The 72,089-nt window shown below is 38.0% G+C and overlaps 2 protein-coding genes across 4 annotated transcripts; both read left to right on the forward strand.

Moving 5' to 3' along the window:
• Positions 1-14,865: 14,865 nt before the first annotated feature.
• On the forward strand, positions 14,866-47,012 carry ano7 (anoctamin 7; the record flags this gene model as incomplete). Of its 2 annotated transcripts, XM_079822613.1 has the most annotated exons (23): positions 14,866-14,949; positions 15,258-15,315; positions 15,612-15,760; positions 20,259-20,366; positions 20,451-20,587; positions 22,127-22,184; positions 22,543-22,653; positions 22,963-23,128; positions 25,673-25,763; positions 25,857-25,953; positions 26,063-26,206; positions 26,342-26,479; positions 26,582-26,680; positions 30,230-30,332; positions 30,413-30,524; positions 30,598-30,652; positions 30,845-30,942; positions 31,030-31,184; positions 32,506-32,711; positions 35,034-35,170; positions 43,044-43,134; positions 45,832-45,951; positions 46,127-47,012. In XM_079822613.1, 23 exons carry the CDS (start codon positions 14,866-14,868, stop codon positions 46,259-46,261), a joined length of 2,652 nt encoding a protein of 883 aa, XP_079678739.1. In that variant the 3' UTR covers positions 46,262-47,012. The 2 variants fall into 2 exon arrangements, with proteins under 2 accessions (XP_079678739.1, XP_079678738.1); XM_079822612.1 differs by lacking the exon at positions 14,866-14,949 and having other exon boundaries at positions 15,138-15,315.
• Positions 47,013-48,012: 1,000 nt separating this feature from the next.
• rnf168 (ring finger protein 168) lies at positions 48,013-61,693 on the forward strand. 2 transcript variants are annotated; one of them, XM_079823757.1, is made up of 8 exons: positions 48,027-48,099; positions 48,374-48,422; positions 48,682-49,119; positions 49,203-49,273; positions 53,221-53,391; positions 59,647-59,741; positions 59,877-59,952; positions 60,675-61,693. In XM_079823757.1, exons 3-8 carry the CDS (start codon positions 48,786-48,788, stop codon positions 61,350-61,352), a joined length of 1,425 nt encoding a protein of 474 aa, XP_079679883.1. In that variant the 5' UTR covers positions 48,027-48,099; positions 48,374-48,422; positions 48,682-48,785; the 3' UTR covers positions 61,353-61,693. The 2 variants fall into 2 exon arrangements, with proteins under 2 accessions (XP_079679882.1, XP_079679883.1); XM_079823756.1 differs by lacking the exon at positions 48,374-48,422 and having other exon boundaries at positions 48,013-48,099.
• Positions 61,694-72,089: the final 10,396 nt, after the last annotated feature.

A 72,089-nucleotide genomic window follows, 5' to 3' on the forward strand; every position in this document is an offset into this window, starting at 1 on the left:
GCCGTGTCCAATCCCATCTCCAGCTTTTTCGGTTGCTGTAAATTGACCCTGCGATAACATTTTAATCTGAACGTTTGTTCTGTTTGTGCTATTGGATTGTTGACTGGCCGGTTTTTCTTTTGAACCTGGCTTCTGCGTTCCTAAAGCAGGCCGGTTGTGTCATTTGATGTATTTTGAATGCTGCTGACTTGACCATTTATTGTTTTTTGTTGATTTTAAACCACAGTTGAATAGCACCATTTTAAAAGCTCAAGCTGTAAGTGTGTTTGGCATCCGACAGCTGGCATATAAACATCCACATTTCAACTCTATTTTCTACATAGCTTGAGGCTGAGAGCGCTAATTAGCTACGCCGAGATGATGAATGTTACTGCCATTAAATTCGAAGATTCTAACCGTTAACAAGCACTGCAGATTATTGTGACATGCTTATGTGGTAAAGGTATTTAAGGTATAATTAACCCAAAAATGAGAATTCTGAATGCTTCACTGTATGCTTTCTTTGAATGCAAAATAATAAAACATCTCTTTTTTTGTTTAATTGAAGAAAGAAAGTCATACAGGTTTGGACTGAAGCAAATTAGGGTAGAATTTTCCTTTTTGGGTGAATTATTCCTTGAACTGTTTAGTCAGTCTTTCTTCATGTTGGAAGTTTTAGTGATTAAGTTTGATTGAACTATCTGACTGAACGCCCCCTGACTACCGCTTTGTATATTTATCAAACACAATGAATATTTTTCCATTCATGGGCTCCATGAGGATTATGGGGCAGATGTCAGTCTAAAATTTTGCCATGGAGAGGCATTTGGTTTTGGCCTTAAATATTTACTGTAGACCTATGGGATACAATGTACATAGATAGACTTAAATATATTCCAAGTTATATTGAAAAAATGGAAACTTGAAATGTTTCAAAGCCTTTAAATAGCCAGTAAATGCCATTTAAGTGTGTTATATACCTGCTTTATTTGCAACTTCAGTCTCAAATACCAAAATGCCAATCCAGAATTTCCTTTTGAGAGCTGAAAGAGGTTTTTGACTGATTATCTTATGTTTTTGCTGGATGCAAGCCATTTATTGAGCTCTGGCTTGAGTGGAATGGAGGTATCTATCACATTCTGACGCTTACACTTCACTTTCAGTGTTTCAAAGAAGTTCAACTTGTAGAAATGATAGATGTGAAACGTTATTTTCCAGAATGTCATTAAAAGTGCCACATACCGCATTCCGTTCATAATTATGGGATGGTACAGGGTGATATTGTCCACCCTCTCAACGTTAAATACTGAAATTGTCCATCATCTTCATGAAGATGCCTTATTTAATTTATAGAGTGTACATTAACCATTTAATCATCTGTAGTTTGTTGTCATCTCTCTTTTGTACTGCTGGCATTGATGTTTGAGAGGTTACACTGTCTTATAGTTGTGTTTTTCTTTTCTTTTCTCTTTTTAATCAGACAACATTCCCTGAGATATTAGTTGAGAGGGGAATGTGCTCTGCCCAGTGTGTAGTGCAACATTCAACCTAGAGAACTGTCAATGAACATGAAATAAAGGATATATATTATAAAAAAAGCTACATTTTTACTTGGTTTATTTTCAAACTATTCACTTTGTTACTGCTGAAATATTTTTGGTGTCATTTATGGAGGTAATGCAGTAATAAATATTGTTTTTATCAACAATCAGCTCCTCAGACTTCATCAGCTCCCCTTCATAAGCACACAAACACATTCAGTCAGTGTCTGGCCTATGAGGAGGCCTTACCTGTTCTACTCACCTGTGGATATTGTAAGACTTACCTTTGTATTCCAGCGATCTCCAGCAGAGGCCACTGCCCAAGGTGACCCGTCCAAGCTCCTTCATCTTAGCCAAGGCGGCCGTTCCAAGCTCCCTCGTCTTGACAAAGGAGGTCGTCCCGTGCTCCCTCGCCTCAGCCAAGGTGGCCGTTTATTTCCACCTCAACCCAACCAGAAGGAACATCTTTGAATTGCTCCAGTCCAGAGTTCATGCTCTGCTGGCACCTCCATGGCTCCCTACCCTGCCGGCACTTCCTCCTCAATCGACATTCTAGAGATCATCATTCTCTCAGCCGGCATTCCCAAGACTCTCTCAGCCGGTCCTCCAGAAATCAACCTTTCATTCGGTCCACCAGAGGTCATTCCCACTTTTGGCCTTCCAGAGTCTCTCCTTGCAGCCGGCCCTACAGACGCTTCCAGCTCTGCCAGCTCTCCAGACGTTTCCAGCTCTGCCAGCTCTCCAGAGGCATCCCTCTCTTCCAACTCTGCTGGCTCTCCAGACGTTTCCAGCTCTCCAGAGGCATCCCTCTCTGCCAACTCTCCAGAAGTGTCCCTCTCTTCCAACTCTGCTGGCTCTCCATACGTTTCCAGGTCTCCAGAGGCATCCCTCTCTGCCAACTCTCCAGAAGTGTCCCTCTCTTCCAACTCTGCTGGCTCTTCGGACATTTCCAGCTTTGACAGCTCTCCAGAGGCATCCCTCTCTGCCAGCTCTCCAGAGCTGTCCCTCTCTTCCAGCTCTCAAGAGGTGTCCCATTCTGCCAGCTCTCCAGAGCTGTCCCTCTCTTCCAACTCTGCTGGCTCTTCGGACATTTCCAGCTTTGACAGCTCTCCAGAGACATCCCTCTCTGCCAGCTCTCCAGAGCTGTCCCTCTCTTCCAGCTCTCAAGAGGTGTCCCATTCTGCCAGCTCTCCAGAGGTTCCCAGCTCTCCAGAGGCGTCCCTCTCTGCCAGCTCTCCAGAGGCGTCCCTCTCTGCCAGCTCTCCAGAGGCATCCCTCTCTGCCAGCTCTCAAGAGGTGTCCCATTCTGCCAGCTTTCCAGAGGTTCCCAGCTCTCCAGAGACGTCCCTCTCTGCCAGCTCTCAGGAGGCGTCCCACTCTTCCAGCTCTCGAGGTGTCCCGTTCTGCCAGCTCTCCAGAGGCATCCCTCTCTGCCTGCAATCCAGAGGCATCCAGTTTTGCCAGCTCTCCAGAGCCTCCCAGCTCTGCCAGCTCTCCAGAGGCGTCCCTCTCTGCCAGCTCTCCAGAGCTGTCCCTCTCTTCCAGCTCTCAAGAGGTGTCCCATTCTGCCAGCTCTCCAGAGGTTCCCAGCTCTCCAGAGGCGTCCCTCTCTGCCAGCTCTCCAGAGGCATCCCTCTCTGCCAGCTCTCAAGAGGTGTCCCATTCTGCCAGCTTTCCAGAGGTTCCCAGCTCTCCAGAGACGTCCCTCTCTGCCAGCTCTCAGGAGGCGTCCCACTCTTCCAGCTCTCGAGGTGTCCCGTTCTGCCAGCTCTCCAGAGGCATCCCTCTCTGCCTGCAATCCAGAGGCATCCAGTTTTGCCAGCTCTCCAGAGCCTCCCAGCTCTGCCAGCTCTCCAGAGGCGTCCCTCTCTGCCAGCTCTCCAGAGGCTCCCAGCTCTGCCGGCTATCCAGACGTTGCCAGATCTCCAAAGGCATCCCTCTCTGCCAGCTCTCCAGAGGCTCCTAGCTCGGCCAGCATGCCAGAAGCCTCATTCTCAAGTGGCTCACCCTGAACTCCAACTCTGCCGGCTTCGCTCTGGCTCCCTGGACTGTCGGCTGAGTCCTGGCTCCCATCTCTACACTAGAGACTACACTCTGGCTTTATGTCCATGACAGGCAGCACCCTCCGGGGCTGTAAAGAGTTTGTAGGGGGTCAGGAGCCACCCCTAAAGGAAGGGGGAGTAATGTCACCTTTCCAATGTCAATCAGTTACCAAAGTTACAATTTCCCGCACCTGGTACTCATCACTGCACTCATAAGCACATGTACATTCAGTCCATGTCTTGCCAACAACAAGACTACAGATTTCCTACAGACTCTCTCGTAAGACTTAGCATTGTGTGCCAGAGATCTCCATGGTAATCTCCAGCATTCTCCAGGTTGTGGTGATACTTACCTCCTTTGTTTACTCACTGTGTGTGTGCATGCTTTCATCTTGATTTCTCATCTCTGGGTATGCGGTTCCATCTTCAACCTGCGATAAAGACAAATGACATGTTAACTACCATACTTCCCTGTTTGAACTGTTATCCAGTTATATAGTCACCTGCATTCTTGTTTATACTGCTGTTGTCAATAAATACCTGCATTTGGGTTCTCACATCTCTTCTCCTGCTTTGAGTATGGTTACCCTGACAATTTCATTTACAGAAATATTTAAGGAAAATGCAACATTATAGGAATTATATAAGAATGACAATTCTCAAGCTGAATGCTTTTATTACACTGAACATTAAAATTTGTGAGATTTTTTTTAGACAGTTTTGCCTTGCCTTCTTACTGGAGTTCTAGAATCTCACCTTTACTCCGAAATAAAACTTTTATTTAATTGATTCTTCAAATAACTGACAATGCATCGTGTAATAATAATTGTGTTCATCAAAGCTTCTTTATCCTGTTTAGCTGGATTTTACTGCTTTGTGCCTGTAGTGTTTTCTTGTGGAAGTGGAAGATATAATGCTAAACATTACAAAATCCTCAAAATATAAGGTTCCAAAGGTCTCACATTAAATAAACTTCCTCTTTCATAATTTCAGATTCACATTTCTTATATTAATTCAATTCGATTAATTTTGCAGTTTTAAGTATGTAACTACAACTAAAGCTAACGTCAAGCTAATGTTTTTGCTCTGACAAGACACTGATACTGTATATAAGTCATTTATTACTGTTTGGTTTCAATATTTGTCTGTGTGTTTTCAGACATGTGTGTGTAGCTGAAGTTAAGAGAAACTCCTCCTTAACAGCAAACATGACCAGACTCTACCCCTCCTTTTCCTCTTCGCTTGCACTCTATTCATCCTCTCCCGACTAGGAATTTTGTCCTCCAAGCTTTATCCTGCTACAGCTTGGAGTCTTGGAAAGAGCCACTTGAAATTTTTTGGAAAAGGTTTTAAAGATGATGTCAAGATCTTTGAGCTGAGGAGCCACGGTCAACAAATGCAGAGAGGAGGAGAGAGAGATTCAGGAAGGAAACTACAGGTGAGAAGCAAGCGAGCCGAGATGCGAAATGACCCACAAAACATTAATGAACTATGAGATATAGCTGACAGGAAGTTGGAGCAAATATTTGCTTCATTAGGCATTTATTTACATGATTTGTTTAGGTACAATGTACTTACTGTATCTTACATTGCAAAACACGCTGCTATTGAGGTCAGACACATGTAGGTAATTTTAAAATATAAGTACAATGTAAAAACGTACACAATAAGTGATTAATTTAAATTATAGTACTGATGCAATGAAATCCAGGCAGACAAGCAATGATTATGTCAAAGATCAAATTTTAACAGGGACTAACACATTTATTATGTAAAAAACTAATTTAGTAAATATGAAAAATGTAATAGCAAACCGGTTCTATCTTATTCAATAGTTTATAATAAAATCCAGAGTATTGTATCTAACCGATGGTAATTGTGAAGATCAGAGTATAGAGAAAGAGAGACCCAAAAGTAGTTCGATATTTGCAGAATGAAAAGAGAGGTAGAAGAGAAGAAGCAGAAGTGAAGAGCAAAATAAGAGCAACGAATACAAGAAATGCGCATCCTCCTGGTGTAACGGCTAGGTCGGTGTCACCGGTCAGGTGTCAAAGATAGATAAAACATTTACATTGCATTTAAATTTAATAATTTAATCAATATCCAAAGCGACTTACAAATTAGGAGAGCCATAGAAGCAATCCAACCAGTAGGGCAACAAAAAGCAAGTGCTGTGACTAGTCCCAGTTAGTATAACACAGTACACGTAGCAAGTTATTTTTTTCATTTATAAATATATATAGATTGTAAGTGTTATTATTAATGGGTCAAATGTTGACGAAAAAGTTTCCTTTCAGCCGTTTCTTGAAAATTGACTTGCTCGGGTTGAGTTAGGCAGGTCATTCACTAGTTTTGACACCTACCTTTAGGACTATAAGAGAATATTGCAGATGTTGCATTATCTCATGTCTGCAGAGATGGAAACATTTTACATGCATTTTACAAAACAAGTTACATTGCGCAATCAATTCTAATGAAAAATGCACCCACTTGATCTTCCAGCACAGAAGAGACATCAAAGATCTTATATTTGGAAATAATCAAATATATCAGAGCACAGAGTAGAAAATATATAAATGATTAAAGAAATATTCTCTGGTAACTTGACTGTAACCCTGTTTCTCTGAAAAAGCGAGAACTTGATGCTGTGTCATTCGCTATGGGAAAACATCTTTGTTTGACCGTTTGTGAAGTATGTGTGGCAAACACGTCAAGAACTTGGCTTTAAATAACCTCTGACGATGACGTCAGTGGAATGCACGCTCATGAGAGGCTGTAAATAAACGTGAAACAGGTGAGCCTTCAGGTATCACTTTGTCTGAAGAGAGACGCCTGGTCAAGTCCCCAGTGCGGCAGTGAGGCACAGAATCTTGTGCTAACGGCAGACACTTCCCGCATGGGTATTTTAGTAGATTATCACTGTAAATGAGGAAGCACTTTTATTTAGCTGTTATTATTGTAACCAGTCAACCATCCAAACTAAAATATCTGATAAATGTGAGCAGAGAGGATCAGCCTGCCGCATCACATACTTGTTGCAAGGGGGGTGCCTCTTGCCAAGGCCTTAGAGGATACAACGCCCCTGGTGGAATAAATCCTAGAGGCGAACCATGACAACGCACCTCATAGACTAGAGCAATTAGTTGGCAGCCGCCACCTGGTTGAGACCCCTATTTCAAATTAAAAGTTGCTCTGACTTACGCCACTGGCTAGTGCGGTGGACGTAAGCCTGAAGAGCACAAACTGGGTGAGGGTGCAAAAGAGCTTTGACCAGTCCGGGGGCAACGTCTAAGTAGGATGGCGATTAGACAGAGCCTGCAAATCCCCAATTCTCTTTAACAAAGTAATCGCCATAAGAAAAAAAACATCTTTATAGTCAGAAGCTTTCAGGCGCTGACTCTAGTGGTTCAAAAGGGGTCTCGACTAGCCCCTCAAAGACCATGGCTAAGTCCCACGAAGGGATCAGCCACCTTGCTCCACAGATGAAGTGGGCGATCTGAGGCTGCTTCCCTGACTGGAGCCCCATCAATCAGGGCATGGCAAGCTGGTATGGCGGCCACAAATACCCTGAGAGTAAGGGTTTTTACTTTTCCTGCAGAAACTCCAGCACTGAAACAATCTGGCAGTGAACTGGGTCTGCATGGCGTGCAGTACACCACCTTTCATAGGCACCCCATTTAAGGGCATAGATCCTTCTTGTGGAGGGAGCCCCTGCACTCAGAATAGTCTCTGTACGACATCAGCTGGAAGCCCAACATCTCTCAGTTGGTCCCCCTCAGGGTTTCCAAGTTTCCAAAGCTCGGACTGGGGATGAAATATTGTCCCCTGTGCCTGAGACAGAAGGTCCCGCCTATTCGGAATCGCTGAGGGCGAGCCTTCAAGGAGGGATATTATCTCCGACCAAACTCTGGTCGGTCAACAAGGCGCTATCAATAAGATGCAAGCAGTACCGCCGCTGGCCGTTTTGATGCCCTATGTGTGATCACTTTATGAGGCCCGGGGTGGCGGTGTTCACGAATTATATAGTGCTTGTGGTGCCCCCCTGAGCACTTGGTGCCCTACGCGCAGCGCGTCATGTGCGTAATGGGAGCGGCGGCACTGGATGCAAGACCCTTGTTGATGGACCTTAGAGAGGACTCCCGGGAGTAGAGCGATCGGTGGAAACGCATACAGGCATGTTCTGGGCCATGTATGCACATTGTGACTGGGTGACTCAGAGAAAAGTAAAGGGGACATTGCGCTGGACATTGTGCTGTCTCTTCCTAAAATCTTTCCAAAATCTGCTCCCACATTCAAATGCCCGGGGTGTAAATCGCCCTGAGGGACAGGAACTTGTCCTTAGCCCAAAGCAGAACCTGCTGCACTAGCCTGTTCAGACAGCGCAAATGCATTTCATGTAGGCGACTACCACCACCTAGGACATGGTAGCCCCTTAACTGCTGGAGGAAGTACTTCAGGGTCAGAAATACAGCCAATTCAAGGCAATTGATGTGCCAATTGAGATGATGACCTCTCCAGATCCCTTGGGCTGGACAGCCATCTACGACCACACCCCAGCCCATTCGGGAAGCATGCCCCCCGACAGCCCATGTCGTAAGCATTTCGCAATGACAACAAATACCTAGAATGGGACCTAAGTTGAGGAACCAGGGTCTGAACCACATAGAAAGAGTATGAAGCCCAACGCGTGTATCGCTTACCATAAACTTGGGTTTTAGAGAGTGCTTGAAATGCTCAGCGTGTGCGCTTGCCATAAACATAGATTTGTGAAAAGGGCATTTGGCGCGTTATATATATCAACCAGACATGTAAACACAGTCTGGATGAAAGGCTGAATATATTATATTAATACAGGCATATTAATAACATGTAAAAGAATAATAATGCAACATAAGGAATATAACAATTATTGATGATTAAATGATTGAATAGCAATGACTAGAATTCACAAAGAAGAGATTAATACAATTCATAAAAAGGAATAATTAATAAAACAAAATAAAATAAATAACATACATTGACCAAAAGAATAAATAGAATAAATTCACCAAGAACACAGTAGCGAAAGACAACACATAGTGGGCTCTAATAAGTGAAATAATGTTTATGCTGCGCTGACAAATCATTATGCTAGCTTGGCAAAGAAAACTCAAGCTTCACCTACCAAACTCGGCACAGATTTACAGACTGTTCGGGCCACAGATTTTCCCGTAGTGGACAATTTAATACCCCCAAAATCCTACATAATTCTGTTGTACATTTTAGATTGTTTCCAATGCAACTAACTTCAGTTTTTTTTTTTAGTTTTTTAAACTTATCTTGACATCCGTCTGAAAGGCAAAATTCAAAGGTTTTTATACACAGTAACCAAGTGATTATGTAAAAAGTGTGATGATAAAATGCAAAATGGGAAAAATTGTATGACCATTTCTCCAGTTTGACCTAAACTAGGGTTTGATGTACAGTAGGATAATTCTCTAACAGTGATAATATTCATAAAAAATGGTTTTAGTCTGGTTTTATGTTTTTAACAATTTAAACAAAGAACCATTATTATATACAATGAAAAATAATAATGTAACATTTAAGATTCTACAGTGTTTCTAACATAGGTAAATATGAGGCATTAAATATGCAACAATGATCATGTGAACCCTTTGCATAGAAGATCAGATTTCAAGCTTCCACTGAAGCACAAGATGAATGTTTGGAAATTTCTCAAATCATGTTGGACTATATCACTGTTAGTATACTTAATATTAGTTTAACCCTCTGGTGCTGTTTGTGTGTCAGTGAAAAAGTACTTTTTATATATATTTCAATGAGACGATTGTCCTATAATTTAGTTTGATAGTTTTTTTTTTTATATTTCATATTTTTATGGGATTTTATATTTATATTTATATGAAGAAGTTATAATCAATTTATGGTCTTTTTGAGCATGGACATGAAAATAAAATGTCCAACTTAAACTGTCATAAATCTTGAAATCTTGAATTCTGTTGCATTATTTTCCTGTTTAATATTGTGAAGCTGCTTTGAAACAATTATAACAAGTTTGAACTCTCTGCATTGTAAAAAGCTCTATATAAATAAAGGTGACTTGAATTGACTTGACTTTAGAGCAGACTTAAGTTTGGCAGATTATTGCTGAAGTGAAATTTTTTTTTTTTAAATAATTCGAAAAAGAGTAATACAATTTAAAATTCCTTTATGAAAAATGCACAAAAATACAATTTAAAAATATATATTTTTCAAAACACGTTATACTCTAAAACTGTGAGAAAATCAAAGATATAAATCTGAACAAGCTGTGTCCCAAATTTGAGGTTTAAAAAATGAGCTTTTAGTAAGAATTTGTTTGTGTGCACGCAGTACCAAACGTTTCCACTAGATGAAATTAATTAATTATTAATTAATTAGTTACATTTATATAGCGCTTTTCTAGGCACTCAAAGCGCTTTACATATAGAAGGGGGAATCTCCTCAAAAAACCACCAATATGCAGCACCACCTGGATGATGCGACGGCAGCCATATTGCGCCAGAACTCCCACCACACACCAGCTGATTGGTGGAGAGGAGACCGAGTGATGAAGCCAATCTGTATATGGGGATGATTAGGAGGCCATGATGGAGAGAGCCAATGGGCAAATGTTGGCCAGGGGTTACACCCCTACTCTTTATCGAAGGGATTTTTAATGACCACAGAGAGTCAGGACCTCGGTTTAACGTCTCATCCGAAGGATGGTGCTTGCTACAGTATAGTGTCCCCATCACTATACTGGGGTGTTAGGACCCACACAGACCACAGGGTGAGCTGAGCACCCCCTGCTGGCCTCACTAACACCTCTACCAGCAGCAACCTAATTTTCCCAGTTGGTCTCCCATCCAGGTACTGACCAGGCTCAGCCCTGCTTAGCTTCAGTGGGAAACCAGTCTTGGGCTGCAGGGTGATATGGCTGCTGGCTATAGTATAGTATAGTATAGTATAGTATAGTATAGTATAGTATAGTATAGTATAGTATAGTATAGTATAGTATAGTATAGTATAGTATAGTATAGTATAGTATGGTATGTATACCATGGTATGGTATAGTATAATATAGTATGGTATGGTATAGTATAGTATAGTATAGTATGGTATGGTATGGTATTGTATAGTGTAATATAGCATGGTATGGTATGTATAGTGTGGTATGTATACCATGGTATGGTATAGTATAATATAGTATAGTATAGTATAATACAGTATGGTATAGTGTAATATAGCATGGTATGGTATGTATAGTATGGTATGTATACCACGGTACGGTATAGTATAATATAGTATGGTATAGTATAGTATGGTATAGTATAATATAGTATGGTATAGTATAGTATAGTATAGTATGGTATGGTATAGTATAGTATAGTATAGTATAGTATAGTATAGTATAGTATAGTATAGTATAGTATAGTATAGTATAGTATAGTATAATACTGTATAGTATAGTGTGGTATGGTATGGTATGGTATGGTATGATATAGTATAGTATAGTATAGTATAGTATAGTATAGTATAGTATAGTATAGTATAGTATAGTATAGTATAGTATAGTATAGTATAGTATAATACAGTATGGTATAGTGTAAAATAGCATGGTATGGTATGTATAGTGTGGTATGTATACCATGGTATGGTATAGTATAATATAGTATGGTATAGTATAGTATGGTATGGTATAGTGTAATATAGCATGGTATGGTATGTATAGTATGGTATGTATACCTTGGTATGGTATAGTATAATATAATATAGTATGGTATAGTATAGTATAGTATGGTATGGTATGGTATGGTATGGTATGGTATAGTATAGTATAGTATAGTATAGTATAGTATAGTATAGTATAGTATAATACAGTATGGTATAGTATGGTATAGTATATAGTATAGTATAGTATAGTATGGTATGGTATGGTATGGTATAGTATAGTATAGTATAGTATAGTATAGTATAGTATAGTATAGTATAATACAGTATGGTATAGTGTAATATAGCATGGTATGGTATGTATAGTGTGGTATGTATACCATGGTATGGTATAGTATAATATAGTATAGTATAGTATAATACAGTATGGTATGGTATAGTATAGTATAGTATAGTATAGTATAGTATAGTATAGTATAGTATAGTATAGTATAGTATAGTATAGTATAGTATAGTATAGTATAGTATGGTATAGTAAAGTATGGTATGGTATAGTGTAATACAGTATGGTATAGTATGGTATAGTATATAGTATAGTATAGTATAGTATAGTATAGTATAGTATAGTATAGTATGGTATGGTATGGTATGGTATGGTATAGTATAGTATAGTATAGTATAGTATAGTATAGTATAATACAGTATGGTATAGTGTAATATAGCATGGTATGGTATGTATAGTGTGGTATGTATACCATGGTATGGTATAGTATAATATAGTATAGTATAGTATAATACAGTATGGTATGGTATAGTATAGTATAGTATAGTATAGTATAGTATAGTATAGTATAGTATAGTATGGTATAGTATATAGTATAGTATAGTATAGTATAGTATGGTATGGTATGGTATGGTATGGTATAGTATAGTATAGTATAGTATAGTATAGTATAGTATAGTATAGTATAATACAGTATGGTATAGTGTAATATAGCATGGTATGGTATGTATAGTGTGGTATGTATACCATGGTATGGTATAGTATAATATAGTATAGTATAGTATAATACAGTATGGTATGGTATAGTATAGTATAGTATAGTATAGTATAGTATAGTATAGTATAGTATAGTATAGTATAGTATAGTATGGTATAGTAAAGTATGGTATGGTATAGTGTAATATAGCATGGTATGGTATGTATAGTATGGTATGTATACCTTGGTATGGTATAATATAATATAGTATAGTATAGTATAGTATAGTATAGTATAGTATAGTATAGTATAGTATAGTATAGTATAGTATAGTATAGTATAGTATAGTATAGTATAGTATAGTATAGTATGGTATGGTATGGTATGATATGATACACATTGCAGTTTTTCTTGATTGCTTTGATGCAGCCGTCAGCTCAAACTCCACATTTTCAAATTAGTTAACACACAGGGCTAAACAGTGGCACTCGTGGTCAAAATAACCACAGTAACCGCACCTAAACATTTAAAATATGCAACAAAAGCAAATTTTGCCTTCAAACAACACAACTTGCAAACAAGTATATGACTTTCAGTCAATCATTACACAATTGACAACAAAATACAAAATACAGAACTCATTGCTAAAGACATTGCTTGTCATTGTAGCCTATTGCCAGTCACATTTGTTGTCTTTCTATATAGGCTGTGTCAAATTTGCCTTTTTGCAAAGAATTGGATCCAGAATAAGAAATGCTTTGATGCATTTTTTATTGATTCCATGACATTAATTTTTTTTCAAACCGTGTCTGAAAACTGAAATACTGTAAATATTACAGAGAATACATGTAAACCAAAATACAGTAAAGTCTACTGGAGTATAAGACATAACCACTATTGATACTCAGTCTCTTCTGTCGTGATGACGGGGCCACATGTCCTCATCCACATCACATTCAATATCCTCTCTTGCAATGCACCCAGGGAAAATCTTCTTGCATGCCTTATCCAACCTTGATATTCCTCTGCACCTATTTCTTGGGCAGCTGCAGTCATTGCATTCATCAAGGGCATTTGCTCATAGGGATGGTGATCATAAACCTTCCACCTCCAAGCACTGAAGAACTCCTCTATGGGATTGAAAATGGGGAATATGTCATCCACCTCGCACACTGACTCCTCTTCCTCGGACCCCTCTACCTCTTCCTCTCACTCTCATCTGCCTTAGACCTCCTCCATCCATGCTGGTAAAGAACAACACAGACGTGGCACCTTGCAAGGCCTGCAGACTGATTGCTATTTTGGTTACCATAGCTAAAACAATGGAGTTTGGACTGCTCGAATGACATCCGTGTTAACTGTTTTGCAAAAGGGTGGGGAAAATGTGTCAATCCAATGAGAAAGGGTGAACACATTTGCAAGACGTGTCTTCTGCACTGCAGAGATAGTGATGATGAAAACTGAGTGGATCCTAGTTTCTTTAACCAGGTCAAAGCAATCAAGAAAAACTGTAATGGGAAATTCATTTCCCATTCATTTCCAATGCGTTCATTTTTGACTGTGAACAATACAAGTGTGACTATTTTTTTTCAGGACCATTTCACTTTTTTGAATCATTTTTCCCTGATTCCCTGTTTTTTGTGTGTTCAGTCACACAGAAAGTGCCAAAACATTTACCAATTTTCCTACCATTCCAATGAAGAATAATATAAAATATATATATATATATTTAATTCCATAACATTTTTCTCAGCACTAGAGGGTTAAGTTAATTTTGTTACACGCTTGTCGTTTTATTGTTACTATTAAGTTAAAATTGCTATTAAGTTTTGAACATTAGTTAGAAAAGTCAACTGTCTGAAATAATGCAGTGTTAATACTTTAAAGCATGCATTAGTGTGACACATGATAACCCAAATTTGTCCCTCAGACTGCTTAATTGGTAGAAGCATTTCCCTTGTTTCCCTCTTAACTAAGATCCTCTTTCACTGTTCTGTTTATTTTTCATCTGTTTCAATCTGATGAGACTCAACACTAGGGTGGTGTATGCACAAAAATGTCTCATAGACATATATGCCTCTTGGTTTGATATTTTGTTAAAATATAATAACATTCATTCAATTTCCCAGTTATATGAAATATATATTTGTGGGTGAAGGAAAGTGTTTGTGTCTGTACTGTTGTTCTGTGTATGAAGGTTCTCTCAGGGACTCAATGCTCTTAAGGGAGGATTTCTAAGTACATCATGCACATATTTAATTAGGTCATTTTATGAACAAGTCGTCTTCTGAATTCATTTATTAGTCATCTCACTTTACCTACATAATGGTGTTTAGTTTGAGAAATGTTTGAACTGTCTGAGGTCTGAAAGAGGAATTTAATAATAATAATAATTTCATGCATTAAAAGTGACAGTAAAGACATTTATAATATTACAAAATATTTCTATTTCAAATAAATGCTGTTATATTAAACTTTCTATTCATCAAAGAATCCTGAAATGAAATCTATAATCAGTTTATTGCCAAATAATAACTGAATTACTGCATCATGTTTTAAAAGGGGACAGAACATTTTCAGATTGGCGGTCAGACAACACAGAGATAAACTGGCTCTTTTGGGGTAAAGATGAAAAGGAAGAAGAATTTAGTGGAGGACAGCGCCACGCTTATCGCCCTCTCGGACCCCCCTGAAACCTACGGGAGCATGAAGGTACTAGAATTGCATTAGTTATCTTGGTTTAGAAAAAAAGTTTGGGTTGTTTACAAAAAGCATTAGCGGTCAGGTTTTTCCTCACAAAGAGAGGAAGCTAATTACGAGTTAACAATGTAACACAAACATGCCAAATTTCCTCGCATCCCTCACCCTCCACCACTCCACCCTAATATCCTTGATAAAACACACATTAGATGCTTTTCCTAGAAATGTTCTTGTTAAGATCATTCTCTGAGGTTTGTACGCATGGATATCAGTTATTCATATTGATATTCATAATGGAGATGTGTTCATGTTTGTCACAGACATGTGCGGCCCCTCAGGAAAACAAGAATGTATTCAGTGATGGGGTCACCCGAATTGGTGAGTATTATGGGGGAGAAGTTGGGAACATCTTTTTTTTAGGTTTGCTTGAATCCCGCAATTCCGAGACTTCATGCAATCATGTAATTTACAGTCACTTTGACAAAAAGTGATTTTGATTGGTCACTTTCTCTACTAACAATGTGTTTCCTGTATGATATTCATCTGTATGTATAATGTCAATCTATGAATGTTTGATCTATTGTTATCTTGGAAAATGTTAGCCTCTTATTAAAGCATTTAGAATTTTAATGCATTTGATGAATATGAAAACCAAAGTTTTAATTTGTTGACAGATTTTGTCTTGGTTTGGGAGGAATCTGTGAACCCATTGAAGTCGGCAGAGTCGAATGAACTCTCGTCCGGTTCATCGCATGATACACACAGGAAATGGAGGACAGAATTCCTTTCCAGACTCCAGGCTGCCGGCCTTCATCAGGAGATGGTATGTAACTACAGTATGACAAAGTTTACATGCACATCAAATTCAGTTTAAGGTCTATATTTGGGTTGCTTGCAGCCAAATTCCAAATGCGAGGTTTGTATGCATACAGTTTTGTGAAAAAAGAATAATATTATATAATACTAATGACTGAAATAATATACTTTAGTGCAAAAAGAAATGTAATGCTTTCGGACACTTAACTGCATGTTATTTACAATTAACTAAATATGTATTATAGTTTTAATTCATCCATTTTTAGTAAGACTCAAGTACATATTTTTTGTCATTTTATAATAACTTCATAACTTCTATTGTCTTTGAAGTATGGTTAAAGTTTATTTCTGAATTTACTGACAAGCATTTGTGGTAAATTAAAATATGCTGTAATGTAATTTCTATTGAAACTTGTACCTATGTCATGTTAAAAAATATTTGTAGTTACACATTTCTAGAGATTAAGTATCACTTTAGTACATTACATTGTACTTTAGTACATTACAACTTAAATGCCCCAAAAAGCACTTAAACTTGAAAAAAGTGTGGTTTCCCGTTTATTTGGTGTCCTTGTTACAGTGTAATTATACATCTAAGAACTGAATTCTCAATTTTGATTTCATGACGGCTAACCCTTTGATGAGTATGATCACACCAGTGTGATCAGTCTTGGCCGGTCCCTGGAGCGCATGATCACACTGGTGTGATTAGAACGTTCAGTGCATCACATGATCAACTGCTAAATTAAAATGGACTTTCGTGCGTTGGCTGGCACATTTCTGTATTTGGTTGTGAGTATTTGCAGTGTTTCTGTATTTGGTTTTGTTGTGAGTATTTGCAGTGTTTCTGTATATGGTTGTGTTGTGAGTATTTGCAGCGTTTCTGTATTTGGTTGCATTGTGAGTATTTGCAGTGTTTCTGTATATGGTTGTGTTGTGAGTAATTGCAGCGTTTCTGTATTTGGTTGCATTGTGAGTATTTGCAGTGTTTCTGTATATGGTTGTGTTGTGAGTATTTGCAGCGCTTCTGTATTTGGTTGCATTGTGAGTATTTGCAGTGTTTCTGTATATGGTTGTGTTGTGAGTATTTGCAGCGTTTCTGTATTTGTTTGCATTGTGAGTATTTGCAGTGTTTCTGTATTTGGTTGTGTTGTGAGTATTTGCAACGTGTTTCTGTATTTGGTTGTGTTATGAGTGTTTGCCATGTGTTTCTGTATTTGGTTGTGTTTTGAGTATTTGCAGTGTTTCTGTATTTGGTTGTGTTGTGAGTATTTGCCGTGTGTTTCTGTATTTAGTTGTGTTTTGAGTATGTGCAGTGTTTCTGTATTTGGTTGTGTTGTGAGTATTGGAAGTGTTTCTGTATTTGGTTGTGTTGTGAGTATTTGCAGTGTTTCAGTATTTGGTTGTGTTTTGAGTATGTGCAGTGTTTCTGTATTTGGTTGCATTGTGAGTATTTGCCATGTGTTTCTGTATTTGGTTGTGTTGTGAGTATTTGCAGCATGTTTCCGTATTTGGTTGCGTTGTGAATATTTGCAGCGTGTTTCTGTATTTGTTTGCGTTGTGAGTATTTGCAGTGTTTCTGAATTTGGTTGTGTTGTGAGTATTTGCAGTGTTTCTGTATTTGGTTGTGTTGTGAGTGTTTGCCATGTGTTTCTGTATTTGGTTGTGTTGTGAGTATTTGCCGTGTGTTTCTGTATTTAGTTGTGTTTTGAGTATGTGCAGTGTTTCTGTATTTGGTTGTGTTGTGAGTATTTGCAGTGTTTCTGTATTTGGTTGTGTTTTGAGTATTTGTAGCGTGTTTCAGTATTTAGTTGTGTTTTGAGTATTTGCAGTGTTTCTGTATTTGGTTGTGTTGTGAGTATTTGCAGCGTGTTTCAGTATTTGGTTGTGTTGTGAGTATTTGTAGCGTGTTTCAGTATTTAGTTGTGTTTTGAGTATTTGCAGTGTTTCTGTATTTGGTTGTGTTGTGAGTATTTGCAGTGTTTCTGTATTTGGTTCTGTTGTGAGTATTTCTAGCGTGTTTCAGTATTTAGTTGTGTTTTGAGTATTTGCAGTGTTTCTGTATTTGGTTGTGTTGTGAGTATTTGCAGTGTTTCAGTATTTGGTTGTGTTGTGAGTATTTGTAGCATGTTTCAGTATTTAGTTGTGTTGTGAGTATTTGCAGAGTGTTTCAGTATTTGGTTTTGTTGTGAGTATTTGCAGTGTTTCTGTATTTGGTTGTGTTGTGAGTATTTGCCGTGTGTTTCTGTATTTAGTTGTGTTTTGAGCAGAGATGTATAAAGTACTAGAGACACATACTTGAGTAAAAGTACAAGTTCCTTATCAAAAAAGTGACTTGAGTAGAAGTTGAAGTGCTCTTTAAGCACCACACTTAAGTAGAAGTACTAAAGTATTCAACATTTTTTGTACTTAAGTATTGCAAGTAGTTTATTTTAAAATGTACTACTCAAGTACTGAAAGTAAAAGTACAAGTATTGTGTTATGTAGTTATTAAAGAAAGTAGTCAAAAGTTTGAACATCATATTGTTTTTATTATTTCAAATGATTAAGCTAAAGGACAATCACAATGTTGGTAGGTCATTTTTCTACATATTGTCATATAAATAACCTGAAAATACTGTAGTTCATTAAGATTAAATCTTACTATAACCACTATTACTTAAAAAAAAATGGGGTAAGTACACTTATATTCTCATTTCAAGAGGTGTTCTGAGTAAATTATTTGTTTGTAACACTTTACAATATGGTTTGATTTGTTAACATTACATTAGTTAATGTAGACTAATAACTAACATGAACTAACCATGATCAATACATTTGTTACTGTATTTATTAATTTTTCTTAATCTTAGTTAATAAAAATACAGCTGTTCATTGTTTGTATATGTTACTTCACAGTGCACATTAACTATGTAAACAAATAGAGAGCAATTTGAGCGCAAGACGCTCGTGTTGTTTTAAAGACAGTGAAAGACTCTCTGTCTCTCTCTCGCGCTCTGTCTCTCTCTCACTCATGCGCGGTAATGTGGGTTTGGAATGGAATGATTCGTAACATTTTTATAATTGTAACGAGTAACGATGCAGCACATAAAAAAATATCGGAGTAAAAGTATTAAACTCATCGAAAATATGTACTGAAGTAAAAGTGGAAGTAGGAGAAAAAAATAATACTCTAGTAAAGTACAGATACTGCCTTTTAGTACTTAAGTACAGTAGTGAAGTAGTTCTACTTCGTTACTATACATCTCTGGTTTTGAGTATGTGCAGTGTTTCTGTATTCGGTTGTGTTGTGAGTATTTGCAGTGTTTCTGTATTCGGTTGTGTTGTGAGTATTTGCAGTGTTTCTGTTTTTGGTTGTGTTGTGAGTATTTGCAGTGTTTCTGAATTTGGTTTTGTTGTGAGTATTTGCAGTATTTCTGTATTTGGTTGTGTTGTGAGTATTTGCTGTGTGTTTCTGTATTTAGTTGTGTTTTGAGTATGTGCAGTGTTTCTGTATTCGGTTGTGTTGTGAGTATTTGCAGTGTTTCTGTATTTGGTTGTGTTGTGAGTATTTGCTGTGTGTTTCTGTATTTAGTTGTGTTTTGAGTATGTGCAGTGTTTCTGTATTTGGTTGTGTTGTGAGTATTTGCTGTGTGTTTCTGTATTTAGTTGTGTTTTGAGTATGTGCAGTGTTTCTGTATTTGGTTGTGTTGTGAGTATTTGCAGCATGTAACAGTATTTAGTTGTGTTGTGAGTATTTGCAGTGGTTCTGTATTTGGTTGTGTTGTGAGTATTTGCAGTGTTTCTGTATTTGGTTGTGTTGTGAGTATTTGCAGTGTTTCTGTTTTTGGTTGTGTTTTGAGTATTTGCAGTGTTTCTGTATTTGGTTGTGTTGTGAGTATTTGCAGTGTTTCTGTATTTGGTTGTGTTTTGAGTATTTGCAGTGTTTCAGTATTTAGTTGTGTTTTGAGTATTTGCAGTGTTTCTGTATTTGGTTGTGTTGTGAGTATTTGCAGTGTTTCTGTTTTTGGTTGTGTTTTGAGTATTTGCAGCGTGTTTCAGTATTTAGTTGTGTTTTGAGTATTTGCAGTGTTTCTGTATTTGGTTGTGTTGTGAGTTTTTGCAGTGTTTCAGTATTTGGTTGTGTTGTGAGTATTTGTAGCATGTTTCAGTATTTAGTTGTGTTGTGAGTATTTGCAGAGTGTTTCAGTATTTGGTTGTGTTTTGAGTATTTGCAGTGTTTCTGTATTTGGTTGTGTTGTGAGTATTTGACGCATGTTTCAGTATTTGTTTGCGTTGTGAGTATTTGCCATGTGTTTCTGTATTTGGTTGTGTTGTGAGTATTTGCAGTGTTTCTGTATTTGGTTGTGTTGCGTGATTCAAAACTCTTTTGACACTATTCATTTATATTGTACGGATAAAAAACACTGATATATTTCCAAATATCTCCATGTTGAACTGAATATACACACATTAGAAAAGTACACTTTCTAATGTAATGTCTTTCTCCTGTGAATGTGTCTCAGAAAGAGGTCGTGCAGGGAAAAACAAAGACCACTTATGTCCTTCTGAGCGCACCCTGGAATGTTCTGTGTTATTACGCTGAGGAGATCAGCATTCGAGTGCCATTACAGGTAAAGCTGATCTTTTATATCACATAGTACATTTTACATATACTCAAAAAATCTTAACTGTTCTTCTCTCTTGGGTGATTTCAGGTTGTGACAACTCCAATATCAAACTGGTCTGAGAACATCCTAGAAAAACTACACATCCCAAACATAATGGCACAAGATGTGCCTAACCTTCCACCAGACTACTACACCTGTCAGTTTCGCACCAATAAACTAGAGAGGTACTTTTTTTTATTAATATTATTAATATATCATTAATTAATTAAATTGAAAAGAAATGTGCATTACTTTTTCAAAAAAAGTAACAATTCAAATATTAATATGTAAATTATCAATGCGGTACTTTTTGATAAAAAGATTTTTGATTCCATCCAGTGATTATTTAAGTAATATCCCAGCATTTGCTAAAAAATACATGGATGGAAATTAAGCTATTGACAGGTCTACTTATAGAACCTCACACAGTTTAACAAGTTGGTGGTTTGTGAAGAAAGGGAGTAAAAGAAAAGAAAAGTGTACTGTAAACCTGTATTCAAACCCTGTGTGCTTAACAAAGAGGATCTGAGCCTGTCATGTAACATGTAGTTCATGCACTTCAGTGTTTGCATGGTGTCAGCACCTCCTTAAAAACAAACACATTACACACTCCCAATACACACTTATGCAAAGTGCTTGCTGAGTCAAACGGACTGTCTGTCCAATACATACTCACATACTTAAACACACGTACAAACAACATATTAAAACTGTTCATATTTAATAACAAATTAGGCAAATATAATAATATAACATAATTAATATAATATAATATAATATATTATAATATAATATAATATAATATAATATAATATAATATAATATAATATAATATAATATAATATAATATAATATAATATAATATAATATAATATAATATAATATAATATAATGTAATTAGGGCTGTCAAAAGATTAATCGCGATTAATCGCATTAAAAATAAAAGTTTGTGTTTACATAATATATGTGTGTGTGTGTACTCTGTTAATTATTATGTTTATATAAATACACACAGAAGCATGTATATATTTAAGAAAAAAATATTATTTTTATATATAAAACATTTATATTTATACATATTATAGATTATATAAATGTATATACAGTATATACATGCAAATATTTCTTAAATATATACATGAATGTGTGTGTATTTATATATAAATAATAATTAACAGAGTACACACACATATATTATGTAAACACAAACTTTTATTTTGGATGCGATTAATCGCGATTAATCTTTTGACAGCCCTAAATATAATATAATATAATATAATATAATATAATATAATATAATATAATATAATATAATATAATATAATATAATATAATATAATATAATATAATATAATAAATATAATATAATATAATATAATATAATATAATATAATATAATATAATATACATTTTTAAAGTTAGGATGATCTAAACAAAGATTGATATAATAGTATTTACAGTATTTACTGAGTGATACAAATTTTTTCACAACTGTGCCTCAGTTGTAGTGTCATTACCACAACCAACAATTTTGGACTTATGAAGTTTTTTCAAAATATTACTTGTTTACCAAGGAGAGAACAGTCTCAGAGAAGAGCTTACACATGAGATGTGATGTCTCGTGTAAATATCACGTGCATCATTACTAATCAAGCTTTTGCATGTGTATACACTGTTATGAAAAGTGTGTGTTTACTTACACTAATCTTTAATGCTGCTTTTAGGTTTCTTGGTAACGAAAACAAGGACACTTTTTTCAAGACCACACAGAGGCACCAGATAGTGAGTTTTAAGAGTTTGTTCTTGAAAATTAAGAATTTATTTATGTTTATGTTTGTTTGGCGAATTAATGCGACAGGTTTTGGCTGTGCATTGCATGTGTGAAACATTTTCTGTTTCCAGAGTTACTGTAGAAACACCCTATTTGGAGGGAAAATTTTATCCCACGATTTATTTATTTTGTAAATTTCAAAATGGATGCCACCATGAGGGGGATTCCATCCTTATATAGAACATAAAAGCACTGACATGAGATTAAACATACTAAAACTAATCGTAGTCCACTTTAACTTACCTTTATGTTTCTCATACAGTAGCTGATCTTCTAGTTTTCTGTAATTTCTCTGTCCTTGTTCTAAAGCTATATGAGATATTAGCCAGGACTCCATATGGAGCGTTGAAGAGAGGGGAGGTTGGAGTCGACAGGCTGGTTAGTGAGAAAGTTCTCACTGCTGCTTTTCCTTTACATGAGGTACAGTAATAGTCTCCTATATAATATCTGAACATTACCTTAACAAACACACTTCTTATCTGCATATTTCTCCTTTTTTGCATATGCATGCAGTGATACGTAAAGTCAACATGAAATCAAATTGGACTTTACTTACATTCTTGATGCATGTTCTGCACCATTCCACAAAACTATGTTTATCTTTATAATCTTTCCTCAAAATCAAACAACTTGATCTACGTGAAATAACTTTCCTTTTTTGTCTGACACCAAGCAACGTCTATTTTATGTTGATTTGGAACAGGCGATGATTTGTGTTCTTCTCATTAGGGTCCATTTGAGATGCCGAAGACTCCAGTAGATCCACAGTCCCTCAACATGAGACAGATTCTTCATCACTACTGGGCTTGCTGGGCTTGCTGGAAGAAGTACCAACCACTGGATCACATTCGAGAATACTTTGGCGAAAAGATAGCGCTCTACTTTGCATGGCTGGGTATGACTGAAAATGTATTGATCATTCCCACGAAGAAGGGGACGTTCTCACGACCTTGCATGACGTTCCCTAAATGTTCTCTAAAGGTGACGAAAATCCCGAACCTTTATAGAACATTAGGGACGTTCCTAAAACGTTCTCTTTTGGTTATGAAAAAGTGCTGCAGTTCAAGGTTCCTGATATGACTTTAGGTGGATGTCCCATATTGGTTATTCTATGGTCACACATCAACTCAACGCTACAAAGAGGATGTTTGGGATGTTAACAGAACGTTCCCACATGGTCCTCTGTTGGTCATATTATATCATTCCTGATATGACTTTAGGGGGATGTCCCATTTTGGTTATTCTATGGTCACATAAGAAAGTTACAAAGAAGATGTTTGGGATGTTAGCAAAACGTTCCCACATGGTCTTCTGTTGGTCATATTATAACGTTCCTGATATGAATTTAGGAGGAAGTTCCATTTTTGGTTATTCTATGGTCACAGAGCAACATTACAAAGAGGATATTTGAGACGTTAAAATGTTCTCATGTGGTTCCCTGTTAGTCAAATGGGGATGTTTAATTCGGGACTGCGCTGCAACAAATCTTGTTCAGTGCAGTGGTCTCTACACTACATTCCCATAACGTTTGCAGGACCTTTAGGGGACCAACCTAGAATGTTATTTGTTGGTCCTATTTAGGTCCTTCCATCACATTTACTTAATGTTTTCAGAACATGTTTGTGTGAATCATTGTACACTGGGCTGTTTTGTAAATGAGGTTCAGTAAAACACAGGATTTGGAAGTTGCTTTTCAAATATGGATCAATACCAACTGTTTGTCCAACTTCATATTCAGAACATGTAAGTACCACAAGTTATATTTTGTGAATGTACGCAAATTGCCTTTGTGAATGTCCTTGTTAGCACACGGCTTGTTAGCTGACTTCTAATGTGGTAAAGTTACCATTGCCTCTGACTGTATTCACAGAGATCAGAGCTATGTCATTAGTCTTATTTTTAAGAAGCAATAAATGTGTGCTTCTGAATTGTACAGGCTGTGAGCATTTTCTGGGATAAAAATAAAAAGCTCTGGTGTCTGTGGATACAGTAAGAGACAATGGTAACTTTAGCCACATTAGCACATTCAGAAAGGCGATTTGTAAACACACACATTATGGATCACGAAGGGTTGTTATTGATCGATCTTTTGAGAAGCAACTTTTGCACAAATCCTGTGTTTTACTGACCCTCATTTGCAAAGCAGCCCAGTGAACATTGATTCACACAAATATGTTCTGAAAACATTCATTAAATGAGATGGAAGGACCTAAATAGGACCAAAAGATAACATTATAGGTTGGTCCCCTAAAGGTCCTGCAAACGCTATGGGAATGTAGTGTAGAGGGAACATCCTACAGTAATGATCCCCTAAACATTCCCAGAATGTCCTGAATGTTCCCTGAAGGTCCGCCAAATAAGGTCCCCCAACCCAGAACTCCACATCATGACTCCATCATTCTAGGAACGTTACCAGGCAACGTCCTTGACACCAGCGGGACGTTCATGAGACTGTATTGTAAACTGTTTCCATTAATGCTAATAATAAGTAGATGATTGCATAAATAATGAGGGCCATATTTTTACGATCTAAGTGCATGGTCTAAAGCACACAGCACAAGTGCACTTAGGACGTGTCCGAATCCACTTTTGCTAGTTTAACGATGGGAAAAATGGTGCATGGTCTAAAAGGGTTGTACCTAGTCTCTTAATGAGTCATGGGTGTGTTTTAGGCGTAACGGGCAATAAACCAATCAGAGTCTCATCTCCCATTCCCTTTAAAAGTCAGTTGCGCTTGCGGTATGGCGAATTCGCTATTTACAAGATGGAATTTGCAAGCAGAAAAACTGAACACGTATCCAGAGAGGAATACTTGAATACTACTAAATAAAATAAAATTATAACAGTCTAAAGTTTTAACCAATATAGCTGTGTCCCAATTCAGAGGCTGCATCATTCGAAGGCCACGCCTTCAATGTCCGCAAAGTTCTGAACGAGTGTTGTTAAATCGGAGGGTCTAGCCCACAGGACTGTTCTTGTCTCCTAGCAACTGTGAACGGCAGTAATGTTTGTACTTGACAAGTCTTAAAACAAAACAGGGTTTACTTGTCTAAAACTTGTCTAAATATGTTCACCTTGGTCTATTTGGGGTGGCAGTGGCTCAGTGGTTCATGTAGGTTGGCTACAAACCGGAAGGTTGGTGGTTCAATCCCCGGTTCCACCTGACCAAGTATTGAGGTGTCCATGAGCAAGACACCTAACCCCAGCTGCTCCTGACGATTGGATGGCGCCTTGCATGGCTGACACCACTGTCGGTGTATGAATGGGTGAATGTGAGGCAATGTGTAAAGCGCTTTGGATGGCCATGGATCACATCCATCTGTTGTATCCTTCATAGTCCCAGGAAACAAAGGACAGCGGTGACGCAATTGGCCTTCGAATGCGGCTTTCGAAGAACAGCTTTTAACTAACTTCCTGCTCTTATTTCTCTTGTCTGTAGGTTTCTACACAGGCTGGTTATTACCAGCAGCAGTAGTGGGTTTTGTTATATTCCTGTTTGGTATCTGGCAGATGGTCACCGATGTGCCAGCGTAAGTATTATCACAGACTTAATAACTGCATAATGTTGATGACCTAGCACTGATCATTGACCCCTGTGGTCTGTGCTGATATCTTTTCTGCAGAGAAGAGCTGTGCTCCAGCGGAGACGCCTTTGTCATGTGCCCACTATGCAACATCTGCAGCTACTGGAACCTCTCCAGCATCTGCTATACTTATAAGGTGACATTTCTACAAGGTTTTTTAAAAATCATTTATTGCATTTTCACATTCGCTGTGAACTAGCTATCACATGTTGTACTCAAAATACTTGTTCATAAATTTGCAATAGGCAGGCTTACTATTTGACAATGGAGGAACTGTGTTCTTCAGTATATTCATGTCTCTGTGGGCGGTCACCTTCCTGGAGTACTGGAAGCGCACAAGCTCCATACTCTCCCACCGATGGGACTGTTCCGAATTCGAAGAAATAGAGGTGATTAAGTCTAAACCTTTAATATGTACTAGTCTTCAGGCTTGAGCAATGCAACAAATGTTTTAGCTAATAGAATAACAACAATATAATGCTTTGCCTCCATTGCTTTCCATATTATTTCCATTCTGACATCAGGAGAGGCCAAGACCAGAATTTACTGCATTGGCCCCCATGACGGTTCGTAATCCTGTGACTGGGGCCGAGGAGCCCTATTTTCCAGAGACTCAACGATTGAGTCGTACTGTAACTGGCAACATGGTCATCATTCTAATGGTTAGCCAATGGATTTCCATCTCACATCTGTTGAGAAATCTTCAACAATGCCAACTCAATTTCAAAATCCTCCTGGTGGAATTTTCTTCTTTGTGCTTGCAGATTGCCATGGTTTTGATATTCCTAATGGGCATCATCCTGTATCGGTCCATCCTAAGCATCATTATCTACAGATCTCAGAATGCCTTCTTCATTTTTTCAGTAAGTTTCTTTCTATTCCTTTTCTGATTCCTGACCATATTATCTTCATATTGATTAAAGACTGTCAAGTGATTGTTGCTGAGACTGGTTTTAAAATCTCTTTGATCAATTACTTTTGCATATATATTTACATTAGCAAGCCCTTGTGAAAACGAAGTACACTTGATAAGTATGGAAATATACTCAATTCTCACTGAATTTAATGTTTCCAGACACTTAATTGAATGTTCATTGCAGTTAAAATATTTAAAGGAACACGCCAACTTTTTGGGACTTTATCTTATTCACCGTATCCCCCAGAGTTGGATAAGTCCATACATACCATTCTCCTCTCTGTGCGTGCCATAACTCTGTCTGACGCACCCACTGCTAGCCTAGCTTAGCACAAAGACTGGAGGTAAACGGCTCCAGCTAGCCTACTGCTCAATAAGTGCTTTTTTGACCAACTTAAGTAGGACTTCTTTATATATTTAATTGCATAATTACTTCTATTGTCTTTGAAATGTGATTAAAGTGTGCTGAATGTACTGACAATCATTCATAAACTAACTCAAAAATACTTTAATTTAGTGATACATGACATAGTAATAACTTCCAATAATCCTGAAAATAGGATATATAAGAAAAATGTTTAGACAAATGTCAATGTGTGAAACCCCTAAAAGCACAAGTGGCCCCTGCCTTGGACATTTGTCTAACGTTTTTTTAAATGTTACTATTTGTTTCAGAATGTAACGTTCCAATAATGTTTGCAAAATTATAATATGGAATGTTCTTTTAACATTTGCATACTGTCAGCGTGTTGGTTGCAGCAGCAAAATACCCCAAATATTTATTTACAAAAATAAACATAAACATATACATGTTGGAGAAAACACTCAGGAGCTAAAGGAAACCAACATAGATGCAGTAAGAGATGTAAGACCAGACAAGGAACTGAACTGAGCAGGGAATAGATACAACAACTTTAGGGGCTGTTTACACAGCAACAAAATGCCATTCATTTACACGACAATGGCCTTTTAGGGGCCTGAAAGCGCAAACTTTTGAAAACGGGATTCAACGTTTTTGAAAAAGATACAATTATCAACTTGAATGTGTGAAAACGGTGACGGCATGTGCACACTCTCAAAAAAAGAGTACAAAATTGTACCTTTTAAGGTACAAGTGTCCGTCACTGGGGTGGTACCCTTAAGGGTACATTTTGTACCTCTAAGTCAGGGGTAGGCAAATTCGGTCCTAGAGAGCTGAGCTGATGTCCTGCAGAGTTTAGCTCCAACCCTACTAAGCCACCACAGTATAAAACGCATGGCTCCCAGCATGCATTGCAGCATTAAGTATGTCACCATTGTTGAGATTCATATGCTGATTCTTGATATCTGTGTGAATCTAAACTTTTTCCTCTCTGGAATGTATTTAAAAATCAAAATTCAGAATGTCTGATCTGTGGCAAAAAAGTATTGTGGTGAATATTATTTATTGATATTTTTAGTCAGTGATGAGTTTAGTCAACCATTTTTCTTCATGCCAATTTTTGTTTATGGCTTCTTTTGATTTGAACAGATTTAGTGTTTTGTTAACACTGTAACAAAAACCACAAACTGCTCACAAACTGAGCCAAACTGCCCAACTAAAGAAAACATTCATCACCATAATGGTGACCAAATATTTTCAATAAAACCAACATCTAAACCTCTGTTAATTCTCAATAAGAGCTTATATAGATGTCTTTCAGGGTTGGAGTCAAACTCTGCAGGACAGCGACTCACTAGGACCGAACTTGCAATGGTTTATTGCAATGGTTTAATTGTACCCTACGGACCAATTGTGTACCTTTAAAGGTACAGTAATACGTTTTGTTCTTGAAGGAACAAAATTGTACCTCCATTGTACCTTTGTTTCTGAGAGTACATGTGTATTACGTGTTCAGTCTATGCGTGTACACTCAAAAAAAAAAGGTTCTATATGGCACCAAAAATGGTTCTTGGCTCGTAATCATAGGGGAACCTTTTTTAGTGCTATATAGCACCAATTTTGGTGCTTCAGTGGTTCTTCAGAGGTTTTTCAGAGGTGCTATAGAGCACCTTAGTCAAAGAACCGGTGAAGAACCGATTATTGGAAGTAATTACTATGTCATGTATCACTAAATTAAAGTATATTTGAGTTAGTTTATGAATGATTGTCAGTACACTCAACACTTTAATCACATTTCAAAGACAATAGAAGTAATTATCAGGTGCTTCAGCGGTTCTTCAGAGGTGCTATATATACCTTAGTCAAAGAACCGGTGAAGAACCACTGAAGAACCACTGAAGCACCACTGAAGCACCAAAATTGGTGCCATATATAGCATTAAAAAAGGTTCCCCTATGATTACGGTGCCATATAGAATCTTTTTTTTTTAGAGTGTAGTGTTTCTTTACAAAGTGACATTGCAAACTACTGGCCTGTCAGCAGAATAGAGAAGGGTTTTTTTTTCTTACAAAAACCCATTGATTTGCTTCAGAAGGCCTTTATTAACCTAGGATGACTGAGGGTGAGTAAATCATGGGCTAATTTTCACTTTTGGGTGAACTATCCCTTTGATATACAACAACGGGCAGGTGGATGAAATAGGTTGTAATAATAACCAACAGGCACACACTTAGAAACAAGAGCCGCTTTTTAGAGAATTCCGTGCTGAGAACAATTTGTAATCGTGCTGTGCCGATCCAAGCTCAAGTGGAAATATAACTGGAACCATTGCGTACCATTCTTAGAACTGTTTAGCCCAACGGTGGAAAAGTATCTTAGGTCAACTGGAAGAAATGGTACGTTTACACGACAATGATGTATTAAAAACAGAAAAGTTTTTCCTTTGCCTTTCTCGTGTACATACGACAATATTGTCAAAACGATCCCCATTCACACAGATCTGTGAAAACGACTAAAACTATTCTATTATTCATGCAAGGCCAGTAGTTGGCGATGTTACTTTGGAAAGAAACTACGCGCCTATAGACTGAACATGTAACATGGATGCGCATGACGTCACCATTTCATAAAATCACGTTTTTGTTGTTTACACAGAGACAATAGCGGTATAGTTTTCAAAAACTTGCACTATGAAATCTGTTTACAAAAGCTTTCGTTTTCAGGCCCCCAAAACGCTGTTGTCATGTAAATGAATGGACAAAACACATAAAAAGCTGTTTTTAGTTGAAAATCGTGTCGTGTAAAGGCCAGAAACCAAAACGAGAGCACCAAAACAGAACACAACCCCGACAAATAACCTAGAAAAACACAATTTTAAAACATTTTTTGAAACATTCAGAGAACATTTTCATAACTTAAGGAAACGTTTGAAAAACTTTTTGTAAGCTGGGTTGTTTCTGGCCAACCAATAAACAACCCATATTGCTTGACTAGCTAGAATCCAGCAATGAGTCAAAAGCGAATCCCTTGTGCTAATACTTGCGCCGATGTAAACCAACCATTGCTTAATCACATATTGTAGCACAATTTTAACATAATGTTTTGCTTACTAAGAGAGCTTTTTCACCCCTGTAGGCTGGAAGGATAGCTAGCCTTACTGGTTCTATGTTAAATTTGCTGGTTATTCTGTTGTTGTCACGGCTCTATACTTACCTGGCCCAAATTCTGACACGATGGGGTAAGCTATTTCATATCTACACATACTATTTGGGTATTTATTTATGCAACAACAAAGTATCCTCCTCTTCCTTCTATTAGAAATGCACCGCACCCAGACCAAATATGAGGACGCGTTCATCCTCAAGGTTTTCATCTTCCAGTTTGTCAACTTCTACTCATCTCCTGTTTACATTGCATTTTTCAAGGGAAGGTGGGTATGCAGTAAGAATCAATAAATATGTACGAAGATTCAGAATTCATCTAATATTTGATCTGTTCTACAGGTTTGTCGGATACCCTGGAAACTATAACACACTCCTAGGAATCCGAAATGAGGATGTGAGTGTTTACATTGTTGCAAATATGCAAATCTTCGACCTCATTTTCCACGTAGCGTTCCTTTGTTGTAAAATTAACACTCAGCCACAATACACAATTCCACAATATTTCCCTCTCAATCATGAATTGTGGAAAATAGGAATATCTCATTAATACATGTGTGTAACTTGGCTGTGTCCCTCTTTTATGTAGTGTGGCTCCTCTGGATGTCTCATTGAACTAGCTCAAGAGCTGTTAGTCATCATGGTTGGAAAACAGGTCATCAGCAACATCCAGGAGTTTGTCTTGCCGTAGGTCTTATATGTTCAATTCATCTTGTTTACTCATTGTAGTGTATTTTATTATAGGCCTAAGATTTCTCCTTCTCTTTCCAACAGTAAATTAAAGACATGGTGGCACAGGAGGAAGCTGAAGCCAGCTCCCAGTAAGGAGGTGATTGATGAACCTGACACAGAGCCCGAGATCAATCCATGGGAAACAAACTATCAGCTGCTAGTGTGTGAGGGGCTGTTCGATGAGTATCTAGAAATGGGTGAGACCTCATGTCTGTTGTATTATCTAGATGGAATTTTAGATGCACAAATATGATCTAATTTAATCAGCACACACACACAAGATACTTCTACCACATAAGAGACCCGTATAGGGTCAGTGAGTTCTTAGGGTTATTGTTGTTTTTAAAAGTCTTTTTATGCTCACCAAGGCTGCATTTCTATAATATTACAGAATCCAGTAAAACTGTAATCTTAACAGTTTAAAAAACAGTAAAAACTGTTTTCTATTTTAATATGTGATCAAAGTTGAATTTTCAGCATCATTACTCCTGTCTTCAGTGTCACATGATCCTTCAGAAATCATTCTAATATGATGATTTAGTGCTTAAGAAACATAATATTATATCTGTTTATCAGTTCAAATCTCTATATATCTCCACTGAATAGGAGTATCCTGGTTTCAGAGATCTTCATTCTATTAGGGTCACAGACTTTATTCAGTCAATGACTTATTGGCTCGGACAGTTCAGCTATTATGATAACAGAAATAATCCCCTGTCAGATTAATAAATTCACTTCTGATAACCGCTTTAGACTGGTTTGTGCAATGTAAATCTTATTCGCTAATTTGTAATATCTCTGTGTACGGTTGAGAATCCTGATTTGTATTATGTTTTGTTCTTATTGTAGCTTCTTCTATCTAATAATGATGAAATCTATTATGAGAATGATTATGAGAATAGATCAGTTTAATATTTTTTATCTTAAAGTGCCGCTATTATGCTATTTGAAATGTTTGTAATTTTGTTTTGGAGGTCTCCTACAATAGGTTTACATGCATCAGAGGTCAAAAAACACTTTTCTCATGAAATATATCGCAGCATCAGCTCTTTTCAGTGTCTGAAACGGTTCGATCAAGGATTCGGTCTCTCTAAACCCCTCCTTTCAGAGAGTCTACTCTGCTCTGATAGGTCAGATGGCCCAGTTGGTTGTGATTGGTCGACTGCTTACAGCAAATGTCAGAAATGAAATGGTGATACGAACAGTAACAATGGTGTCGGTTTTACCACATCAATTCGAGCACGAGTCCTCATTTTTTTGAAGTGCTGCAAAGTGGATTTGCTTTCACATTATGCAGGAAGTAAGACTGGAATAACTGACGACTGTTTCAGGTTGTTCAGAATCAGTTCTTTTTTAGACAAATAACTTAATTTACCGCAGACTTTGATCTTTGAAACTTTGTAGGCCTTTTACGACACAATATATTACCATCATAACAAAAAATACAACTTTAAGGCTTTCAAATTGGAGGCAACTGCTCAGATTAAACGCTGATTTTGGACTTCTTTATCTTGTCAGTTCTGCAGTTTGGCTTCATCACCATCTTCGTAGCAGCCTGTCCTTTGGCTCCGTTGTTTGCCTTGATAAATAACTGGGTGGAGGTTCGTCTCGATGCCCAGAAGTTTGTGTGCGAGTACCGCAGGCCCGTTGTGGAAAGAGCACAAGACATTGGCATCTGGCTGACCATTCTACAGTTCATCTCCTACCTGGCTGTCATCAGTAATGTAAGGGTCGTCTTAATTCATAGTGATCATTCAGGGCCAAGCACTTTTACCTTTTTCTGGGGTGCATTTCTCGAAAAAATCGTTAGCCAACTATGGTCGCAAGTTCCATCATTATCAACATAGTTCAACGAGTCGTGTTTCCCAAAAAACAATTTCTTTTACTTCAATTTCCGCATCTGTCTTGCATGCATTCGTGTTCGCACAAGTATACTCAATCACGGATGAGCGTAGAAGGCTGAGATCGACACATCCACAGTGCAATAATTTTTTTAATACGCTACCAGACCTTTGGCCATGAGCGCAGAAAGGCACATTCGGCGCATGTACACTAGCTAGTGGATTTGTTTTCAAGCGCTCAAGTCACTCGTCGCACATGCGCTGTTGTATGTGCACCGCGCAGGTGGCCAAAGTATACTTTGGGCTTAAGTCCTCATGTCTGTAATTTTAGCCAAAAATCTGGCATTAATTCGGTCTCAAACGAATTAATTAAAAGAAGGTTTTTCTCCACCACCTGCGTGACATCACATAGTGAGCATCAAAGCTCCTTGGTTTTCATGGTGCATTGTGGGACTTTTTAGGGAGCGAACATTTAAAGGGGTACTTCACTCACTATTTAAATTGGGTCATTTATGTAGTTGAAATGTGAAATAATTTTAGAAGTTGGTGACTTCTAGACTGAGAAAAGCCAGAAAATGTATTTTTGTCTCATGTGGATGAAAGACAACAACTCCCAGAATGCACTTGCTTCGCTGCCCTACAGGCCACTCCCAAGCCATGCCTACCGGTTACATCTCTTGCCCACCGCGGCACCGCCCCCACCGTCGTTTAGAATTTTATAGTAATATAATAATTTAGTTCAGTTAGAGAACAGACACTACAATTAAAAACTGAACGTGTCTGCTCAATACAGCACGAGCCGAACAAGTCTCACAGCACAAACAGCAGGAGTCAGATCTCATTCATCACGAGAGTGAGGAGCTGACAGACCAGATGAGTGCGGAAAATTTGGTTTCAGAGCGCAATGCGCCTATTTAAAGCTACACTATGTAACTTTTCCGTCCACTAGAGGTCGCTTGTTCAAAACAAAGGCGTAGTTTGTTGACGCCACGTTTGAGCGCAGAATCTTGGGACATGTGGCCTTCACCTCACAGCCGGTGGAAAAGAGTCAGGATAGGACTAGGGCAAGAATCACGTTCATGGATGCGATTATTAAAGTTACTGTAGTCTGAAGCAGAGCAGGACCGAGTGTTGTGGAGCTGAGCAAGGCCGCAGGAGCGATTGAAGAGCGGGACTGTTGTTATGGCATAGTCGCCGGTGGGACTTTTATTATGACACGGTCGCCGGCGCCACTTCCTCTTTTACAGTCATGAGTTATGAGGGAACACAGCTCTGTTTATCATATTAGACACATCTGAGTGTGTTGAAAAGAAAGTTATGACGTTCGCTCGACAGCTGCTATGACACTTGTTCACACTGCAGTGAGAGTACAGCGTTTCGGCTAAATAAAACCGAGGGCAACGCAGATATGACGCAATCGAAAGGCGACTCCCTCAAACGCATAGCTCACACGTCCCGGTTCCTTGGTTAAAATAGCAATTTCTCACGATTTACAAATAGTTGGAAACATTTGGGAAATTCTATGAACTCAACTGAACAAAATATATAACACTGGCCTAGTGGTTTTTGGATATTTTACTGCAAAAATCTTACATAGTTCACCTTTAAGTGAGTTTGTCATTGTACCGTTTCGCATGGAAGCTTAACTTTCATAGGAATTCATTGAGAACCATTGCTTTGCTCCGCACCACTCCGTTATGAATGTCCGTGCGGCGTCTGTGTCTTACATTCTGTGAGTGAGATCTCTCCCCTATGGGCGGGTTGAAAACATGTGGAACTAGCTCCTACTACTGGCTGTAGTCTCTAGCCTCTGGCCAAAAAAGACTCAGATGACGATATTTGCATCATCTGAGGATTTTTTCCAGACATAAAATACATAAATCTCTCGTCTAACCCTTTAAGTGGACTAGTAGGATCTTGCGATTGAGACAGCCCTTAAATTGGCCGAATCCCTAACAAGTGCCCTGACTACTGAACAAGGGGGATGATTAAGACACACCCCATGTATCCTTGGCACATTTCCCTGATCAGCCTTATGGTGTGTCTGCCACTGTTATGGTTGACTCTGATATCATTCTTAGTCTCAACAATGAAGTGTGAGTTCATTTACAGCTTTTGATATCCAAAAATCTCAAAATAATGTTAATTAGACAGGCTGTATATCCTGCTTAGGCGTGTTTGACGGACGTCCTGTTCTTTTGCCAGGCTTTCCTGATTGCCTTCACGTCTGATTTCTTGCCAAGACTCTTTTACCGCTACAATGCGGGCAGCATGAGTGGATACGTCAACTTCACCCTTGCTGTTGCCCCTGCAAACTTCACACAAAGCCAAACATCATGCAGGTGAAGAACAAATGGTCAATATATGTGACCAACTGACCATGGACCACAAAACCAGTCATAAGTCTCACGGTATATTTGAGGCAATAGGCAACAATACATTGTATGGATCAAAATTATTGAATTTTCTTTTATGCCAAAAATCATTAGGATATTAAGTAAAGATCATGTTCCATGAAGATATTTTGTACATTTTCTACCATAAATAAAGAAAAAATTTACTCTTAGTAGTAATATGCATTGCTAAGGACTTTATTTGGACAACTTTAACGGCGATTTTCTCAATATTTCGTTTTTTTGCACCTTCAGATTCCGGATTTTGAAATAGTTGTATCGTGGCCAAAAATGATCCTTTCATAACAAACCACACATCAATGGGAAGCTTATTTGTTCAGCTTTCATGTGATTTATAAATCTCAATTTAAAAAAAAAATTACCTTTATGACTGGTTTTGTGGTCCAGGGTCACATATTATTCCTATTATATACTACTGCTCAATAGTTTGGGATTGGTGTGTTTGGATTGGGATACTGTCATTTTTTATCAATTTAATGTGTGTTTGCTTTAAAATAATCTTACTGAACCCAAACCTTTTTATGTTAAATGTATATTTGTAGTAGTGTTTTAGAAAATGGGATGTACATACAAAGATGTATCGCTCTATAAACCTGGAAATCGTCTCGGGTTATGACTATAACCCTTGTTCCCAGAGAAGGGAACGAGACACTGCGTCGACGAGTGACAACACTCTGGGAACGCCCACAGCGCTGCGCGTCTGAAGAATGAACGGAGAGCCGTCTAGCAGAGCTGAGATGTCCGAGAACCATACTCGAGTGGGCCACCGGGGTCCTACTAAGAGCAGGCTGATGCCCTCCCGGCGGACCCGCTCCAGAACTCCCGGGAGCAGAGCGATCGGGGGAAATGCTTACAGACGTAGTCTCGGCCACGTCTGCATCATGGCATCCAGCCCTAACAGAGCTGGATGCCTGAGAGAAAACCACAGTGGACAGTGGGACGTCTCTTGAGACGCGAACAAGACCACTTCCACTGGGCCGAATCTCTCGCACATGGCCTCCACCGCCTCTGGGTGGAGTCGCCACTCCCCGGGCCTCAGCCCCTGCCTCGACAGGACGTCTGCTCCCTGGTTCTGGTCCCCGGGGACGTACATCGCTCTGAGAGACGACAGTTTCCCCTGGGACCACAGGAGGATTTGATGCGCCAGTCTGCAAAGAGGGCCTGACCTCAAACCCCCCTGGTGATTGAGATACGCGACAACCGAGGTGTTGTCTGAGCATATCAGGACATGGTGGGCGCGGAGGTCCGGGAAAAAGCGAATACAGTTTCAATACAGTGAAACATGGTCCGAAATGACAGGCTGAATATCTAACTCCTCAAACGCCTGAAGCCTCTTTGACGGTGGGAACACAGCACTGATTTCCCGAGAGCTCCTGGGCGAAAACGACCTTGGTCGCTCCTCCCCGGGAGAGGGGGCTGGCCAGCAGGGGCCTCATCTAAGGGAGCAGCTTGACAAGGCCGCAACACTAGGGCGGACACTGCGCTTAGCAATCGCCTGAAACTGATGTGTCCCGCAGGCCACAAGGCGACGAGAACGACATCAACTTCAGGAGGGCTCCCTCTTAGATGAATATCCAGACAAGTCAAACACGCTTGGGTGACAGACCGATTAAAGTATCTAACTTATCAAAGTCAGATAACATGACACTCAATTCCTCAGAATTAAATGCCATCATAATCACCCAACCCGTGCAATCTAGTCTGAATGATAGGCTGAGTAAAAAATACATCTAACTGCTCACGTCAGATAATACTTTAATTTAATTCCTCAGAATTAAATGCAGCCATAATATGGTCTGAATGATAGGCTGAATATCTAACTCCTCAAAGTCAGATCCTATATTATTTAATTCCTCAGAATTAAATGCAGCCAAAATCATGAGACGATACTGTTTTATTGTATTTATATGGCTCGTAACCACACGTTGCCTCAGCAACGTGGCTCGAGCCATTATAATACAATCGGCTTTCATCCCTCGGGAAAAAAGTCAAACAGATGCGAGGCTGAAACACCACCGAAAGGCGCACGGTAATACGCGTCGAGATATTTCTCAATGAAAACAGCCAGCACCCTCAGGCGCTGACCGCATGCCTCGCACCCAACAGTATCACACAATACAGTGAAACATGGTCCGAAATGACAGGCTGAATATCTAACTCCTCAAAGTCAGATCCTATTTCATTTAAATCCTCAGACTTAAATGCAGCCATAATCATCAGACGATACTGTTTTATTGTATTTATACGGACTCGTAAACCACACGTTGCCTCAGCAACATGGCTCGAGCCCTTATAATACAATTGGCTTTCATCCCTCGGGAAAAAAAGCCAAACAGGCGCGAGGCAGAAACACCCGAAAGGCGCACGGCAGTACGCGTCGAGATATTTCTCAATGAAAAACGGCCAGCACCCTCAGGCGCTGAACGCATGCCTCGCACCCAACAGTATCACATTTCACCGTATCACGTTGTATCACTTTACTAGCAGACCCGAACCTTTTTTTTTTTTTTTTTGGCAACGCGAGATTGAATCTTGCACTAGGAAATGGCGAGCCTCGATACGGAGCCCGTCTAATTCCTCAGAATCAAACAGCTCACGCATCGGGTCCTCCACCCCGGGGGAACAAGCCGCAGCGCGGGCTTCCACACGGGGAAGGAGAACAATGGAACTGTCAACAGGGAAGGAGAAGATGCCTTTCAGCACTCTCAAGTTCCCCTGACAGCCCATCTGCGAGTCCCATGATTGATCAACCGTGCTGTCTTTTTTTTTTTTTTTTTGACAGACACGGGACCAGCCAAGGTGTTCGCGAGCCCTGCTTGTGAACAACGTTGGTAGACAAACAACATCGAATAAGACTGACAAAACACAGAGCGCTCCGCTGAAGAGCAAAAGCTGGTGTGTGTATGCATCATGTATCTACCCTTATGTATCTTCCGGGTATGCCGTCATCTACTACGTCATGACGCACCACCAATCAGATTGGCTTGATTTCATTCATACTTCAGATGCGCAACGCTGTGGGCGTTCCCAGAGTGTTGTCACTCGACGACGCAGTGCAAGTTCCCTCGAAGGGGAACACATAACTAAATAGTACAATGTCTTTGTGTGGGTCGGGGAACATCTAGCCTTTTCATTTTGTACATTATTTGAATTTATTAGGATTAACCCCTTGAGATGTATCATCTCGTTTTCGAGGGGGTCCTTACAATGAAATACAATTACAACTTAGGAAACATACGATTACAATTAACAATACTATTAACAATACATACATAAAAAATAAAAAAAATAGAAAAAGAGAGGAAAGAAAAAAAAAAAAAAAAAAAAAAAACAACAACAACAGTACACATAACAACGACAGTTTCAATGATAGCACGTGCAATCTACTTTAAAATAAGATAATAAAGATTGTTTGAACAACCGAAAAGAAGTAATGGATCTAATATCTACAGGCAAATTATTCCAGTCTAGTACAGCTTTAAACATAAATGCTCTCTTACCAATTGTTTTTTTAACACGAGGAACTAAAAAGTAAGTCTGGACAGAATGCCTCACTTGGTAGTTTGAAGAAAAGAGTACAAAGTATTGTTGTAGATAAGTAGGATAATGAAAGTAAATACACTTAAATATAAATTGGAGCCAGTGAGTCTGCCTTCTCACATTCAAAGATGGCCACTGGAGTGCATCATACATTGTACAGTGGTGAGTGGAAAAAGAACAACCTAAAACGAATCGACAAATTCTATTATATGCCGAATTAAGTAAGACAAGATCAGATTTTAATGCCGTCTGATAAACCACATCACAGTAATCAAAAAACGGAAAAATTAATTGAACAACTAGTTTCTTACGAACACTATAAGTGAAGCAATTTCGAGACCGATGCAAAATACTCATTCCAACATTGACTTTTCGTAAAACATGATTAATGTGGGGTTTAAAGGAGAGTTTAGAATCAAGCCATAAACCAAGATACTTAATAGTGTCAACTCTATGCAGGGGAGTACCATCTTTACATGATATAACACAAGAACAGCTTTTAGAATTAAGTTTATATCTGGAGCCAAAAATCATAGTATATGACTTGGTCTTATTAAGCACTAATTTATTAGCCAAAAGCCAGTCTTGTAAACTATTAAAATCCAATTGAAGAGATAATTGAATTTGTATAGGATCAGAATTACATGTATATATGACAGTATCATCCGCATAAAGTTGAACCTGACAATTTTTAAGAAGTAATGGTAAATTATTAACATAAATAGAAAAAAGAAGTGGTCCCAGAACTGAACCTTGAGGCACACCTCTCTGGAGAGTCAGAAAATCAGATTTATTCCCATTTAGGACTACGCATTGTTTCCTGTTGTGCAGATATGAATTAAACCACAAAATTGTATTTTTTGAACAACCAATAGCATGAAGTTTATCTAAAAGCAAGTAATGATCAACCAAATCAAAAGCTTTAGTCAAATCAAGAAAAATAGCACCTGTGAGCTTTCCATTATCTGAGGCTGAAAACACATCATTTGTAAACTTAATTAATGCAGTAGTTGTGGAATGATTAGACCTAAAACCAGATTGAGATGAGGATAGAATATTATTGATAGATAAATAATTTGAAAGTTGTTTATAAATTAATTTTTCAAAAACTTTAGATATAGAACATATAATAGATATTGGTCTATAATTATTAATATCAAGTACATCACCTCCCTTATAAAGCGGAGTAATGCGTGCACATTTCCAGATCATCGGCAACTCACATGTAAACAAAGAAAGATTAAATAAATCAGCTAGTGGATACATAAGAATATGTGAAGTTAATTTAAGATACCTATTTTCAATTCCATCTAATCCTTCACCACTAGTCACTTTTAATTCATCAATAGCACTCTGGACATCAGTAGGAGCAATCTTCTCAAATGAAAATAAGCTATTACATGATGCAGTCTCATTACAAATATCAGTATTCAAGTAAGAGGCAGACACTAAAGTAGACGAAACTGAAGAAAAATGCTGATTAAATTCTTGCGCAATAGATAAGGAGTCATGAAGTATTATATTATTATTATCTCTAATTTGATTAACTGAATGTTTATTCGATGTATTAATAATGTTTTTAATTTTATTCCAGAATTGTTTAGGATTTTTATAATGGAAAGAAAGACATTCTTTATAATAATTAGACTTTGCATTTCGAGTTTTTGTTTTGCTCAAATTTCTTAAATGCCTATAGACTTCCCAATCAACATCACTTCTTGTCTGACGAAATGTTGTCCATGCTTTGTCCCTTTGCCTAAAGAGACTAATAAGTTCAGAATTAATCCAAGGAAGATGATTGCCCTTAACCCTAACAATTTTCCAAGGTGCATGTTTGTCTACAACATTTATAAACTCAGTATAAAAAAAATCCCAAGCGTCTTGTACATTAGGAATTAAATTAAATCTATTCCAATTTATAGAAATCAGATCATGAATAAATAAATCTAAATTCAGTTTTTTATATTGTCTGATTTTAATTAATTTTGGTGGCAATTTAGGTACTTTAATTTTCCATACACAAAATATAATTGAATGATCACTAAAGCAGTCAGACAACACACCGGACCTTAAAAATCTATTTGGGTGTGAGACAAGTATCCAATCAAGAAGAGATTGTGTACGAGAAGTAATTCTAGTAGGCTCAGTAATTAATTGGGTAAGATTTAAATTATTAAATATATTTTTCTCTTTATTACTTGACATATCCAACCAATTCTTATTGAAATCACCTAATAAGATTAACTCATTTTTACCAAAAACTGAATTAATAGTGGATATCAGGCAGTTAAAGGACTCCACTGGTGAAGAGGGTGGCCTGTATATGCTCCCGATGGTTATACATTTATTTAAGTGGAAAACCACCTTAACAAAAATACATTCAAAATATAAAGGATCAATCGAAGGTATAATTAATTCAGAAACAAGACCTGTAGAAACATATACAGCCACACCTCCACCCCTGGAGCACCTATCCGATCTGTAAACAACATAATTGGTTAAGTTAATTTCATTATCCGAAACATTGCTATTGAGCCATGTTTCGGAAAGAGTGATAATATCAGGCTTATTTAAATCAACCCATACACGAAGTAAGTCAATTTTACACACCAGACTTCTAATATTCAAGTGAATGATTTTTAATCCCTTAACTTTATCCAGCTTGGAAAATAACTAACAATGATACTGTCACTGGTCAAATATAAGAACAAAAATAACTGAATCCAAGAATTCATTACAAGGTTGCAAAAACTATCAAATAAACTGATCACAACAAAACAAACAGACAGGACATTTAAATACAAAACATATAAACATAAAAACATGACACCCTTCAAGACTAACCCAGCTGCCCCAGAGACCATGTTCCAGGGCATTCCAGTGAGTAAACCAAATAATATAGGTCAAAAACCGTCTCATCAACTCAACTCAAACAGCAATAATAATAAATTAAACACAGTAGCTCTGTGTGAGGTAATACAGAATCCAATGCTCCAAAAGAGTATTTCACATCACAAAAACTACCTCCACACAATAATAATAATCATGCTACTGACAAACTTCAGTTATCCGAAAAATCAAGCCTCTCATCAGACAAACATTAAATTATTCTGGTGAAGTCTGAGGTGACATGTAGACAGCTTCAGCATCTTTGTGGCAGCTAAAACGCTGCTGTTTGCCATCAACAAAAACACACAACGTGCAAGGATATCTAAGATAGTATTTCATATTAAGTTCGCGAAGCTTCCGTTTAACAGGATCAAAGCTCCTGCGCTTCTTCATCAGGTCAGCGCTGAAGTCCGGATAGATATATACGCGTGTCCCGTTGTACTCGAGCTTCTTTTTCTCTCTCGCAATGCGAAGAATTTTCACTTTGTCCTGGAAATTAAGGAGCTTGATCATAATAGGTCTAGGATTGGCTCTATCGCTTTGACGAACTGTCGGAGAGCGATGAGCCCATTCGATGATCAACGGAGTGGAAAAGTTGTCTTGTCCCAAAAGCTGTGGAATCAAACGGGACATAAAGCCGGCAATATCACTGCCTTCCGATGACTCTTGTACTCCAACAAAGCGGAGATTAGAACGTCGACTTCGATTCTCCAAATCGTCAACTTTGTCCAGCAGGTAGGCGTTGTCTTTCTCCAGTTGTTGAATCCGAGCGACACATACTTGTACGTTGTCCTCATTAGCCCCAACACGTTGCTCTAACAAATGAACTTGATCTCCCACAGTACTTAATGAATTCTGAATACTAGTCAGTCTGCTATGAATGACGTCCATTTTTACATCAAAATGATCCAGCATATCAGACTTACTCTGTGTAATAGCGTCCCACAAAGTTTGGAGTGAGATATGTGACTCATCCATTGCGCCAATCGTGTAACGTTAATCCAAACAACAGAAAACGTGTGGCTATAAGAAATTAACGCCAATGTATTGAAAAGCAGTCAGAGAGAAAAAAAAGAGGTGATCTTACAAAGCTACTATGATTGCAATTAGCATGCTTGAGTAGAGCTTGACACACGTTCACTCACGCCGCGGCCATCTTGAATTGAAAGGTTACGATACATAAAAAAGAGGCTGAATAAGAAAGCATGTTTACATTTTTGCAGTATATTAACAAGCACATGACCTTGTAAACCATTTCTCTTTGGTTGTTTGCCATATTTAAATCTGGTATTCTATTAAATATTTTATTAATATATACATAAACCATTATGAGTGTTAATCAAGAAGTGTTTTTTGTTTTGTTTTTTTTAAGATATCGAGGCTTCAGGGATGAGAAAGGACAGCACACACAAGATTACTTTCATCTTCTGGCCATACGACTGAGTTTCGTCATTATATTTGAGGTTCACACTCTAGCATCAGTTTGTAAACTTTGTACATACATTTTTTCCTGATATTTATGGAAGCTTGTTTCCACCACTGAATAAAATAAAATAAAATAAAATAAAAAAAGGTAATTGTAACTTCTCATAATTCTGACTTTTTTCGACACACAATTGTGCAAATGCATGTTATAAAGTTAGAATTGTGTGATATTAAGTTGATAATTTATGGATAGATAATTTATGGAAGTCTGTTTCTGCCACAGAATAAAACAAATAATAATTGAGACTTTATCTCACAATTCTAATACCTCGCAATTCTGACTTCTTTTCCCAGAATTGAGAGACATAAACTCACAATTGCGAGTTATAAAATCTAGTACTGAGGAAAGACAGACTGACTTTTTTTCTCAGAATTGTGAGTTTATGTCGCATCATTCTGACTTTATTTCTCGCATTTGCGAGAGATTTGGGAGCCAGGCAGGAGCCAGCAGAGCAAGTGGCCAGGGCGGAGTAGGCAGGGAAGGTGTCAAAGAGGGCCAGAGCTAGTGGGACTAAAGCCCATCTCAGCGGTGCTGGAGACCACCATGGTGGAGCAGATAAGCACTACATTAAGCACGCCCTTAATTATGCAGAACTTTAAGGCTTCATATAATGTAAACGAATGAGTTATAAAATAATTCACCCCCCTCACAGTTGTCATGAAGGGCAAAATTAGCCGTATAGACCAAAACCACAATTTGTACCAGGCTGTAAACATGTTTTATTCTGCTGTAAAGTTGGGCATGTTAACATGGGCCTCAATGAGATTCTGCTCCTTCTGGAGCCTGTCTCTAGCGGCCAGTTGATGAATTACAGTTTAAGGCACTTCTGTATTGACTTCAAGAAAAACTGCGGGAGGTTGCTGCTTGGTTTTTATGCATGTTTGGCATGGGGTTTTGTTGCATTTACACTGTTCTGACCAGCAGGGGTCGCTGTGGAGACGGGTGTTGAATTGATTCGAAGCTTCGACACAATATAGCACATTTGCTTCCACTGTTTCAGTGTTTCACAAAGCCTCGGTCAGCCCATCACTTGTCAAAAGCAGGCAAAGGTCCAAACATAACTGAGATCAAGATAATCCAAACATAGGTAAAATTAGGGATGGCAGACGCGAAACAGACGTTTCGGGGCTTTGCCGAGATCCCGAAGCGCAGATGTTTCGAAACACTGCTCCGAACTGTGATTCGAAACACCCATGTCACGTGACTATGGCTAAATGAAGCTTCAAAGTGTTTCATCAGGTGGCGCCTTCCGAAACTGCGTTGATTAAAGGGGGCGGGAACAAGCCACACAGTCTGTACATCTGTAAACCTAATTCACCACAGTTTAAAAGTGAAGTAAATCCATCTTCACCTCGTGGGTTTTTGTGAGAGGAGAGTGATTTTGTGATAGCAGTGATTTTGTGATAGCAGTGAGATTTATAGTGCGCTTTGGTTAGTTATATTTAGGCTAGATTTAAATTAGATATATTGACTGATAGGTATAGACAGTGACATATAGTATAGATATAGTGACACATTCATATAGGCTAAGTTAGATAGTGACAGATAGATAGCACAGCATAAGTTAGATATATAGAATTATATAGATATAGATTCATAGGTGATATATAGATAGATATATTAATTGAATATATAAAAATGGAGGCTGCACGCAAGAGATGCCGTACATCTGTGGTGTGGGAGCATTTCCATTTGGAAGCACCAAATAAAGTGAGATGTGTGTATTGTGATAGGCAGCTAGCCTTCTGCAACAATACATCATCCATGTATTTACATCATCCAAAAATATTTGTGCATGCCAGCAACAAGTGTCCCTTGTGAGAGGATTTTTTCAAAGGCTGGAGAAATTATATGTAAAAAAAGAAGTCAGCTGAGTCCTTCAACAGCAGAGCAATTCATATTTTTGAATAAAAATGTTTTGTGACAAATGTGACACATTGTGGCTTTATTTATTTTATTAATGTTCATTTTGTATAACAAACAAATATATATATAGTTCTTTACAATGACGAGGCTACAGGTTACAAAACCAAGATCATGTACTTGTCAGACAGATGTTAAAAACAATTTTTTTTTACATGGATCATTGTCAAGGTATTTCAGATCAACACATGGAAGTGACCACTAGATGGCGCCGTAGAGACGGGTGTCAGATTGATTCGAAGCTTCGAAACAATATGACACATTTGCTTCAACTGCTTCAGTGCTTCACGAAGCCTCGGTCTGCCCATCACTAGGTAAAATACAAACAACCAGGCAAAAGACAAGCACAAAGGATCCAGGACAAAACTAAGTACTCAAACACACAGTAGTAACATTCTAGCAAGATTAAGAATACATGTGAACTTAAATAAGCCAGAGCCAACAAGGTAACAATAAACAGGTGTGCTGAATGAAGCCATAATGAGTCCAGGCTAAGGATTGTGGGGAATGCAGTCTTTAATAGTAACACAGAGACAAAAGTAGTGCCTTCTGGATGAGCTCATGGGCACTCCAGCTGGAGGATGGGACAGATATAAAATAATTTCGAGATATAAACTCACAAATCTGTTTTTTTTTATAGCAATTGCCTTTTTTATTCAGTGGCGGAAACAAGCTTCCATAATAATGAGATATAGATGATTATAAAATGAAAACGGGACAGAATGTATAACGTTATACGATGGGTTTTCAGCATGTTGTGCTCCTGATTGGACGGATTATTGACTGGATGGTGCCAGATATTCCAGAGGAGGTGGAAATTAAGATCAAAAGAGAGCATTACATGGCCAAAGAGGCACTGGCTGAGAATCAGGTGACTTTTATATTGACTCAATGCAGTTGTTATGAAATAGTTTATTAGAATTGATATAATAATACCTAATTATTATAATTTGCTGTGTTGATTCCTCATTCATTTTAAATATTGACACATTTTTAAGTGCGGGACCGTTGTTTTTCTCTGTTCTCTTTGCCCTCCTGTCCTTCAGTCTTTGAGTAGAACTGTTCTGGAGGAGGTGGAGAGGCAAACCTCAGAGCTGCGACGGAGAATACAGAGTCCTACAAACAGTATCTCCCCTTCCTCCAGTCCATCTCCTGACCACGAGGACAAACCTCCATCCTGACAGTCAAATGATGCTCTTTATAAATCAGGCTGGAGACTCTACAGTGAATAGATGTTTGTAAACTGTTGCCTATCGATTGTAAATGCATTATTGATCATTTTGAACTATAGAAACATGATGTCCTAATTTTGATGCTGTCCGAAATAAAATACATGAGGATCAAATGAGTAATTATGGATCTAATCTGTAATTATGTTGAAAATGTATGCAGAATGTGTGCGTATTATATAGGGACATGGGGTAAGATGCCCCACGGGGCAAGATGAGCCCTCCCTCCACCCCCACCTTAAGTTTTTTCCCCTGACCATAGATGACACAAAGTCTACACTATTTTTAATTTGGCCATTTCATCTGATAATCAACATTTGTGAGATTTAGTCAGTCGAAAAAGTTTGGAGGTCAATTTATCTAATTTTATGTTTCTGGAAAATAGTGATGTATGACATTGTACTATGTTGAATATCAACGTTTTTATTTATTTATTTTTTGATTTGTGGTCACATCATTGTGTTTTGGGATTTTTGGAGTAAAAGTTATAGTTTTTATGTTGAAGTAAAAAGATAAAATAGGATCCTTGGGGTAAGATGGGCCACCAGAATTGGCACAGAAGGCCCAAAGGCAAGTTGTCACTAGTGTTTTTATTTTAAATGTAATACTTATTGTAATGGGTGGGGTTATTATTTATATTTCCATGAATTAGATGTGCATTTCAGACATCTTCACTTTCATTAAAAATCTATAGGTTGAAATCATTACATTTGATTCCATGGTGTAAAAAAAAAAAAAACTAAACAAAAAAAGAAAGAAGATTATGAAGTAAATTATTGAAATGAATGGCAATAATTATTCATAGCTGTAATTTAATACATTTTGGCTATAAAAAAAGGGTCCAAACCTAAATGTACCCAAATGTCCTGTTACAAAATAAATAAATAATACAATTAATTCAAGGAAAGAAAACTGCTTCAAGCCATTCCACGGGGTCTTATGAACCTAAAATGGCAGTGAATTAAGTTTAGGCAATTTAGATACTTACATGCAAAGGAGATTTACATGCAAATGCATACAATACACAAAAGGAGATGTTTATTAAGGCGAGATTTTATGACATGACGCACTATTTTACAGATGCACGCAAAGGTATGTACTTTCCCGTGATCAGTGAAGTAGGCTACATACTTTTTTTAGTGTGTGAACTGGGACACATCCGTTCACATTTCATTGCAACAGTTCCCTCTGCTGGTCACAGGGATCATACACTATAAGATCAGAACGAGAACCATTTGAACATTGTCAAAATGTATTGATGATATGCTCTTCTATAGCTGCCTATTCATTTTAGAAAACCATCCATCCATCCATCTGGTACCAAACTAACTAGCACAGGTTTAAGTCTTTTAGATGTCATCATGGACCCCCAAATATGATCATCCTGGTGTGATGGACCCTTCATCCTAATATTTTCAAAGGATGTGAAAATGAATATTATGTTTTTCTACTCACTATATTACTGTGCTGTCTAGATTATTGATTTATTTTTAATCGATTTATTTATTTTGAGCAATGTTTTAATTATTTTATTAGGCTACTTTAGTTAGTTATTTTAATCTTCTTTTTGTATTTATTTATTTTTACATTTTCACACGGATTTGTCATATTTTCGACACACCCCTTTCGCGGCCCCTTGTGGGTCCTCGGAACCCAGTTTGAAATCCATAATAAAACTGAAGGACTTTTATTTTGAAAACAATTCCGCTCTGTCATTGGCGCTCATGGCTTCACATTGGCGCGGAGTCGGGCGCAAATTTTCCCGGGATTTTGGGGCCTAACGTTAGTCAGTAAGTAACTGTGAATTGTATTTCTTTTTATTGTTCTTTGACATTCGCATTAATAAACAATATAACAATACGTACGTTAAACAATACAAGGTTTACTTTAATTGTACGTTACCCTCATAATAATCACACCCTGCTAGAAAGTTGCTAATTGCTCTAGCATTCAGACGCGGGTTAGCATAGGAATTTGTGTATAATAAACTTCAGTTCATTTGGACGTATATTTTATTGACAATAGTTTATGAAATACGTACATCTCGTGGTAAAATTCAAACAGGCTAAGTTAATGTTGCTGGGGATAAACACAACTACTATTGGATTTACAGGTAAGTTACTCGCTGAAGAATTGATTTGTTGATATGAATAAGCAGCACATATGTAGATGTTTACATTTAATTCAACGTTATCTAATGCAGGGGGTTTCAACATTTAGAGACCCATGACAACTTTACATGTTTTATATATGTTCTCCATACAAAACCTGCTGTGCTTTGGTTGTGGAAACCCTGGATCTAATGTAGTAACGTTACATATTTGGGTAGTCCAGTGTTTTAGATCAGCCTTTCATGTTGTTTTGTCTTTCAGCTGACTGTCATATGCTGCTGTAGAAGCTGAGAGAGAGAGAGAGAGAGAGAGAGAGAGAGAGAGAGAGGCATCATTGATTGACCCAGAGATAGGCCGGCCGCAGAATGCCGCCTGTGTCTGAAGTGGACATGGGTCTGGTTGAAGAAAGCTCTGGAGGCCTTGAGCGTTCAGACTGCCTTTGTCCGATCTGTCTGGACATATTCCTGGAGCCGGTCACTCTGCCCTGCACGCACACGTTCTGCAAACCCTGCTTTCTGGAAACCGTGGACAAGTCCAACATGTGCTGTCCGCTTTGCCGCAAACGTGTGTCCACTTGGGCCCGTCTCAACAGCCGGAACAAGACCTTGGTCAACATGGAGCTGTGGAGACGCATACAGGACGCTTTCCCGGCTCAGTGCGAGCGGAGAGTGCAGGGAATCGATGATTGTGACGATGCTGGTATGTATGGAGCGCAGCTTGATTGATTGTTCATACTTGTAATGCATATTGCATTGATTAATTGCTTTAATCCCCCCCCCCAGTGCTGATTTCAAAGCCTCGAGTATGTCAGCCCGGAGAGCTGAGGAAAGAGTATGAGGACCAGATCAGCAAGGTGAGAGATTCATCATGGTCTCCCTGTTAAGATGTCACTGAAATGGCAGGTGGGCCTCCATGAATGCACATCACAGACTGCAATCCCATGTTTACATTGTTGCTCTGCCAACAACACGATAGTTTTTGTTTGTGTGTCCAGTCCTTGTACCTCGCTTAATACATCTGAGATGATTTGACAGATCCCAGATCTTCTACTCGTGATAACTGATGTCTGGCTAATTTGGTTCTTCAAACGAATTTGCGGATTGGATTCAAATGATCTGAGATTACTGCGCGTTCTTGTGTTCCCTGAAGAGGGCAGATGCATCAATACTCGAAACCACGATCAGCAATGCAGCGATTGGCTGGCTTCAAGACAACAATGTAATGATATCATATAATTAAAAAGCCACCTGGCAAAAAACTTGACAAATTGCACAAAAAAACCACACAGATTTCTGGACCTTTATAATGAAACAGCCAAACAAACATAAAAGTTATAATAGATAAATTATAAATGTAAAAAAACAAAACACAATATGATTGTCAATTATTTATATTCACAATTTTATACAGTATTTGTACACCGCTTTACATTTGTAGTTCAATGTTGTAATTTGCAATTCATTAAATCTTTTTATTACATTTGAAGCAGATTTGTTTTGTGACATCATTACTTCACAGACATCATGTTATCTGCATCTCTCCGCTGCATCAAGCCATCCCATAATATCAGTCATCACTCAAATTAATGCGCGGCTCAGAGTAACTGTACAGCATGTGTGTGTAAGACTGCGATAACATTATAAAATAATTATTCCATCACAAATAAATCACTCAATCAAGTGGCTGTGTCTATAGTATTATACGCAACATTATAATATTATTTTCAAATATATTTTAATATTATTATTATTAGTTAAAATTTGTATTGCTCCTGGTTCAGTAAGGAACTCTTGTAATAAAGTATCAGTGGTTGGGACAAATTTTAAGTATTAACGCTGCTTAAAAAGATGCAATCTAATCCTGTTTACATGAAATAAGCTTCTCGCGAGCAGGTTTAAGCTTACGGATCTGTTGCTATGACAGCAAGTCCAGGATGAGCGTCGAAGAACCAAACAATCCAAGATCACGCCAAATCATCAACAATCAAATCCAGCTCAATGAGTTAGCGAGGTACGAAGAACGGACCCCAGGTCTCAGAGCAGAATGCTACAGTCCAACATTGCTGCAATGAATTTTTGAAAGAAACTCAGAAAACGGCTGATAAAATTGTAAAATAGGCGCTCTCTTTATAAATAAAGCACAGATTTAATCTTTAAACAAGTACATTCTCGCCTGAAACAGTCTTAAAACTACACTTTATGACACATTAACAGTAGTATTGGTATTTAAGATGGGTTGGAGGTTATCCTAACTTTAAGAAGTTATTTACAATGATTTCAAAGAACATTCTTTTCGTGAATATGAATACTTCTTACATTTTATCTCAAGAACAATCATAAGAAAAAAGATAAGAACATTCTTATGGAAAGTTTTTGGGAATACAAAATATTCTTATAATGTTTTGTTAATCCGGCCCTGATGCCCATAATATTTATAGTTGTTCATAGCCATGTAATTACTATTAATTATTGTTATTATAGTTACTTAAATATGTGTAATTTGTTTTGCAGGGATAACTGCTTTTGCTCTTGTACCTTTTAATGGGTACATATATTCCAATATTCCAGTATTCCGATCTAATAAATGCCTCATCGACACGATATATCTTCAATAAACCTGTCTCCGGCATGATGACTCTGATATGACTTCCGACCTGTAATTTTGCCAGAATCATAATCATACGCTGTTTGTTCATTGGCCAGAGGAGAACTGGCCCCCGACTGAGCCTGGTTTCTCCCAAGGTTTATTTTTCTCCATTCTGTCACCTGACCGTCGCCTTTGGCTTTTGGCTTGCTCTGTTGGGGACACTAAATATTCAACTATATTACTGATCAGCTCATTTCAATTATTATACTCATAATTAAGAGATCAAATGTTGAAAATATGATTTTAAATGCCCTCATTATTAGATAAAAAGCCAAAAATATGTTTTTGAAAGTCGTAATGGAGAGATAAAAAGCCGAAAGTATGACATGCTAAGTCATAATTATAAGAGAAAATGTTTCAATTGTTCAAATGATCACAGAATAACTGAGACAAAAGTTTATAATTATGATATAAACACTGATGTCTATGGAAGTGATCAGAATAGAGCAAAACAAAAATCACCTTTTGAAACTAACTTGGTGGATTAAATTATGATTGAATCGATTACACTGTTACACCAGCAGGTGGCGACCATTGACTGTAAAAACAAAAATGTATTTGTCATTAAATCATTTAAGAGATTTGTTTAAAAACGCTGAGCCATCCAGTAATGAAACGAGTGAAGTGCTCATGATGGGGGTGCAACGATACACCCGTTCACAATACAGTACTATTGTGATATTTATATTGTTTTTTTTACAGTTTTTGTTATTTTTTTATTACTTTATTAATAATAAAATATTATTATTTTCAGGACCCACAAATATTCCAAATAGATTGAAAATAGATTAATGTAGTAATGTCACTGAAACTCTTTTTTTCCCCTCACGCTTTTAATGCAGGCCTTCGTTGAATCTCCTACAAGACTCTCCCACTCTATATAATGCACTGTACATTAAAAGATAAAACCATCTAAAACGCTCTGAATAAATTAGTCGTACTACTAAAACTAAATGTGCTGCTATAAATGATATCTGCTTCAGATGATCAATGCAATCAATCACAGTTCTAATCGCAAGCTACTATTCCCAAACTGTAAATGGTTATAAATCGAACAACTTTAAATCCTGCATTTACTCACTCTTATGTTGTTTACTTGCATCATGCAAGCCTGTGAACGTCTGTGTTTACTGTGCAAGTCGTTGTAAATCTGTTCATCATATAAAGCTGTTGTGTCTCTTCAGAAGACTTATATAATATCAGAAAATATTTTCATTTGTGTTTCGAAGATGAACAAAATCTTATAGGATTGAAACGACATGAGGGTGAGTACATGATGACAGAATTAGCATTTTTGGGTGAATTATATATTATAAACACAGTAAGCCTTGGATAAAATGCATACATATCGATACATATGATGCATATCGTCACATTTTTATATCGCAATATAACGTTGTATCGTTACCTCATTGCAGTCATTTGAATCATACCTCTAGTAAATTGCATGTTATTTTGTTTAGTTGTCTTTTCAGAATCGTAGGACAATCGTGATCTCAGTTTGATAAAAAGAAATCTTTATTCTCAATTTATTAAGAATTGTGCAGCTCTACTAAACGCTCTGTCCACACTAGAGTTTTTAAGTGTTTTCCAAATGTTGCTCATCCTCACTGAAGTGTTAAATATGCTTAAATCACCTTCTTCTGGCACGATCATTTTATTAGCAAAATATCTCACCGAGTCATCTTTGCAGGAATGTAATATGAAGATTATACAAATAAACGTTTCTCTTTAGCAACCCTATTATAGAATATAGCAGGCACAACAATGCCGATATAGCCATAGATATTATATGTACAATATGCATCATGACTAAACGTGTGGCATGGTTTTTGAACACTACGATATCCATATCACCCTGCCCTAACAGAAGGCCAAAACGGGGAGAAAAAGATGAGGGTGGACAAGGCCTTTGAAAGTCTTTACTGTCACTTTTGATTAAATTAATGCATCCTTGTTGAATAAACTAATAAATTTTTTTAAAAACAAAATCTCACAAGCTTATTTAATTTTGGTAATATGATTTCATGAAATGATATTTTTTCTCCTTGTATGCACATTGTCAATTTTAGTGCAAATAAAATCAGAATTTGTTGTTAATGTTTTGTTGTTGTGAAGGGTGGCTGTGATCTTCTCATCTCTTGTTTTGAGCAGCTTGTGGAGGAGAAGCGAGCTCTGGAGGAAGCGGAGCGGAGAGCCAGTGAGGAGTACATCCAGCGCCTCCTGGCTGAGGAGGAGGAGCGTATGGCGGAGGAGAGGAGACGACAGGAAGAGCAACAGCTGGAGAATGATGAGAAACTGGCCAGACTGCTCAGCCAAGAGCTGGTGAGGTCACACATCAAAGATCGTGAGCCAAACTCAATGACATGCACAGTCTGAAAAGTGCAGACTGAAATCCCCGAAGTTGTTTGTCAAGACTATGTTTTAATAACCTGTCAAAATAACAATAAAATCTGACATAACAACAGGTAGACAAGTAAATAATCTCATTCAGTGTTCCTAATAGAGATGTGCGGATCTCTAACGTCACCTGAATTCGCTGTTAAAAATAAATCATCCACCCACACCTATGATTTTCTCTGATTTAGAAATCCGCACCCGATCGTCACATTACATTCTGATTCTCAGTGTTAAAGGGTTAGTTCACCCAAAAATGAAAATTCTGTCATTCATTACTTACCCTCATGTCGTTCGACACCCGTAAGACCTCCGTTCATCTTCGGAACAGAAATGAAGATATTTTAGTTGAAATCTGATGGCTCTGAAAGGCCTCCATTGGCACAATGGCACTTTACACTCTCAAGACCCTTAAAAGGTACTAAAGACGTCGTTACAAAGTCCATCTCACTACAGTGGTTCTAAAATAACTTTATGAATCGGCGAGAATAGTTTTTGTGCGCAAAAAAACCCTAAATAACGACTTACATTGTGATGATGATTTCAAAACACGGCCTCATGAAGCTTCGAAGCGTTATGAATCAGTGAGTCAAATGAGCAGTTTGAATCGCCAAATTTCAGCAGTTTGGCGGTTTGACACGCGATCCGAATCATGATTCGACTCACTGATTCATAACGCTTCGAAGCTTCATGAGGCCGTGTTTTGAAATCGTCATCACTATGTAAGTCGTTATTTAGGGTTTTTTTGCGCACAAAAACTATTCTTGTGGCTTCATAAAGTTATTGTAGAACCACTGTAGTGAGATGGACTTTGTAACGACGTCTTTAGTACCTTTTAAGGGTCTTGAGAGTGAACCGTGCATTGTGCCAATGGAGGCCTTTCAGAGCCATCAGATTTCAACTAAAATATCTTAATTTCTGTTCCGAAGATGAACGGAGGTCTGACGGGTGTCGAATGACATGAGGGTAAGTAATGAATGACAGAATTTTCATTTTTGGGTGAACTAACCCTTTAAGAGTGATATTACGAACACGCACACTAGAAATTAAACCTGTACAGCCCATGCAAAGATTAATTTGTTACATTTATATAGCGCTTTTCTAGGCACTCAAAGCACTTTACATAGAAGGGGGGAATCTCCTCAAACCACCACCAATGTGCAGCACCACCTGGATGATGCGACGGCAGCCATATTGCACCAGAACGCCCACCACACACACCAGCTGATTGGTGGAGAGGAGACCAAGTGATGAATGGGAGATGATATGGAGATGATTAGGAGGCCATGCTGGACAGGGGCAAATTTGGCCAGGATGCCGGGGTTACACCCCTACTCTTTATCGAAGGACATCCTGGGAGTTTTAATGAGCACAGAGAGTCAGGACCTCGGTTTAACGTCTCATCCGCTTGTTACAGTATCGTGTCCCCATCACTATACTGGGGCGTTAGGACCCACACAGACCACAGGGTGAGCACCCCCTGCTGGCCTCACTAACACCTCTTCCAGCAGCTACCTAGTTTTCCCAGTTGGTCTCCCATCCAGATACTGACCAGGCTCAGCCCTGCATAGCTTCAGTGGGAAACCATTCTTGGGCTACAGGGTGATGTGGCTGCTGGTTAAAATATGGATAAAGATGTAGGCTTTATTAGTTTATTGTCATACTCACACATCGCTTCACAGGCGTTACATATCACATACCCATCACTTGATTTGTCCCATTTAACTATTTCAGTAAAAAAGCTCGGATCTTGAACTCGGATCTGTTTTGCCTCCATTGCTGCTTAAACAAGTGGATCCCACAGTGTGCAAATTAGTGTCTGATGAAAAAAATTAAGGTTTAAACACATTAATATTAATATTTCCATTAATATTTCCATTATGTTGGAAACCACTCTTATCAGAATAATTTATGTTAAGCTTGGGTATATTTTAGGGATGCACCGAATATTCGGCCACCGAAAATCTTCGGCCGAAAATGGCCCAAAAGTGCATTTTCGGTTTTCGGCCGAAAGACTTTTATCACTGAAACAACATGGCCGAAATGTTGTGATGACGCAAACAGAAACCGCGACCTGCACGTGCTTGTCTGAAGCAACATGTCTGCGGTGTGGACGTATTTCAGTATATCTGAGAAACACCCACGTCTGCTCCATGCACAAGCACTGACAGCGAGAGCTCATGTTCTCGATGAGAAGAGGAGACTTCACTGTGAAACCCAACGCAATCTTTAACAGTGGGCATGTTTTAAGCGCGGAACACACTTCAATCTGGCGGCAGCGCGCGCGTGTGAACGCGATCATCTGTGAGCGCGATCGATTACTCTTCCTTAAGAATAAACATGAATGAACATCTAAGGTGTGTTGAGGATACATTACAACTTACTGTCACGTATCATATGTGGTGTAATCGCTCAGTCAGTGTTTCAACGGCAGAAAGACCTCTATATAACTGCTGTAAACTAAACAGTCATGTAGCATCACATTTACCTCAGGCACCTGTGTCCACAGCTGTTAGTTCACTAGAGAAATCAACTCTTTCACTAAATATATGACCTATATTAGCCGTTATATTCATTATATTCTACTTAACCTGTTAATGATATCTTGATTATTTCATGTATGTTTAAATAAAATGACAGACACTGTGTATAAATGATTATATTTCAACAACGAATTGGATAAACTATTTTATAATTAGATTTAGAAGTTATTGCAAAAACTGCCTTATGTGAAGTTTACATGTTTGTGTACGATGTTATTTGAGTGTTGATTATTAGACCTAAAAATACATAGCAACTGATTTTAGGCTAATAGTTTGGGCTCTGTTTTTAACCTTTAATATTAATGTGCAAGTAAGGGCTCCCTATATAGTTTACAGCAATATCTTCAATAAACTTTTAGTTATAACTTAATTCATTTAAGGACAGACTTTTTTTTTCTGTTAACCAATAAAAATAAATAAAAAGCCATTTTGTAAAACTGCTGTACCGAACCGTTAGTTTTGTGTACCGCTACACCCCTATTCTACAGTTAACATATGGGCTATGGCAGTCTTTGCTTTGATACACTATTATGTTGAAGGCCTACAGAGAAAGTAGTTGTATCTTTAAGCAGTTGCACCTGTTCTGAATGCACTTTCTTGTAGTAGTCCTACAGAGAAAAATTTTAAATGCACTAGACCTAAATGCACTTTGTTTTTACATTTAATTTTATAACCTTTCTGTAGGCCTGTACATTATTATTTAATGTACAAATGAGTGGGGTCAAGTTAAACATTTTAGTTTGAATTTTATTTTATACTGTGCATTGTTGCAATGTGCTAAATAAATATTGGCATAACTTGTAATTGATTTATTCTTTGAAACTTTAATATTAATGTATGCAATTGCAATGCCTTGATTTTAGTAAAGTTAGTACACAGTCATAGCCATAAATGCAATGGTACTAATATTTGGCATAATTTCTTTCTGTGTTTCGGTTTTCGGCTTTCGGCCTTGGTTTCCTCTTTTTCGGTTTCGGCCAAGAATTTTCATTTCGGTGCATCCCTAGTATATTTTAGGGCTGCAACGACGCGTCGACGTGCGTGAAATGCGTTGACGCGTCGGCGGCACATTATTTACGTTCTAGAATGGAACAGAAGATCTAGAATAATGGCAGCTTCTGCTCCCGGGCATAGTGAAAATGATCATTTATCATATAAAGCCAGACCGCGACATTCAAAAGTGTAGGAGTACTTTAAACAGAAGCCGAGTAAAACTGTGCTTTGTTCGCTCTGTAACGCCGGTTTCACACTGAGCAGAGCAGAAGCTGTGCGCGTGGAGAGCGGGAGCTTTCACACTGCAGTCAGTGTTGCCAAGTCCGCTTTTTTCCGCGGAATTGGGCTACTTCTACACTGTTGCCGCGGGCTGTGTCTCATGTCCGCGGGTTGAAGCAAAAAAACACACATATTTAACCCCCCGAACGCGATGTTTACCAGAGAACCTCCCCGAAACTCGATTGGGCTTGTTTTGGGCTAGTTTTGAGTAACGAATGGGTGGGTTTTGTTGTGTAAACCTGGCAACCCTTCCAGTGTTCTCTCGCGCAGCTGAACCGTGGCGCGTGTATTGCAACAGACGGTCACATTTTCCGGTGTTCTTCTCCGACCCCAGTACGTCTCGTGCTTTTATTTATTATGGGCTGCATATATCTGCTGTAAATGCGACCTGGTTCCCCTCTGTCTCAAACACATATGCATAATAACATGCTGTATATAGGTAGTTTGCATGATTAAAGTAACATTAAAGTTAAGATATGCCTCTAGCTTTAATCATTTAAATGTGTCTTTGAAGTTTGGGCAAAAACTTCTGGCAGCTTTAGTCGTTGTTTATGCACATGTATCTTCAAAATAGACGACTAGTTATACATTAACACTATGCTGAAAGCTCCTGTATGTGAACCTTTTGCAGATAAATACAAGTGCATTTTCGTTTACTATTGACACAAATCAATAAGTAAATCATACTCAACTATAGTGAACAACTTTTCCTAATTAGGCCTACTCTGTATACATTTTATGATGAATAGTATCATTATATATTATGTTTAAAAAGCTTCTTTTGTTCATATATTTCATTATAAAATGGCATACTATGTACACTACCCTTCCTGAAATACAATTAATATTGTCATCCTTCATTGATTTCATGTTAAAATAATATACAAATTCACTACCCTCTTTGAAATACAATAATCAGTAAAAAAGAATAATAAGATTAATCTGGAAAAATAATCGTTAGATTAGTCGACTAATCAAAAAAATAATCGTTAGATTAGTCGACAGAAAAAATAATCGTTAGTTGCAGCTCTAGTATATTTTTAGTTAAAGCTGTTACGTTAAGTTCTGTTTTCCCTTTTGAGTTTTATATAATGACCACTAGGAGGTGTACTAGGCATATGTTTACCTTGATTTGTTTTCCCTGTTGAAAACGAAAGTAAAAGAGTGATGCAAGTTTGTTGCGTTTTACCATGAAATGAGTTTAGTGTCTTAATAAACACATTATAATGATTTCTCTCTCATCCACCCGCAATTAATTACAGTGTTTTTTCGTATAACTTGGCCCGTCCGCCCATCCGCCCGTCCCATGGATTATCCACAGCGTTAACAGATATAACCACGACCCATACATCACTAGTTCCTAATGTTTACACACACTGGAGAATGGACTGCATTTGTCAAGCTCGGCCTCAAACTTTGTTACACAATGTTGTCATTTATGCGAATATCAAGGCAAGGCGAGTTTATTTATATAGCATATTTCATACACAATGGTAATTCAAAGTGCTTTACATAAAGAATAATCACAACATTAGAAATAAAAATACCTTGCAAAAGAAAGAAAATAACAATACTAAATTCTGGGCTCCCCTTTCTGAACAGAAGAGTCGGAGATTTTCGGTTTGTGAGACGCACTAGTAGCAACCCGGCTTCCAAGTGACCTCCTGCCCTTCCAAAGATCCGGTGTTCCACACTCACGTCTGAGTGTGTACCGTCTCACTTCCCAACTCTCACAACTCTCCCAGCCAGACTGCACCAACCAAAAATGAACCAAAAAATAAAAACAAGGGTGAATTAAAACAGTTATAATTAAAATGTAATTTATATATCAGTAAATGCAAATTAAAATTGGATGCCAAACTAGCTAAATGGCATCCTTTAGAAAAGATAAATCTGCATAAATTCAGTTTTTTTGTGTGTTGTTCTCATTCTTAAAACAAAGTTAACAAAAATTAATTTCAAATGCCCCTAATATGTTATTTTAAAGGTTCCTATTTTTGGAGTTCTCCTGCAATAGGTTTAAATGCATCAGAGGTCAAAAACCACTTTTAATATATAATATTTCACAGCATTAGCTCTTTTCAGTGTCTGAAACCGTTCGATCAAGGATTCAGTCTCTCTAAACCGCACCCTTCTGAGAGTCTACTCTGCTCTGATTGGTCAGATGGCCCAGTGTGTGATTGGTCTTCTCTGCTCTGATTGGTCTGTAGGCCCGTTCTGTTGTGATTGGTCTATTAGTTTGAGCAGTAAGTGAGACTGCAATCACTGATGACCTGTTTCAGGCAGTTCAGAATCTGTTCTTTCTTTTGGCAAGAAAACACTGCTATCGGCCATGATGTAGTAATGCTGTTTTGTGCTGTGTGTGCAGAATTCAGGACCGATCTCTGAATCGCCATGGAACGTCAAACCTACTGATGCTACGCCAGCTAAGAAGACAAAACCAAATAAGGGGGATATTGAGAAGTGAGTACCTGCCTTGAGCCCCAGTGTATATCAGTAATATTACTCATCTTTTCAGGCCTGGTTATTGTTGAAAGTATTGAAAGACCACATAGGAAGAGTGGTTTTCTAATGCACTCCATTCTCCCTGTATGTTAGGTTTTTGCGCCCAGTGCCTCATAAACAGCCGAGCAGTTCTGACAGCAGCCCAGACTCCTCTCTAATGGCTAATAAGGTGATTTTGAAGATGCTCTGATTATTTCCTCTTATGAATGAAATCATTACAAAGAAAATAACCTAAAATTGAGAATTAAACAGATCTGAAAGACTCAAATCCATACATATATGATGTCTTTGAGATCATGCATGCCACATGTGGAACAGAACCTTTTATTATTTTGTAGTTATCAGTTGTACTTGATTTTTAAATGTTATAAACATCGCAAGAAAGTGAATTTTAGTGAAGATAAAGTGTTTTGGTAACACTGTACTTAAAGCCTGCTTTCTGTTTTAATGTGTTTTAAAATATAATTTATTCCTGTGATCAAAGCTGAATTTTCTGCATCATTACTCGAGTCTTCAGTGTCACATTGATCCTTCAGAAATCATTCTGATATGATGATTAAGTGCTTAAGAAACATTTCTGAATTTTTTGATCCAAAACCTTTGTACAGTAGTGTTTGTTCATGCATACATTGTGGAAGATAAAACACACAGGCTTAGATTAAGCCAGGATTAGTTCATTTAAGTATCTTTTATAAACGTGCCTTAGAAAAGAAACATTACTGGTGTGCATCTTGAGACAAAACAATGGCTCGGACATATTTCAAGATACAAGAGCAGATAAAACGGCTCAAACATGCATTTTAGTCTGGGACTAAAGGTTTAAGGTCTGTGAAACTGGGGGATAGATGCATAGTTTAATTTTAAAGATGATTAAATGTTCCTTTTTTTCAGGAGAACATTCTGAGCCCTCCAAAAACCCTCACAGTAACATCTGTGGAAGACACAGTCAAACAGACCGTGCCTGTGTCGGACTACAACGGGAAACCTTCCACCTCCAGCTTCAGTCCCAGCTGCTCAGAACAAACTTTTGTTTTTAACAGTCCTAACAGCAGCTCTTCAAAAAGGAAGAGTTCAGAGATAGAGCTTCAGAGTGAAGTGGATCTACACACTAAGAGGCCTCCGCAGTGTGTGTCTCCTTCAGTCGACAGCCCGTTTCTGTCTGAAGTGGCGTGGCACGAGGAGGCCTTTCGGGGTCGCTGGCAGCAGGAAGAGGAGGACCGAAGATTGGCGATGCGACTTCAGAGAGAGCTGAACCGCCAAAACGCCGTGGACCGCAGGAAGGGTTCAGCCGATAGCTATCAACTCCGGCAAAAGATCACTACGGCTTCCACAAGTACAAGCCCTGATGTGGAGAGTACGAAAATGAACATTAGTACGTCACGGTCGACTGTGAGGAACAGCACGGGATGCAGGGACGAAGGGACAACTGAAAAGACACTGTCTGTAACAGTGGGATCGACCCCTGGGAAAAGCCCTGCGTCTTCTCCTTCAACAACGGTCCCGACTTGCTTGAAAAAGGGGGCGAAGCAGACCACCCTTACTGAGATGTTCCCCTACATGAGCAGCTGAATGATCCTCTGCTGCTTTGATCGGGTTTCTCAAACACTCCACAGACTTGAAACAGATGTTGGTAGGTGCCGGGCTGCTACTAAAGGGCATCGTGTAGCCGTGTTCCTTTATCTTGTTCGGTTTCTGCTCGCATCGTATGTTGCTAATACTCCTTCGGTGCCTTTCCAGAGAGGTTCATACTGTAAAGTCATGATGGAATGCTTTCCATTTTATAAGCATTTATAAAGTCTTGACTAGGTTAGAGTTTGAAATGGTGTGAATGCTGCAGAAGAAACTCATTTTGTAAGCATTTGCATGCATTTTCACTTTGATTAAATAAAGAAAAGATTACTTTACCTTTTTTTTTTTTGTTGTGTGTTTTTTTGTCAAATGAAATCCATAATGAAACCTGTATGAGTTCTGCACTCAAAATATACATTTGATTCGTAGAACATTTTGGATCAAAATGATAAAGCAACACTTTTGTTTTTGCCACCATTTTTCATGAGCTGAACTCAAAGATCTAAGACTTTTTCTATGTACACAAAAGCCTATTTCTCTCAAATATTGTTCACAAATCTGTCTAAATCTGTGTTAGTGAGCACTTCTCCTTTGCCGATATAATCCATCCACCTCACAGGTGTGGCAGATCAAGATGTTGATTAGACAGCATGATTATTGCACAGGTGTGTCTTAGGGCGCTTTCACACCTACCTTGTTTGGTCCGGATTTTCGGACTTTCCAGTTTGGTCCGAATCAAAATTACAGGTGTGAAACCTCCCCCGGACCAAACAGACGAAATTTGGTCAGACGAAAAGAGGTCGTCTTGGTCCGGATCAAACTGAACAAAGGTTTGGTTCGTTTCTAGTGTGAAAGCATTTTCTGTATGGTTCGTACTTTCAGACCATTTACTGGAAGTTTATGTTTAAATATTATAATGTTATTTTTAAATTTAATCTAGGCTACATTGATTATGAAAAGTGAAAAAATGCGCAATCTGTCAGAAGACAGAAAAAGAGGTCAGAAATTATTTTGAAAGAAATGGTATGATTTTGCTTAAAGCCTTTCTTTAATGTGAATTTCGTTTTGTTTAAATTGTATCTTAATTTTAATCAACGTTTAATCAGATAATTACCTGGATTTAATAAATAAGAAGCAAATAATTTATAGCAGACAATAATCGCGGGAGCGATCACATGCTTTACACATGAACTTGAGCGCGTCTCAAATAAACCGAAACTCAGCAGGCTACTCGTTTCACAAACATGAGAAATATGTGTATATAAAGCTTGAAATGTCCACTTTTAAACGTAACGAATAAAAAATAGTCAAGCAATGCGCACTGTTCAATAGTGGCAACGATATGCGTCCGTTCATTCATTCTTGTCAAAGACGCTGACGTCAGACGCACGTCCGTTTACAAACCAATCAATGTCCAGATGCCGCCCACACAGATAATGACGAGTGGACGTAAGTGTGTCATGTAAAGTTCTTTAGTGCGCTCGCGTAATTGCAATGTGAAACCAAACCAAAACTAATCGAATGTATAAAAAGTATCAAAACATGAACTTCGGTTCGGACCTTGGTGGGGACTTTCAGGTGTGAAAACGCCCTTAGGCTGGCCACAATAAAAGGCCACTCTAAAATGTGCAGTTTTACTGTATTGGGGGGTCCGAAAACCAGTCACTATCTAGTGTGAACACCATTTACCTCACGCGGTGCAACACATCTTCTCATAGAGTTGATCAGGTTGTTGATTATGGCCTGTGGATTGTTTGTCCACTCCTCTTCAATGGCTGTGCGAATTTGCTGGATATTGGCAGGAACTGGAACACGCTGTCGTATAAGCTGATCCAGAGCATCCCAAACATGCTCAATGGGTGACATGTCCGGTGAGTATGTCGGCCATGCAAGAACTGGGATGTTTTCAGCTTCCAGGAATTCTGTACAGATCCTTGCAACATGGGGCTGTGCATTATCATGCTGCAACATGAGGTGATGGTCGTGGATGAATGACACAACAATGGGCCTCGGGATCTCGTCACAGTATCTGTGATTTCAAAATGCCATCAATCAAATGCACCTGTGTTTGTGTCCATAACATACGCCTGCCCATACCATAACCCCACCGCCACCATGGGCAGTGTTGGGGAAAGTTACTTTGAAAAGTAATGCATTACAATATTGCGTTACTCCCTTAAAAAGTAACTAATTGAGTTACTTAGTTACTTTTTAAGAAAAGTAATGCGTTACGTTACTTTTGCGTTACTTTTTCTCACCTGGGCTGGGCTTGTTTTTGTTTTGTTTTTTATAACAAAAAAGTTACATTTTTGTGCAACGGTAAAGACCTCTTCATACCAAAATTGAAATAATAAAAATGGTAAGAATGCAAATTCACGCATGAACAGTAGAGGGCGCAGCTCTGCTCTGCTGTGCTTCCATTCTGGATAATGGTAGAATAGGATACAGGAGAAAAAAGTTTTACCAATAAAAACAAAAAAACAAGTAAATTTCATCATCAAAGGTCAGCAGCAAGACATTGGTAAATTAAATATAAAGGTAGATTATGCATAAAAATAGTTGTTTTATTTAACATTTAATTATTGGAGGTTTGCATAGTACTGATTTTATTCATTTTGAGGAGTACAGAATCTTTATTGTGCAAGTTAAATAAATGCTCACATTTAGTCTGGAACTACAATAACCATCATGTTCACACACACGCCTCTGCACTTATTTTTCTCAACATGGGGGCAGGAGAGCTGTCAGTCAAATTAATGTGAAAAAGTAACTTGCGTTACTTTTTTAAAAAAGTAACTCAGATATTTTGTTGTAAATTTGAAAAGTAATGCGTTACTTTACTAGTTACTTGGAAAAAGTAATATTATTACATAACTCAAGTTACTTGTAATGAGTTACCCCCAACACTGACCATGGGCCACTCGATCCACAATGTTGAGATCAGCAAACCGCTCACCCACACGACACGACACCATACACACTGTCTGCCATCTGCCCAGCTCAGTGAAAACTGTGAAGAGAACACCACCTCTCCAAAGTGCCAGACGCCATCGAATGGGAGCATTTGCCCACTCAAGTCGGTTACGATGATAAACTGCAGTCAGGTCAAGACCCCGATGAGGACGACGAGCATGCAGATGATCTTCCCTGAGACGGTTTCTGACAGTTTGTGCAGAAGTTCTTTGGTTATGCAAACTGATTGTTGCAGCAGCTGTCCGGGTGGCTGGTCTCAGATGAACTTTGAGGCCAAGATGCTGGATGTGGAGGTCCTGGAATGGTGTGGTTTTCACACCTGAAAGTCCGCACCAAGGTCCGAACCGGAGTTCATGTTTTGATACTTTTTATACATTCGGTTAATTTTGGTTTGGTTTCACATTGCAATTACGCGAGCGCACTAAAGAACTTTACATGACACACTTGCGTCCACTCGTCATCATCTGTGTGGGCGGCATCTGGACATTGATTGGTTTGTAAACGGACGTGCGTCTGACGTCAGCGTCTTTGACAAGAATGAATGAAAGGACGCATATCGTTGCCACTATTGAACAGTGCGCATTGCTTGACTATTTTTTATTCGTTACGTTTAAAAGTGGACATTTCAAGCTTTATAAACACATATTTCTCATGTTTGTGAGACGAGTAGCCTGCTGAGTTTCGGTTTATTTGAGACGCGCTCAAGTTCATGTGTAAAGCATGTGATCGCTCCCGTGATTATTGTCTGCTATAGACTATTTGCTTCTTATTTATTAAATCCAGGCAATTATCTGATTAAACGTTGATTAAAATTAAGATACAATTTATACAAAAGTAAATTCCCATTAAAGAAATGCTTTCTAAGCAAAATCATACAAAATTTCGTTCAAAATTATTACTGACTTTCTGTCTTCTGACATATTGCACATATTTTCACTTTTCATAATCAATGTAGACTAGATTGAATTTAAAAATAACATTATAATATTTAAACATAAACAGGAACTTCCTGTAAATGGTCTGAAAGTACGAACCATACAGAAAATGCTTTCACACTAGAAACGAACCGAACCGTTGTTCAGTTTGATCCGGAACGAGACGACCTCTTTTCGTCGGACCAAATTTTGTCTGTTTGGTCCGGACCGTGGCACGGGGGAGGTTTCACACCTGCAATTTTGATTCGGACCAAACTGAAAAGTCCGAAAATCTGGACCAAACAAGGTAGGTGTGAAAATGCCCTTAAACGCCTTTGGAGACGGCTTATGGTAGAGAAATGAACATTCAATTCACAGGCAACAGCTCCAGTGGACATTCCTGCAGTCAGCATGCCAATTGCATGCTCCCTCAAAACTTGCAACATCTGTGGCATTGTGCTGTGTGATAAAACTGCATTTTAGAGTGGCCTTTTATTGTGTGTGTGCAATAATCATGCTGTCTAATCAGCATCTTGATATGCCACACCTGGATTATGTTGGCAAAGGAGAAGTGCTCACTAAAACAGATTTAGACAGATTTGTGTACAATATTTGAGAGAAATAGACCTTTTGTGTATGTAGAAAAAGTCTTAGATCTTTGAGTTCAGCTAATGAAAAATGGGGGCAAAAACAAAAGTGATCCGTGTATATTCAAAACACATGCCACAAATAGTTAAATTAGATAACCCTGAGTGATCAATAAACCAAATAAAAATAAAGAAATGATTGAAATGACTAAAGTATAGCCATTGTCAACTTTTTCTTTTTAACTGCCGAGACAACAATAAACGCTTAACTGGAGTGGCAGTCTTCATTTCTAAATAAGTCCACAACCTTCAAAAAATCTAATTAGAACCGGCTGAAATGTTTTGAAATCACTTGTACCCTACCTTTCATGCTGTCTGTGTCCATTTGAGTCTTTTTTTTGTGTGTGAGGAAAACCGCTAGTTCAATGTGAAATTAGACAGACCATTTCACACAGCAATCCCAGAAAATTGCCAGGAAATGACCAGAATGAGTTACCGGTAAATACTGTCGTGGAAAAAAGAAACTTTAATAATTATCATGGTGAAGCTGGAGTTGAAAAACACAAGCAAAGTGTCTTTAAAGGCTTTTATTCTTGCCAAGAAGGTCAATTCGGACATACAGGTTGTGCAGTCAGCCTCACACTCTCCTCGTTCTTTTATACTCTCATTTCAGTGGGTGAGGACTTCTATAATCAATAACCACCTTGAAGTTTCAGAGAACTTGTTGAAGGCTACAGACTACGAACACACTAGTTCTTTTAAGAAAAGTATCAAAGTTTATCTAACAAAATTGTGTTTGCTACAGAAAACTAGAATTCCCCATATATTTAACAAAAACATCTGATATAAGTTTAATATAATTAAAAACACCTTTGATGGTTTGACATTGTTTTGTTCAAAATTTCCTTCACAATACACAAATATGCTGTTGACACGAGCAATGGCTTCTGGCTTTTTACCGGTAAGAGACTGTTTTCACATCAGCAGCAAAATACCGGTAAATTCTGTGATGTCAGTCATCTTTAAAAGCTGCAGCGTTGTCTTCATTCATTGCGTCTACTACGCAATTCTGACTTTTTGTGAGATATAAACTCACAACTGAGAGTTATAAAGTCAACTCGCAATTGTGAGGAAAAATGTCAGAATTGCACGTTTATATCTTGCAATTCTGATTTATTTGTTCAGAATCGTGAGATTACAACTTGCAATTACCGAATTGTTGTAAAATGTTGCAATTACCTCTTTTATTTTTTAATCTGTGGCGGGAACAAGCTTCCATATAAATCTATACATAAAAAATATAACTATATATAAATCCATATAAATCTTTATATTAAAAAGTATGAACATAGTTAAAATATGATCAGCCGTAAAAACATACATTAAAATGTATGAGATTGAAACAAACTGGTCTGATTGATAAATATATAAACATGATTATTGTATTTAAAACACATTCAGTACTATTACAGAAATCTTGCTCGTTTCATTTATGTATGACTGACATGCATCAGGTATATTAGTTTGTTCAAACTAATCCAAATGCGTGGAAACTTTGCTAACAGTTTACAATAAGGTTTCATTTGTTAACATTAGTTAATGTATTAACTAACAATACAATTGTTTCAGTATTTATTAATATTTGTTAACATTAGTTAATAATACTCCAGCTGTTCGTTGTTTGTTCATGTTAGTTCACAGTGCATTAACTAATGTAAGTACAACTTTTGATTTTAATAATGTATTAGTACATGTTGAAACAAACATTAACTAAGATGAATAAATGCTGTAGAAGTGCTGTTCATTCTTATTCATGTTAACTACTGCAGTTAACTAATGTTACCGAAATTGTATAATTCAGAGACACACACACATTCAATTTAGGCAGATTTATTTTTTTTTCAGATCTAAATGTATTATTCAATAAATGAAATGTGTACATGTATTGACTATGTATTCAATCATATTTTCCCCTAATCTTACATTTGAGGAATGCTAATGTGACTCACAGCTGTCCTAAAGAGGGAAGCCTCAGCATAACTGCTGATCTGCATTGTCATGACTGCATTGTTCTTTTTTTTTGTTCTACATGAGGATTGCAAAAGCACTGCGTTTTGAGAAGTATTATCGTCGGAAATGTCATGTGAAACCTGGGAATCATTCCGTCAGATGATCAGTGAACCAGAAGTTTGCTCTAGTCTTGCCTCATCACATTCCACTATATAAGGTATAAAACAACTCAAAGACACAGTTCCTTCCTGTTTGGCTTTACTTATAGCCTGTTATGGTCTTCTTTTAGTATTTCCCATATTTTTAGGCTGAAGTTGGTTGCAGCACTTCCCGGTTGAGTCTCGTGTGTCTTTATACGACATGAGTAATATTCCTCACTTGATTCTGACACAAATTCTCCCAGGACTTTATAGAAAGGAGCGAAATCCAAAATTAGCCAAAGAGCTATATATGGTGATTTGAATGGATTATATTTAAAGTGTGCAATGATAATTGCTTGTTAAAGGTGAAGTCAGCAAATTGAATTGAAAAAAAGTATCTAAACAAATGAATGCAGCTTTGGCGAGCATAAGAGAAAACAAAAACTGACACGAAAGATAATTATTCACAATGAGAATCAGTAAATCAGGTTCATTTTGATCTCATGCCGACTTGAAGAAATAGCCATTTTACAACCACATATTTGATGAGTGAATATTGAAAGGGGAACATGTGTCACGTTGGAAATTTGACTTCTTTCAAATTCAGTAGTAACGTTTTCAAATAAAATGATTATAATTCAAATAATTCTGCAGTTGCTGGTTTGACAGGCGCAGAAATCCCCTCGCTGCAGCCTGATTCATGAACAGTCTTGTGAGCTCGCTGACTGATGGAGGTGTGGTCACTTGACTTGGTTCTTTACATGCAACAGAACTGCATCATAGTTTGGTCATATCCTACAGTTTGTTTCGCACGCAACCACAGAGGGACAAAGTGGCTCAGATATCAGATCACCCTTCAAATTGCGAATTGAAAATATGCCCAATGGAAACGCGAAAAAAGATTTTATGCTTGCGTGAGGTGGTTTTTCAGGCAATTCTAAACATTTATATTTCGAATTAACGGCAATTGAAATATCGCATTTACATCTGGTCACCTGGCGTACATAAAAGTCAATCTTTCTTTAAAGATGGCATGGTATGTTTGGACTAAACGTTTCTAAACAACAAAGAAATATCACAATTTATCAAGACCTCGAATCAGATATGAGAGAGAAACAACTCACACGTGGGCCGCTCCCAAGTATAAGGGGCTTTCCTTGCCATTTATGTTTGGATAACACAGCTAAGTATCCTTCGTTTAAAAATAATGGCTAGTGCAGGGGCTGCGATTATACACTCACCTAAAGGATTATTAGGAACACCGGTTCAATTTCTCATTAATGCAATTATCTAATCAACCAATCACATGGCAGTTGCTTCAATGCATTTAGGGGTGTGGTCCTGGTCAAGACAATCTCCTGAACTCCAAACTGAATGTTAGAATGGGAAAGAAAGGTGATTTAAGCAATTTTGAGCGTGGCATGGTTGTTGGTGCCAGACGGGCCGGTCTGAGTATTTCACAATCTGCTCAGTTACTGGGATTTACTAGGGTTTACAAAGGATGGTGTGAAAAGGGAAAAACATCCAGTATGCGGCAGTCCTGTGGACGAAAATGCCTTTTTGATGCTAGAGGTCAGAGGAGAATGGGCCGACTGATTCAAGCTGATAGAAGAGCAACTTTGACTGAAATAACCACTCGTTACAACCGAGGTATGCAGCAAAGCATTTGTGAAGCCACGACACGCACAACCTTGAGGCGGATGGGCTACAACAGCAGAAGACCCCACCGGGTACCACTCATCTCCACTACAAATAGGAAAAAGAGGCTACAATTTGCACGAGCTCACCAAAGAACAGTTGAAGACTGGAAAAATGTTGCCTGGTCTGATGAGTCTCGATTTCTGTTGAGACATTCAGATGGTAGAGTCAGAATTTGGCGTAAACAGAATGAGAACATGGATCCATCATGCCTTGTTACCACTGTGCAGGCTGGTGGTGGTGGTGTAATGGTGTGGGGGATGTTTTCTTGGCACACTTTAGGCCCCTTAGTGCCAATTGGGCATCGTTTAAATGCTACGGCCTACCTGAGCATTGTTTCTGACCATGTCCATCCCTTTATGACCACCATGTCCCCATCCTCTGATGGCTACTTCCAGCAGGATAATGCACCATGTCACAAAGCTCGAATCATTTCAAATTGGTGTCTTGAACATGACAATGAGTTCACTGGACTAAAATGGCCCCCACAGTCACCAGATCTCAACCCAATAGAGTATCTTTGGGATGTGGTGGAACGGGAGCTTCGTGCCCTGGATATGCATCCCACAAATCTCCATCAACTGCAAGATGCTATCCTATCAATATGGGCCAACATTTCTAAAGAATGCTTTCAGCACCTTGTTGAATCAATGCCATGTAGAATTAAGGCAGTTCTGAAGGCGAAAGGGGGTCAAACACAGTATTAGTATGGTGTTCCTAATAATCCTTTAGGTGAGTGTACGTAAACCTTCTAACATCCGTCGACATGTTTTGAATGACTTAATTCGAGAGGAAAATATTACGTTTTAGTCGCATAATGTTGGTTAATGGAAATGCCGTCATTTTGCAATCGTTTTTTATCGACATTTAGAAAATATCGCAAAAGTTTTGCGCAAATCTGTAGAGGAAACTGGGCTAGTGAGGCAGTTACAATAGAAATGCCGTCATTTTTGGATGATTTTAAAACAGAAATGTGATGCTTATAATTGTATAAAAGTACTTAAAGGTGCAGTGTGTAGTATTTATGAGGATCTATTGACAGAAATGCAGTATAATATACATAACTATGTTTTCAGGGGAGTATAAAGACCTTACACAATGAACCATTAGGTTATTACCTTAGAATGAGCCGTTTCTATCTCCATACACCGCGGGTCCACTTACAGTGAAGTCGCCATTTTGCGCCGCCATGTTTCTACAGTGGCCCTAAACGGACAAACTTCTCTACAGAACGCTAGTTACTCTCTGCTCACTCCGACGACATCTTTGTCCTGTGTCGGCCACCGTAGCTTCTTTATGTGCTTCGGAAGGGAAGGGTGAGCGGTTGCAATTCACAACCTCAACACTAGATGCCGCTAAAATGTACACACTGCACCTTTAAATAAATTTGTCTGTTAAAACGTGTGTATTATTTGAGCTATAAAGCTGGTTAAATCATCAATTTTGCAGTAGTTTTGGGGTTTTAGTGTTTATGGTGTCACAACAAAGTTGTAAAATTTAATATAACATAGTAAGTGATTTTTCACACTAAAATCATTACCGCACATGCAGTGGGGAGTAACTAGTTACATGCAATTAGATGATGTAATTTAATTACAGAATAAATGTAATCAGTTACTGAGAAAATAATCTATAATTAAATTACAGTTACTTATTACATCTTTCTGTAAAAAGCTATGTTGAATAATAAACAAAGCATGATGTTTCCTGCCATTTTAAAGCCGTTTAGTAAAGTGATGCTATTCTGATGCTTTTGATTGGCTCTTGTTTGAATTTTCAGCGCAACACGTCTGCCAATTACATCAATCCACATCACCGCTGGAAGCTTTAAAGGGTTAGTTCACCCAAAAATGAAAATTCTGTCATTAATTACTTACCCTCATGTCGTTCGACACCTGTAAGACCTCCGTTCGTCTTCAGAACTCAAATAAAGATATTTTAGTTGAAATCTGATGGCTCTGAAAGGCCTCCATTGGCACAATGCACGGTTCACTCTCAAGACCCTTAAAAGGTACTAAAGACGTCGTTACAAAGTCCATCTCACTACAGTGGTTCTAAAATAACTTTATGAATCGGCGAGAATAGTTTTTGTGCGCAAAAAACCCTAAATAACGACTTATATAGTGATGATGATTTCAAAACACGGCCTCATGAAGCTTCGAAGCGTTATGAATCAGTGAGTCGAATGAGCAGTTTGGATCGCCAAATTTCAGCAGTTTGGCGGTTTGACACGCGATCCGAATCATCATTCGACTCACTGATTCATAACGCTTCGAAGCTTCATGAGGCCGTGTTTTGAAATTGTCATCACTATATAAGTCGTTATTTAGGTTTTTTTTGTGCACAGAAACTATTCTCGTCGCTTCATAAAGTTATTGTAGAACCACTGTAGTGAGATGGACTTTGTAACGACGT

The sequence above is a fragment of the Gobio gobio genome (genome assembly GCF_949357685.1).
Source record: "Gobio gobio genome assembly, chromosome: 8".
In the NCBI taxonomy this organism is placed as follows: Eukaryota; Metazoa; Chordata; class Actinopteri; order Cypriniformes; family Gobionidae; genus Gobio; species Gobio gobio.

Excerpts from the sequence above, each read along its gene's own strand:
- rnf168 (XM_079823756.1), top strand. The coding sequence starts at position 48,786 with ATGCCGCCTGTGTCTGAAGTGGACATGGGTCTGGTTGAAGAAAGCTCT. Across the intron at positions 49,120-49,202 it reads CGATGATTGTGACGATGCTG|TGCTGATTTCAAAGCCTCGA; the intron begins GTATGTATGGAG and ends CCCCCCCCCCAG. Across the intron at positions 53,392-59,646 it reads GACTGCTCAGCCAAGAGCTG|AATTCAGGACCGATCTCTGA; the intron begins GTGAGGTCACAC and ends CTGTGTGTGCAG.